This window comes from Meleagris gallopavo, chromosome 1 (assembly GCF_905368555.1).
Source record: "Meleagris gallopavo chromosome 1, MGAL_WU_HG_1.1, whole genome shotgun sequence".
NCBI lineage: Eukaryota > Metazoa > Chordata > Aves > Galliformes > Phasianidae > Meleagris > Meleagris gallopavo.
The window spans coordinates 146,293,561-146,365,649 of record NC_139404.1 but is presented as its reverse complement, the minus strand read 5'-3'; the positions used below and the strand labels follow the sequence as shown (position 1 = coordinate 146,365,649).

Below are 72,089 nucleotides of genomic sequence, written 5' to 3'. Positions count from 1 at the left end.
TGAGCGAGTCACCCTCCAATCTGAACTAAATACTCTCATAATTGAACAAGACAGACTCCGAGCTGAGCTGGAGGGTGAGAGCATGGGAACTGACCAACCTGATCAACTACAGGAGGCACCACAATTGATGTCAGTTGCCCCTGTAAGAGGACAGAAAATGAAATGAATCGTGACTCAGTTAGAACAGAACAAAGAGGAGGAAGGGAAAACTGTAAGAGAAGAGAACTGTCACTGTAAGAGAAGAGAAAAGAGGTCCAGAGGAGTGGCTCTGAGATCCAGGGGAAGCACCCCTGAGTCCAGGGGAGGGGTCCTCAATAAGACTGTGGTCACCAACGCCTATGAGGGCAACAAGAAGTCCTAAAAGAGTAAGAGGTGAGCAAGACATCATTACCATTGTTGATTGATCTCTGAAAATGAATGAAATTTGAAGTCTGAGAAAAGACTTCTCACGTCACTCAAGTAAGCCTATTGTCACCTGGTTACTTCGGTAGTGGGACAATGGGACCAACAGTGTGTGGCTAGATAGTAGAGAAGCTTGCCAACTGGGTGGCATTGCTAGGGACTCAGCCATTGACAGAGGCATTAGTACATGCCAGAACCAGGCCTTCACCCTCTGAAAGTGGATGTTGTTAGCTGTAAAAGAAAGATACCCCCTCAAAGACGATCTGATGCCTGAGGAAAAGAAATGGACTTATATAGAAAAAGGCATCTGTTATTTGAGAGAATATGCTGTGGTGGAAACGCTACATAGCCCCGATTTCATTCGTGATGAGACAGACCAAGAGCATGATCCTGAGAGAGTCAGGTGTACACCAAACATGTGACATACATTCACAAAGACTGCATCAGAAAGGTACGCCAGTACATTTGCAGCAATGTATGGCAGAAGGGAAAGAAGACCCCCTTATAAATGAATTGGTTAATAAACTTCAAGATTTTGAGTTACATTTAAGCCCTCTGCAAGCTTGTGTTTCAGCCATTGCAAAAGTAGCTGAACAGCTGGACAGAATGGAGAAGAAACAAGAAGATATAACGGATGAACTGTCTACCATGCTTAATGCTGATGGATCCATGGTAACAGATATATCCAGTGGGGACCAGAATTCCTGAAACAGCCTACTGGAGGGGCTGATCAACTTGGTTTCTGCCCAACCTGCATCATCCAACATCTCAGCTATCAAAAGAAGACGTCCACCTGCTCGAGCAAGTGACAACAGTAAGACGTCACGTTTTCCTTGCGGCATTATCTATGTGACCATGGAGAAGATATGAAGAAGTGGCATAAAAAAACCACTTCTGCACTTCAAGCACGGGTAAAAGAATTACAAGACAAATCAACCACCAAGGTGAACTTCTCCAAAAAGGTGATTGCTCCAGTTGCTGCAGACAATGAAGGTAACAGATAGAGGGGCCCTGCCCCCAGCCAGGGGGGGGAATAGAGTTTATTGGACTGTGTGGATTAGATGGCCTGGCACATCAGAACCACAGAAATATAAGGCCCTGGTGGACACTGGTGCACAGTGCACTCTAATGGCCTCGAGTCACCAAAGGACAAAATCAATTTATATTCATGGGGTGACTGGAGGTTCCCAAGAGTTGACTATGTTGGAGGCCGAAATCAGCCTCACTGGTAAAGACTGGCAAAAGCACCCTATTGTGACTGGCCCAGGGGCTCCATGTATACTTGGTATTGATTACCTCAGAAGGGGATATTTTAAGGATCCCAAAGGGTATCAATGGGCCTTTGGAATAGCTGCTGTAGACACAGAACGTGTTAAGCAGTTGTCTGTTTTGCCTGGCCTATCAGAAGATCCGTCTGCTTTGGGGTTGCTATGAGTGAAAGAGCAATAGGTACCGATTGCTACAAAAACGGTGCACAGATGGCAATACCACACTAACAAGGATTCCTTGCTCCCCATTCATAAGTTGATTAGTCAACTAGAGAGTCTGGGAGTGATCAGCAAAACTCACTCGCCTTTTAACAGTCCCATATGGCCGGTGCGTAAAGCCAGTGGAGAATGGAGGCTGGCAATGGACTACCATGGCCTGAATGAAGTCACACCCCCACTGAATGATGCAGTACCAGACACGTTATAACTCCAGTATGAACTGGAGTCAAAAGCAGCCAAGTGGTATGCCACCACTGACATTGCTAATGCCTTTTTCTCCATTCCTTTGGCCAAAGAATGTAAGCCACAGTTTGCTTTCACTTGGAGGGGCATTCAGTATACCAGGAATCGTTTGCCCCAGGGGTGGAAACATAGCCCAACAATTTGCCATGGATTGACCCAAGCTGCACTGGAACAGGGCGCTGTTCCTGAGCACCTACAGTACACTGATGACACCATTGGGTGGGACAACACAGCAAAGGAAGTTTTTGAGAAAGGAGAGCAAATAATCTAGATCCTCCTGTGTGCTCATTTTGCTATTAAGCGAAGCAAAGTGAAAGGACCTGCCCAGGAAATTCAGTTCCTACGTATAAAGTGGCAAGATGGCCGTCGTCACATCCCAACAGATGTGATCGTCAAAATCAGTGCCATGTTTCCACCCACTAATAAGAAAGAGTCACAATCATTCCTGGGCGTAGTGGGTTTTTGGAGAATGCATGTTCCAAACTATAGTGGTTACAGTAGTGGGAGCAAGATAACTGGCAAAGAATCACAGAATCGTAGGGGTTGGAAGGGACCTCCAGAGAACATTGAGTTCAATCCCCCTGCCAAAGCAGGTTCCCTACACCAGGTCACACAAGATGGGTCTTGAATATCTCCAGAGAAGGAGACTCCACAACCTCCCTGGGCTGCCTGTTCCAGTGCTCCGTCACCCTCACCGTGAAGAAGTTCTTACGCACATTCGTGCGAAACTTCCTGTGCTGCAGCTTATGTCCGTTTCCCCTCGTCCTGTCTCCATGTACCACTGAAAAGAGACTGGCCTCACCACTATGGCCGACACACCTCAGATATTTATAAACCTGGATCAGGTCCCCTCTCAGTCTTCTTTTCTCAAGGCTAAACAGACCCAGTTCACTTAGCCTTTCTTCATAGGGGAGATGCTCCAGGCCCTTCACCATCTTTGTGGCCCTCCGCTGGACTCTTTCCAAGAGATCCCTGTCTTTTTTGTACAGGGGAGCCCAGAACTGGACACAGTACTCCAGATGAGGCCTTACCAGGACAGAGTAGAGGGGGAGGATCACCTCCCTCGACCTGCTGGACACGCTCTTCTTAATGCACCCCAGAATGCCAGAATGCCATTGGCCCTTTTCGCTACAAGGGCACACTACTAACTCAAGGCCAGTCGTCCACCAGGACACCCAGGTCCCTCTCTGCAGAGCTCCTCTCCAGCAGCTCATCCCCCAGCCTGTATTGGTGCATGCAATTATTCCTCCCTAGATGCAAGACTCTACACTTGCATTTGTTGAACCTCATCCGGTTTCTTACTGCCCAGCTCTCCAGCCTATTCAGGTCTCACTGAATGGCAGCACAGCCTTCAGATGTGTCAGCCAATCCTCCCAACTTCGTATCATCAGGGAAAGGAAATAAAAAATCTAAATTAGATCTCGAATCTCCAATTTTGACAGATCCACTAGAAGTCTGTCCTGTTATAACTCAGAAAACAAAAAAAGTACAGGACAGACTGGCAGGGATGCTGCCTGATCAGTGCCCCCCTGTCCAGACTCATTTGAACGTAACAGCCCGGCCATACATGGCAACAGAATTGATGGATTTAGTACAGCGATTTTGGCAGAAGTCTAGAGGAAGTGTGCTAGCTTTGTTATTAAGGCTGTGGGATTCTGGGGCAGAAAGTGTTTTGGTGAATGGCCCGGAAATAGCCGAGTTGGCCACCATGACTGTCCATCCTGCTCTCAGGCATAGGTTCTATGCGGATAATCAATACCTCAATGAAAACCATGCTATAATAGAATAGTTAATGGCGGCCTGCCATGTGGTATGGACAAATAGATCTGTACATACAGGGATGTGGTCCTCCATGGAGGATTTTCAAAATTATATCCATGAACTAGGCATAAGGGAAGCAATTTATGAAGACACATTTGATGGCCCTGATATGGTCAAATTCTCAGCACGAATGAGAGACTTAATTCTACTGCAAGCTCCCTCTCATTTGTATGGTACTGTGGTCTCTATATTAAATCCCCTGGTGGCCTCAGAAGCTGTAGTCCAGCAGGCTGCCCAGTTAGTGGCCGACCTAGGAGAAACAGAATGCCTGTGACCAGGTGCAACATTCAAACATTAGAAGAAGCCAAGGTCCTGCTGATGACTAAAACCAAGATGCCAGCTGTTTGGGCTCCTCAATCGGGACCCATAAGTGTCTCCCAAAAACAAATGTTTAATTATTTAATTTGGGCTGCGGTCCAATTTGCTAAGATTGACCACCAGCCCAACCATGTCCTTCTCCAGCTTTGGAGAAAACTAAAGGACAATCGAAAATTTCAGAACTACCCTAAGAAACCAAGGGTAAGGGTAATAGAGAGAATACCAACAACGACATGGAACCTATAAGATTTCATTGTTCCTAATAGAAAGAAAAAGTCACCTCAGGTGTCTCGGGCCATGATGCCTGAGCTACCAGAAGCAAAAGAATTGGCCATAGCACAATTCATGGTGTGACAAGGGATGTTAGTCCCACTAGGGCCTCCAGATGGGACCAGAGGCACTATGTAGAATTAACGATTTATTAGTCCCGAAAAAATATTCAGTTAAGGCATTAGTAGACACTGGAGCAAAAACATCAATTATCTACAGAGATCCCACCAAATTTGATGGAGACAGAGTGATGATTGGTGGTTTTAGGGGACAGAGTATTTCTGTCACCCAAACATGGTTGAAATTGGGGGTTGGGCATCTCCCACCCTGGGAGTATAACGTATCAATTGCCTCAGCCCAGGAATACACTTGGGCATACATATTCTATGGAGTCTGGCTCTACAGACAACTGTGGGAGAGTTCAGACTTTGACGGAGATGTATCAGTATCTGGGCGGTGCAGGCAATATTAAGAGGCCATGCGAAACATGGGCCTATTTGCCTGCCGAAACCACACTAGATTACTAAGTAAGGCAGTATAGACTCCTGGGTGGGCAAGATGAAATATCGAGAGCGGTGCAGGAATTAGCAGAAGTGGGCATTATGAGACCTGCACACAACCCATATAATTCCTCCATATGGCCAGAGCGAAAGTCTGATGGCACGTGGAGAATGACAGTGGGTTACAGAGAATTAAATAAGGTCATGCTGCCTATTCATGCGGCTGTACCCAATATTGCCTCCCTAATGGACACATTAAGTAGGGATATAAAAACCTATTGTGTCCTAGGTTTAGCGTTTTTTAATATCCCAATTGTTGAAGAATCAGTTTGCATTTACGTAAGGAGGCAGGCAGTGGACCTTTCAGGTCCTGCCACAGGGATACATGCATTCACCAACGTATTGTCACAATCTAGTGGCGCATGACCTGGCTGATTGGAAAAAAACTGATGATGTTAAATTATGTCATTATATTGATGATCTCCTGTTGACATCTGACTCACTGGAGGTAGTAGGGCAGGCGGCAAATACATTAACTGTCTATTTACAACAGAGAGGATGGGCTATAAATCCCCAAAAGATGCAAGGTCCGGGCCTGTCTGTAAATTCCTGGGGGTGGTTTGGTCAGGAAAGACCAAAGTACTACCCAGTGCTGTCATAGATAAGGTTCAGGTGTTCCCAGTCCCTACAACATCAAAGCAGCTGCAAGAGTTTATAGGTATATTGGCTTACTGGTGCTCCTTTATACCTCACCTAGCGCAGCTGCTAAGGCCACTGTACAGACTCACAAAAAAGGGGCAGCTATGGGATTGGGAGAAAACAGAACAGGATGCTTTCCAAGAGGCGAAACTGGCAGTTAAACAAGCCCAGGCATTGGGTATATTTGATCCTACCCTCCCAACCGAGTTGGACGTTCACGTTATTCAAGACGGCTTTGGTTGGGGCCTGTGGCAATGCCAGAGTTCTGTTTGGACCCCCATTGGTTTCTGGTCTCAGGTCTGGCATGGAGCAGAAGAAAGATACAGTATGATTGAAAAACAGTTATTGGCTGCATTACAGACAGTAGAGCTGATAACTCAAATGACTGAAGTTATAGTTAAGACCACTCCGCTGATTCAGGGGTGGCCCACCTTCCTAAGATAGGAATCGCCTAAGCACAAACAGTATCATGATGGGTCACCTATCTCAGCCAGAGGAGTAATCTGTCTTCATCATCCTTGAAAGAAGAATTTCAGAAGATCCTAGGCCCAGTGACGTATCACAGTGATGCACCAAAAGAAACATTGGTCGCTCCACCAGAGAAGAGTCCTGTTCAGGAGGGAAAATATCCTATCCCTGAATATGCCTGGTACACAGATGTGTCCAGCAAGGGCAACCCGAGCAAGTGGAGAGCAACAGCATACTATTCTTCCACCGAGACAATCTGGTTTGATGAGGGGGCTGGTCAGAGCAGCCAATGGGCAGAACTGTGAGCCGTGTGGATGGTTATAACCAAGGAACCCAGTGATGATATTCTGAATGTCTGTACAGATAGCTGAGCTGTGTACTGTGGGCTCACTCTTTGGATTGCACAGCAGGCCACCCAAGAATGGACTATCCACACCCGGCCAATCTGGGGCAAAGACGTGTGGTTAGACATATGGAATACAGTCAAACACAGGACTATAATTGTCTACCATGTTTCTGGTCATCAGCTCCTAAAGTCGCTGGGAAATGATGAAGCTGACATGCTGGCCTGAGTTTGATGGATTGATAATTCACCATCTGAGAACACTGTCCATTGGTTACATCAGAAGCTATGGCATGCGGGAGAAGAGAGAATGTGGGCAGCTGCTAAAGCATGGGGACTGCCCATACAGCTACCTGATGTCGTCCAGGCATGCTGGGATTGCGACACTTGCTCTAAGATGAGACCAAGATCGTTGCCCAAAACACCTGCCCATCTTGCTGGAGGACACAATCCTCTCCAAAGATGGCAGGTCGATTACATGGGGCCCCTTCCTCAGTTTGAGGGGGAGAGATATGCCCTGACCTGCGTCGACACCCCAAGTGGGCTACTACAGGCCTATCCAGTACCGAAAGCAAATCAGGCATATACCATCAAGGCACTCACAAAACTGATGTCTGCCTCCTGGACACCTCAAGTCATCGAGAGTGACCAAGGGACTCATTTTACTGGTGCAACAATACAGTGCTTGGCAGAAGAAAATAACATTGAATGGCGATTCCACCTGCCATATAATCCAACAAGGGCAGGCCTCATCGAACGTTATAACGCTATTTTTAAGGCTGCCCTGAAGACAGACTCCCAGGGGTGGAGTATGGACTGTATGAAACCTTGCAGGACCTGAATGAAAGACCTCGAGACGGCAGACCCAGTGCCCTGAGAATGTTGCAGACAACATGGGCCACTCTGCTTAGTATCCAAATTAGGGGCACTGATAATCAGGTAAGACCCCAGATTGGTAATGAAAATAATCTTCTGCTCCCTGCCCCTGAGAATTTAGATCCAGGTACCCATAGAATAAAATGGCCTTGGAAGGTGCAGGTAGGGCTGAAGTGATGTGGCCTACTTGCACCTTGGGGGAGATTACTGGAAGTGGGAGGCTCAGTAGTCCCTCCAATAATAGGTACATGGCCTGCTGATATTGTGGTCAACACTCTGATCTTCATTGCTAAATGGACTCCCATCATGTCCCTGTGGCAGATCAGGACACCCCCTTCGGTGCCTGATATTATTATGCAGTGTGGTACAGGCGGCTGGGACGTGCTCCAGTACAAGCGGAAGTCTTGACTCAGGATAGAAATACAGACTGTATCTTGCCCTGGAGGGCAGAACTTCCCCTCCTGGTACCCCTGAAACATCTGTACTACTCCCTGTGAATCTTTGAGCCTTCAGGACCACCGGAACAAACTGTCATTGAAGTGTTCTGGTGTTACTGTCAGATCACGTGCAACACCTGGTGATGGTCCACATGGGACTGATGGAACACAGGATGGACCTGCACCTCAAGACTGCATGCCTCCAGTAACATCATCGAGCACTGGCCCATAAAAGAAAATGAACATTCACTGATCGTCACTCATCTTGAATTGTACCAACATGCGTTGCGATGGGAATTGTATAAGTGTCGCAATATAGCAGATATCTGTATTAGGAAAAGCTTACCCTTTAGGCAACCTGATCATTGGTTCATGCCGTGAAGGGATGGAGTGTATGGGAATTGCTGAATCATGGCCTGAACATCTGATTGATCACCTGAGGTGAGCAATGAGTCAGCTGCAGGAGCACAGGTGAAGGCAATTCACCTGTGCTGCCGGAAGGGGTGGAGCCTGGCTCCACCTCTCCTAGACCCAGTTAAGAGCTGACTACCGATAGGATAGGATCTCTTCTGGAGAATCCTTTTCTGGAGTTTTGTAGTGTGCAGATGTGGGTAAGCATTCTATTTATTCTCTTTTTGTTATTATAATCTGCTTTGCCAAACTCTCTTGTTTATTTCATAATTATAATACCTTTATATTCAATGATTATACACTGGGCAAGACTACAATTTTTCAAAGGAAGATCTGTCTCTAATCATTGATAAAAATCAAATATTCCTAAATAGGAAACCATGTTCATAAGTTCTACTTGAGGCTTTTTGAAGGGTAAATAAATAAAACAAAGTTCTAATTTTTACCAATAAAACAAAATAAAATATCCAACTATAATGAAGAATCAAACCTTACCTGGTTCTTCAGGTACTAAAATGTTACATTACTAAAATGCTTACCAAAAGTATATGCCAAGTAACAGTACTATTTCTAACTTAAAATTACTGAAGAAATGAATCTCATGTACCAAGTCTTGAATCAGAAGTACTTCACAATGACTATAGGAAGAATATTGTTTTCCAAAAGGGTGGTTCAGAAATGACTACTTGGTTAATGTGGTAAGAATAGAAAACTCTACACTTGAGTTGAAAAAGAAAATCATTAAATAACTAAGTAATATATTGCTCAAACTAGAGGACATAAAATAACAGCATATAGAGAGAAAACCTATCCTGTGGACTGAACTCCCATTTTTTTTTTTTGTTTTTGTTCATGATGCATGGACTACTATTTTGGCCAGTTTGGGTCAGCTGTCCTTGTCTGTTCTCTTACAACTTGTTGTGCAGTTCCACCCTTTTTGCAGGCAGAGCAGCATGAAAAGAAGAAAAGTCATTGAGTTAGTGTAATTGCTGCTCTGTAACAACTAAAAATCTGGCTGTTGTCAACATTATTATCCTAAATCCAAAACACAGCACCACATCAACTACTAGGAGGAAAACTATCTCAGCTGAAACTGGGATACATTTGCATTTATTGTAGGAAACAAAATACACTTAAATAAAATGTTACAATTTTGAGGAGTTCATTTATTATATACACACACACACATATATATTATATATATATATAAAATCTCTTCATAATCATCTCAAAGTAGATTGCAAGAACATATAGCTTTAGATGTTGCAGATATTTCAAATATGCAGTAGATTAATAGTTCTACTGCTTTAGTAAGCTTGGTGCTATTTGTATATGTGTTTATGAGTAAAGCACTGTAAGTAAATGAACTAGAGCTGAAATCTGAGAGCAACTCAATTAACTGAATAACTCAGGAAGTCACTACTGACATGTTATTTAAGGTAGGTTCCTCAAGGAAGAGAATTATTTGGGGTATGCACTTTTCAGAACAGAAATCAAGCGCTTCCAGGAAATAAAACACTTAAAACACTGACCCCTGTACACTGTGGCAATGCAGTATTCTTTCCAGTTATGTAATATATAATTTGGACAACTGTATAATGAGTAGGAGAGAAATAACAGACAGCCAAGAACAATGAATAGTATTACTTTTTTTTTGTATTATTTATTGATTTGTTAAACTACTAACTGAACTCAAACTTGTAAACTAGTTCTTAGCCACATTAGAAATGGCTTAGAGGCAAGTACTCTTCTGTAATTTGATTATTCAAGCCGTCTCTGAAAAATGACAGGAAGCAGAAATTATGCCTCAAATGAATTGTATTCCTGTGTCCAGTGTGTTAAACATTAGCTAGCACATTCAAAAGCTTCAAAATGATGGACACAAATGGAATTATTAATAAAGTTCTTTATTTATGACAGAATCTAAATATTACTTTGACATTTTGATAGTATAATATATAAAAACACATCTCTTTTCAGTTAAATAGAATACAAGTGTGTTTTAGTGTGATAGAAGGTATGCTGCTATCAATCTTGGTGTGAATTGTCATTGTGTTTATGTTTGGTGTCATGATCTTGATGTACTTGAAAAGGTTCCCCTCATGGTGGAACAAAGACTGAAGTTGTTCATTTAAATTGCATTTTGGAGTGACTCGCTTGCCATGATGATGCAAGGCTGATCAGCAGCTAGATCCCTATAGATAAAAGCAGTACCCACCTTAGCAGCTTGTAAGAACTTGATTGTTGGCTAAGATGCAGTCCTTAAACCAGAATGTACTAAAGCAAACTTAATTCTGATCTGTCTATTCTTTTCTTTGCATTAAAAACAGGCTTTGTGTCAAGAATACAACAGTGCTTAGTTTGACAGTAAGACATCTTTATAAGAAAACTACTAGGGACTGGGATTTACAGCCTTGTATCCATCTATTCAGAAGTTGCTGTTATGGGATTGCAATTCTATGGTGGTACAATAATACAGTTTGTGCTTATTACTTCATCAGCGTCTGCAACAGACAAGTAGGTTACTACTTTTCCTGCTTTTACACGAAGCTAGAATGTTGAGCAAAACTTCTAAGTTTTAATGCTGTTTATTCTCTTCCACATGAACAAATAAAAATAAAATTCTTTGCAAATAAATGGAAGTATCCATAGAATATTAAAATTGGAAGATGGCCCATGTGAAAACAGAACTTGAAAGATCATCTTATTTAGCATTTGTGGAAAACAGTGCCTAAACTTAGTATCCTATTCAGTCACATTTAGAAAACCTCCAGTGATGGAGATACTACTCAATACCTGGGAAGATTGTTCCAGTGCTTAACTAATCTCACTTATAATATTTCTTTCTTATACCAAGATGAAACTTCAAGTGCAACTCAAACTGGTTGTCCTTTGTTCTCTCTCTGCTCCTAATATTGAGAGACTTTCCATTCTCTTTCTATCTGCTTTTTGATATTGGAATTACATGATGAGATCACCCCTGCATCTTCTCTTCTCTGATGTGAAAAGATCTGATATTCTTTAGTCTTTCCTCATAGTCTTTCCTCCTGCTCATAGAGCAGGTTTTTCAGCTCTTTGGCCATCTTTATGACTCTGCTTTGAATTCTCTCCAGTGTATCTGTGTCTTTTTGAATTGCGAGAACTAGCACTGCCTGCAGAGTGAGGCACAGATGAGTTACTGTAGTCTTTGTCGTTAGTAATTGTATTCCTTTATAAATTTATGATACTACATTTCCATTGCAGTGTTTCTAGTGATTATGATACTGCTTAAAAAAAAAACAAAACTGTGCAAATATAAAATTCATAATATATAGATAAAGGATTATCTGGTTATATAAGAAATTACACTTTTTGTAGTACTTAGTAGAATGTCTTTTGCTTTTAGCCCTTACAATCTTCCCTAAGTACCACAAGTGCTTATGAAAAAGTAAGTTCTGAAATTTCCACTATACTTTTTTGAGCTTCTAGAGACCACTTGTCTTGGTGTACTAGTTTTCTCTAGTCTTTGAGTATTTGCTTTAAAGAGTTTTCAGTACATTTAGTCACAGTCCTTTTTCCTTTTTGAAGCAGCTCCTCCAAGAATAATTTTCTCAGAAAAAGAGTAGAGTTAAGAACCTATAACAAAAAAATTAATATCACAAGGTAGCATTTATTGCCTAACCTGCTCAGCAATGCCAAAATTAATATACCATGGAGAATGACTGTCTTAAAAAAAAATACAGGATCTTCATGATGATGCAGGAAAAAAGAACGTAAGAATAGGAACTTGCAAGTGATTAACTATCCATATAATAAATTATTGTTTATTTTATACAAACACTGATCTTGTATACTTTGTTGCTTCTGATACAAAAGACCTGGAGATAAAATAGGAGGGCTGTTTTGTAAGTAATTCTTCCTACTTTATTGTGCTCTCCCACAAAGTCAGAGGCAGATGTTAATGATATAGCAGTAGAGACTCAACTTTTTCACTAATATTCTATTAAAATTTTTACTGTGTAACAGATGGCAGAAGAGAGGCAGTTTAACAAAATATTGTTTTACATGGAAATGAATATGAAGCAAAGGTGTGTAATTGAATTCCACCATATAGGAAAAAAAAAAAAAATGGCACCCATTGACATCCATTGATACTTGCTGAATACTTGAGACCAAACAGTGGATGTCAGCACAATGAGGCTGTGGATGGTGCATCCCATCAGTGGCAACATTTCCCTAGCAATGACTGTCACAGAAGTTGTGAAACAGTGGGTCATCTCCACTGGTGCAGATTTCTACGAGCAAGGCATGCAGCTTTTTGTTAATCACTGATGAAAATGCATAGCAAATGGTGGTGGCTATGTTGAAAAACAGTGTTTTGTAGGTGAGAATTTACTCTATAAAGTAGTGTTATTATACTCTTTGCATCTGTTGTAATTTCCATGGAAAGAGGAGGCATTACTTTTGGAATGACCTGTGTGTTTGACATTGACACAAATACTTTTTGGGAAATAAAAAAAATAAATAAATACAAAATTCCTGGTTCTGACAGCACTTAGTAATTTCTGGCAGAAATATTATGTCATAAGCTTTGCTTATACTTCAGAAGCACTCTCCTATACCACATTTCATAGTTCAGAAGTGAATGAAGCATGTCAGGAACTTGGAATATTGTAAATAGAGACTTTTATTCATTCCATATAATAATATTCTTGGCCTTTCTGAATTTCAGATGCATGGTCAGTAATATAATATAGATTTTAAATGTGAAATAATGTTAAACATTATATATAATTGCTAATATTTTAATGATGAATTCAGTTTATACACAATGTATGGGAAAGACATTGGTCAACTGGAAGAGCCTGTATCTCTTCTAATATACATCAGAATCATGTGGATTTCTGTATGACAAGCACATGTACAGTACTGAGGTTGCTATAAAAGTGGTAGCACTGATTAAAAATTTCCTATATGTATGAATTAATTTATTGAAAATATTTTCTATTTTCTCTTTAAACTACATGTTAGGATATACTCCATATCTTTGTCCTTGTCACTTTTTGCCCTCATCTTTCTACTCTCAAGGTATTTTACTGAAAATTTCAACATTATCATTATCACACATGGATTATATTCTCTTGCAAATCACTTCTCACAATTGTCTCTATCATTTGGCTTGTGTAAACTGATGCCTAAACAATTAGCTTCTCTCTCTTTGTTCTCTAACAGATTAAATATACCTGTCCTAGCAGAAACATCCACTGGGAGTGGGGAATAAGTGAATGACTGCCTGGCAGGTAAGCCACAACACCTTTTTTTTTTTTTTTTTTTTTCCCCCCACAATTTTTCAAAAATACGTCTGGTAGGATTCAGGTTCTCATTCAGACATATAAGCATAGATGTCTGTGACAGAGTTATCCAAGTGAATAGGCTCTTGATTCTTGATCAAAGATCATCAGGTCAATATCACTAGTGAAATTTAGAGAACTGCATTGCTGACTAAAAATACATTTCTTTTTTAAATAAAATGAATAGCCTGTGTTGGCTGAAGGTTGTGTTAAACTTGCTTGCAGAAAGCATACTGCCCTTTGAAGAGACTGAGTGCAAACAAAGAGGGAAGGCAGAAAAAAGACCTAGAAGAGACTTTTACCTTTAGGATTAAAAGCTGCATTTCTGATAGTGTCTTATAACACTACAAGAGCCAATAAATGTCTATGTGAGAGTAATTAAGTTCTAAATATCACTGCTTTTACTGTATACCTGTTTGTATGTGTGTGTATGTGGCAGAATTTCTCTGTAATTAACGCAGTAGATAGATTTCCAAAGAAAATGTCAAGGTTAACACTTGTCAGAGACTCATACTGTCTGACCAAATTCTTTAATATAATATAGCATGCCTGAAAGGTGTAATGTTTAATATCAAATCTACTTATTTGATGATAATTTAGAAATCTTGTGTAACATTAACTAACAGAGTAGAAATGGTGTGATGAGCAGGACTAGGGAAGTAACCCTGCCCCTGTAATCATCGCTGATTTGAATACTGTGTTCACTCTTGGGCACATCAATACAGAAAGGACACTAAGGTGCTGGAGCAGATCCAAAGAAGGGCAACAAGGCTGGTGTAGGGCTGCAGAATATGCCCTACAAGGAGAAACTAAAGGAACTGGGGCTGTTTAGTCTGGGGAAGAGGAGGATGAGGGGAGACCTTATTGCCCTCTTCAAATACCTGAAAGGTGATTGAAGCAAGAGTGGGGTTGGTCTCTTCTTACTGGTGACAGGTGACAGGATAAGGGCAAACGGCCTCAAGTTGCACTGGGAGAGGTTTAGGTCGGATATCAGGAAACACTTCTTTACAGGAAGGGTTGTTAAGCTCTGGAATAGGGTGCCAAGGAAGGTGGTTGAGTCACTAACCATGAATGTCTTTGAAAACTAATTGGATGTGGTGGTCAGGGACATGATTTAGTGAGGGTTTTTGTGTTTCAGGTTGCATGGTTAGGTTGCGGTTAGACTTCATGATCTTGAAGGTCTTTTTCAACCTGTGCAATTCTATGATAATATGTACAGTACAGCAGTCTACTTTCTTTAAGGATACTGATGAAGTACATTACACACTCAAACACATTTTGGCTTTAACAGATATCCCAAGAAGTTTCTTGGAGTCCTTCTTAGCTGCTTCACCCACCAATACAATGAAAACAAAGTAAGAGATGCAATTTTTTGTCAGCAACCTCATTTGAACATCTACAGTGTTGAACACATGAGTTCCTAGATGGAGCTATGAGAATTGTCCCTTCTGCTGAAAGCTAGATGACACAGAGCAGCTTGCACATCCACACACTGAGAAATATACAAAAGGCTTAATAAAGTGCACGTAAAACTTCTAATGTGTGATCCTCATTTTCCTCAGGGTTTCATGTGGGGTGTCTTGGATAGGATAATTATTTTATTAAATACTAAAGGTTTAGAACAACTTTGAAAGTTATATGGAAGTGGTGTTTTTAAAATGTAAAAGCACAGTTTTATGGTTTTGATTCCAACACACTGCCTGAAGGCCTGTTGGAGTTTGCAAGTCTTCAAGGACTGCTGGGATGATGATGGAAGGTTAATGTAGCTTAACCTGCTACATTCATGTCTGTACAGACATTTGGGATTCAGGCTGTCTTGAAGGGAACTGAGTAGAATGGCTGAAAATAGATAACAAGGTACTTACCATTCAAGAAATAAGGATGATCTGGGATTATCGTTGTTTGATTTTTATATACCAATACTCACTAATGTTTTGTTTGGAAATGTAGATCTACTCAGATAGTTAATATTTTGGAAGAAAGTAGCTTTGGCAGGTTGATAGTGAAATATGATATCAAGGTTAAAAAGGGGAACAAAAGTTTTTAAAGACAGAACTCCAGAGACTAGGAAAAAAATACAAACATAATCTTGGAAGGAAACGATTGAGATAAGAATTACTGAAAAGATTGAGGAAAAGTGAACAGGGAGTTTGGAAAGGAATTTATTTATCTAAGTGAGACTCCAGGGACTGACTCTCCCATAAACACTGCGAGAACACAGCACAATATGCCTCCTCAGGACTTTATTCAAAGCTATTATTTACAAAGATTAACATAATATGAAATATTAGAACTCTTAATTTAAACGCCATCATAATATTTCCAGAGAAAAAGTGTTTCTGTTCTGTTGTATTTTACATATTATAAGCAACAAATGCTGCTGGATTTTTCTTGTTTGATTCTTCCAATACATTTCTTCATTTCTTTTTTTTAATGACTTTTGTTCATAATTCTGGTGTCTCAATGCAGCAAAAACATTTCTCTTAAATATTAAATCAAACTAAATCTTTCAAAATGCCTGCACTACAAGGCACAAAATTGCTATGCATGAAAAGCTTTTAACAGTTTTCTTGCAGCTAAAAGATTATTATGGTTCCTTAGAGATTCTCATCATTTCAGAGATTTAAATATTTCTGAGGCTTCAGTTTTTCAGATATAAAATCCAAAGGAAGACTTTCTCATGTAACAGTTGTGTAGCCCTCTGCATAACTTACAATCTATTTTCTCTGTGCAGGCAGAATGTAGAAGTATCAACTTCAAGCTGAAGTGATTCTCATTTTGTTTCTGAACAAGATGGCAGCTGTCATAATAATCAGAAGTATTGAATCCATATAAAACAATTGGCTGAATAGTCACAAAAGTTTGTTCTCCAAAATTTGTCAGTGTTTTTCATAGTGAGGAATAAAGCATCTCAGTATAAGTGTTATCATGGAGCTCAGTTTAGGATTTGCACATGTTATTGGAGGCCTACAAAGGCGTTCAGATTTCTAGTATATTTAAAACTTCTAGGGGAAAACAAAACAAAACAAGCAAACAAAAAATAGAATGAGAGATCTCACATTAGACATTGTATTGATTGTTTCTTTAAGTTGAAAATTAAATCTCAGAAGGAGATAATATTTTATTTCCTAACAAACTGAAGATGCGCTGAAAATATTTCCAAAAAGTTCTAAGTACTCTGAAGCAGTAAAAAAAAAAAAAGATAAAAATAGGTTATTATCTACAATTTTATCACAATGTCCTTATATCATTACTCAAAAGCACTATTTCACAGTATCAAAAATATTATTATAATTTGTCAAGAAAAATGAAAATATACATTACATTTCAAAAGATAAATCACAAATATTTCCTTCCTTGTCATCTCGGTCATCTTTTCAGCCAAAGTGTTTACAAAATGGTAATTATATTTTTTTATTATTATTATTTAATTGGAGCCATAACAAAAGTCTGTGCAGCCTAAAATTTGCAGTATGTTAAGGAGAATATAGATACATGAATAAACTACTTTACTTCAATGGAGGATGCTCCGTGTTTAAAGATGCAAAGAAATTATATGTTTGTCTGAATCAATTTAAATTTACATAAGATGATATACCCACCTTCAAAGATTTATGTTCCACTAACAATTAAATCGAGGATATTCAGGACACTGAGATAGTTTCTGGAGTAGATATCTTCACATGTCATTCATAGATGCTCAAAGTGACATCAGATTTATACCTAATTATATTATACCTACTTTATATACCTAGAGATGTTTGTGACAAAAGGGTTTGCACTATATTCTTAAATACTTTTCTTAGCAAAAATAGCTAGGACTAATAGCTAGGCTAAGCAAGGGCACCACCATAACTCAGTGAATGTCGAACAAAGAAGTACTGAGGCACAGAAAACTTTTTTACTGAGTTTCATCATGTTTCTTCTTAGAATATTCTATTTTTTTCTTCATTGAGAGATTCAGTGTTTAATCCTGGTCCAGTGTTACCAAAGTGCTACCAATAAAAACGAATCTTGGAAAGGTTTCTGCAAAGTCAACAATGACTTTGTTATTTGTACTATCAAAGATATTCCATGTTTCATATAATCAAGGGAAACATAACACATTAGCATATGCTTGTTCTTTGTACCTTAATAAAGGATTTGAAGCCAGTATCTGGAAAGATTTCTTACTTGCACCATGATTTTATGTTGTTCCAAAGGGACTGATCTTTGATACTATTAATTTTGCATAGTTTCTGTAACAGTAGCTATTCTATGCACATTTACTTATATAATGATTAACGACGCTGATAGATCTGTACTGGCATTAACTTCAAAAAACTTCTAGTTTTTATTATTTTGGTTCTTATTAGAACTGTTACAGCAATCCAATGAGGAAAAATGCACTGTAAACAGGACTCTCATGCTTGTTGCGAATTTGAATATTGAAGATAACTTTTCCAGCTTTTATTAGGTAGCTTTACTATGACTTCCTACTTGTTTGTCTTTTCAATTTACTGAGATACTCGGGGATGCCAGTGTGGCTTGATGATCCTTAATAAATCAATTCACACTCAAATTTCACAGCACAGGAATTTACTATCTCACTGTCTGCAGTCTTTCCTAAGTAGGTATGCTATTTCTTCAGTTTCTGGGTTTTAATTTCCAGTCATCTAAATAAAAAATTCCTAAGACTCCAGGTTCAGGTTTAAAGAATTTCTTTGTCTCCTGTGAGAGCAAGACTGATCCTGAGTACTCTGTCAGATATAGACATGTATGACAGAGAGTGTACAAGATACTGATGCTTTAAATACTTAAAAGTACTGCCCTGAAAACAGAGCCTTTAGGGAAACAATCACTGAGTTTGTTGAAGAGTAGTTTTTGCTGCCAAGATACCTACACAATTACTGAGAATTATACTGTCAAAGTAAGGGGAAATTCACATTATTTGAGACTTCAAGCAAAACCAGACAGTATATATAAAACATGTAAATGAAACTCCGCACTGACTTCTTGTTACATGCTGTATACTAGAACCTGCTTACAGGAACTGTGAGGAGATATAAAAAAGACTAATCTTTGTTAACTAGCTGCAAAACTTGCAGAAATAACGCAAACAAACAACAATAAAAAACCCTCTAAGCAAATGTACTCACCAATTCACTGTCTTCCTCAAGGTCAATATGATGGTTTGCAATTTACATATTTTATATTTTAAGTATCCATAAAAGGTTTCTAACAATATTTTCTTTTTTAATTATTTGTATTTTTGGGTTTTGAGTAGTTCTGTAAAGATCACATTGGAGCTTTTTTTTTAATTTAATATCAGCAATATGTCTGTTTCTTTTTTGCTTGTATTCTTGCAAGCAATATAAAGGCAGTCTGGCGCTTTGATAATTTTTTTGACGGAGTTGTTTATAGAAGTTGACAGACTTTTTTATACTAATACTTTTGTGTTCCTGACAACAGGAGAGTCGACAACGTCTGCAGTTACAGCTTTTGTATTTACTATTAGTGGGTGTTTTGTTTCTTATACATGGCATTTAAGAGATAATGGAATCCGCTCAGCTTAGCAAGTTGACTTTGTAAAATCAGTATTTTCATTATCTTTTGACAATGCTTTTTCACGACAGTGCTGGCAGGCAGCTAAGCAGCTGTTTGCTCACTCCCCACACACAGTAGGAAGGGGGAAAGAAGAATTGGGGAAAAAAACAACAAAGTAGATCTCATGGGTTTAGATAAAAACTATTAAGTAAAACAGAAAGGGAAGAAAAATAATATTAATAGTTATAATATATATTTATAAAATATCATGTAAAGCACTGGGACTTAAAGAGTTAATGCTCTAGTTCCATGGACTGCCTATTTTCCGGGTACCTGCTTCTCAGAAGAGAAGTACTACTACATACCCCAGAGTACTCCGTGTTTCTATTTCCCATTCAGAGGGAAAGATAAAATTGCTTTCAAGTAACAAGGCTGCCTTTTTTTTTTTTTCTTTCTTTCTTTTTTTTTTTTTTTTCATCTTGGCAGTGAGTGCTTCCCAGCTGTCTTGCCTTTGGCTTTAGGATAAGGCCTTCAGTTTTGGACACTCTCATTTTATTTGATTTATTAGCCCCACTTCCAGTTATATTATATTATGTTATCTTGCATTCCAATATCTTATTTAGTAAATTAACTTTAGATAAAGTTAATCTCAGGTAACTTAAGCTACACAGAGCTAGACTATCTCAGATAAGCTAATCATATATAACTATAATCATGATGAATCATGGAATCGCTTGTTTGAAGATACCTTAAAGATAATCTAGTTCTAATCTTCCTGACAGGGGCAGTGGCGTTGCCACCTGGGCTGCCCAAGGCCCTATCCAAGTTGATCTTGCAGTCTTCCTGGGATGGAGCATCAACAGCCCCCTAGGGCAACCTCTCACTACTTTCTCTGCAAAGAACTTTCCCCTGCCATCCAATTTAATATTCTCTCCTTGAGTTTAAAACCATTCCACCTTGTCCTATCATTGTCTATATGAGTAAAACATTGATTCCCCTCCTTTTTACAATCCCCAGTTTACTCAGTGAGTTCTCCTCACAGCCTTCTCCAGACTGAACAAGCCCAGCACCTTCAGCCTGTCTTCATAGGGGAGGTGTTCCAGACTTCTCATCATCTCTGTGGCCCTCCTCTGGACTCTCTCCAACAGCTCCACATCTTTACTGTATTGGGACCCTATAAGAAGCTGCAACAATTTTTGGCTCAAAGGTTTTTCAGCAGCACCCATCTGAAACATGACCTGCTCAACAAGCTTCTGTGGTTAATGGTTACCATGAGCACAGTGGTAAGAGAAACACATGCGTCTGGGCAACAAGAAGAAACCCTTTTGGCTGTTGGAGTGGATCCAGAGAAGGATTACGAAGATAATCAGAAGGCTGGAGCACCTCTTCTATGCAGACAGATTCTGGGGCCCTATAAATCACAGCCTCCCATCCCGTTTCTGGCACTGCAACTTTCACAAACATGCACACAGAAAATATACTACTTCCATCCAAGAAGGTAACTGGAAGCAAGGTTTAAGACAAAGAGTGTAAGTTCTGCCGGGGACAGTATGAGAAAATGAGAAATTGAAATGTCCTTGGTTTCATACAGAACTGCTCAACAACAACTAAAACATCGGTGTGTTATCAACACTTTTTCTCCTAAACCCAAAATGTAATACCATACCAGACACTAGGAAAAATCAACTGTCCTAGCTGAAAACAGGACAATAATTTTACTGTGTTGATTAAAACTAGTTTAGCACCTCTGTGGAGTGTTTGCCTGAACATTTTTTCTTCCAGTAAAAGAATTTCAATTTTATTTGAAGTATTTTTGTTTTCATCTGCAGAAAAGAAATGTGAACTATGATGTAAAAAACATTTTATCTTTCATCATCTGAACAGAAAGCCCTCAAGCATATAAATTGTATTTTCCTCTTATGATGATGATTTATAGTTGTGGTTTGTGCCTGTTTCCCTGGGGTTATCCAGGTGTACATGACATCATGTACCATTATTTGCTCAATATATTTGGAATTTTTAGTTTCTTGCCTTAAGTAAACATTCAAAAGGAATCCAGAAATCACTTCTACCTAATTTCAACTTAAATAAAGACACATTTCTTCATTGAAATCTAGGAATGAGGAATTGTGATCTAGAAGCTTGCTGCAGCATAGTATAATTGCTGAGTTCTGATGAAGAAATTGAAGCTGTTAAAAGCTTATTCTTTTGTCTGTTAATTTTTCATTTAAGCATTGTTACGAGAAATAATCTGGGCGTCATTCAAAAGCCAAGTATAGTTATTACAAGCAAATAGAAGTTCTGCTTTGTGCCTACGTTCAATTATCTATCAAGACACATGAAATCAAGTGTTATTTCTCCCTATTTTAGCATTTATAATAACGTCACTATTATCAATGTCTAAAAATAAGCAACAGCAACTTAGAATATTTTAAAGAAAATCTTATCCTCTTTCACCTAAGTTAAGGTTCCTTTCTCTGTTTGTCAGGTATATGGTTTGCTTTTTATTGTAAAATCTACCACTTCAAACTATTCTCCTTGGGAATCAAGATTGGTCTGTAAATCCCAGGAAAAAAAAAAAAAAAAAAAAAGATTAAATATGAATGAATAAGAAAATAAGAAGCTCATTCCTCTGCCAAACAGTAGAACAAGTACTATCCATAATTGCTGTTTCAAATTATGTCTGGAACTTTTCTCACAATTTCTTTAAAGTTGCCTTAAAATATTTCCTGTAGTTTTAGAGCAGTTAAATCTCTTTAGCTTTAATACTATCCATGAAAATATCCAAATTCTTCTTCTATGTAACTTTATGATTTTTGTACTTACTTCTTTTTTGATTAAGAAGATGGGTTAAAAAATAAAACTAAATACATTCCTCTCTTCCTTCCATATTTTTTTATGAGCAATGGCATCCTCTAGTAAAAAATCTTAAACTAAGTAGCATGAGAGAGAATTAGCATGTTAAGAATTTGATATTAAACTGTGTTTTATATTTATTTTTTAAATGTTCTTAGACACCTAAAATTAGAAGAGAGTGATTTTTTTTGAAAAACCAAGGAATATTTTTCTCTCATGTTGATGCAAAAACCCAAGGAAGTATTTTTTAGCCCAGTTGAAAAAATTAGAAGAGTGACAGGAGCAAAGCTAAAAAAATAAACCGTTTTTTTTCCCCATCACTGATGATTATGCAGATGAATTTTTGAATACAGTTACAAGCTTTTTAATATACAGGAATCTGCAGTATGGCAGTGCAGTCTTAAAATTTTTGATTTTCTTGTTAAGGGGAAAAAATTGGCAAGTGTACTTGAATGGAAAGTTAAACCACAACAAACCTAACCACCAGCTATTCATTAGTTTTTATCCTGACAATCCTATTATTCCTTAACACAGTTTCCAGGATGATAAAATCTGAAAAACTGTGTATAATCCCCTGAGGCTAAAATGGTCCTGATAGCTTGTGTCCACTATTCAGATTTCTGTGATAAATGCACCTTTACATGAAAAGAAATGATTAAGTATTTTAAAGAAAAAGGATAGTTTCTTCCCAAAGCTAATTTTTACTCAGGAAGAATCCTTAGAAGGAAGGGTGGAAGGAAGGAAGGAAGGAAGGGTGGAAGGGAAGGAGGGAGGGAGAGAGGGAGGAAGGGAGTGATGGAGGTAGGAAGTGAGGGAGGAAGGGAAGAAGGGAGGGAGGAAGGGTGGAAGGAAGGGTGGAAGGAAGGGAGGGAGGAAGGAAGGGTGGAGGAAGGCAGGGTGGAAGGAAGAAAGGGAGGGAGGAAGGGAAGAAGGGAGGGAGGAAGGGAGGGTGGAAGGAAGGAAGGAAGGGTGGGAGGAAGGGAGGAAGGCAGGGTGGAAGGAAGGGAGGGAGGAAGGGAGGGAGGAACGAAGGAAGGAAGGGTGGAAGGGTGGAAGGAGAGGTGGAAGGAAGGAAGGAAGGGTGGAAGGAGAGGTGGAAGGAAGGGTGGAAGGATAGGTGGAAGGAAGGGTGGAAGGAGAGGTGGAAGGAAGGAAGGAAGGGTGGAAGGAGAGGTGGAAGGAAGGGTGGAAGGAGAGGTGGAAGGAAGGAAGGGTGGAAGGAAGGGAGGAAGGAAGGGAGGAACGAAGGGTGGAAGGAAGGAAGAAAGGATGGGTGGAAGGAAGGAAGGGTGGAAGGAAGGGAGGAAGGGAGGAACGAAGGGTGGAAGGAAGGGAGAGAGGGAGGGAGGGAGGAACGAAGGAAGGAAGGGTGGGAGGAAGGAAGGAAGGGTGGAAGGGAGGAAGGAAGGGAGGAAGTAAGGGTGGAAGGAAGGGAGGAAGGAAGGGAGGGAGGAAGGAAGGGTGGAAGGAGAGGTGGAAGGAAGGAAGGAAGGGTGGAAGGAAGGGAGGAAGGAAGGAAGGAAGGGTGGAAGGAAGGAAGAAAGGATGGGTGGAAGGAAGGAAGGGTGGAAGGAAGGGAGGAAGGAAGGAAGGGTGGAAGGGAGGAAGGAAGGGAGGAAGTAAGGGTGGAAGGGAGGAAGGAATGAAGGAAGGGTGGAAGGGAGGAAGGAAGGAAGGGAGGATGAAGGAAGGGTGGAAGGGAGGAAGGAAGGAAGGGAGGATGGAAGGAGTTTTTTTTTGTAAGAGGATTAGGGACTCATAGATTTTTTTTTTAAATAGATCAGTTGCTTTCTTTTAATCTTTAATATCACTTTTGTGTTCCTGCTTAATTCTGAGAGTAATTTCCCTCTACTCCAAAGTATTTACTGAGAGAAAGAGAAGGAGACAGACATTGCTAAGCCATCTTTTGCTTTTCCAGTCCTCCTGGGAAATGTATATTGCCCAAAGCAGATAAGAAAAAATTGTATTCAGATCTTTTGTTCCATTTACCATAGTATCATGCTTGCACAATTTGCTGGACAGCATAGAAAACCAAAACCCAGGAACATCAATTTCTTTACATGTCATGTTACAGGAAATTTAATAATACATTTCTTATCATCATTGGAAAATAATACCTTAACTGCCCATTTATTTTCTTTGATGTTTTCACCTATATTTAACTGATTTCTCATCAGTAATAAACTGCTACAGATTGAATGCTACTTAAATACCAATTTGCGATCTGTCAATCATGAGATACTAGTTTAGGAAATTGTTGCATTTACTACTTAAATTAACCAGATTGTTATTCTTGTTATCCTTTGTAGGAGGGAGTAGAGAGAATTTACCATTTCTACAATTCTATTACCACTATCAATTTCAGTATGCTCAATATGTTCTTTCTCTACACAAATTGTCCTTTTTGTTTCACGTGATATGTTTGGCAAGTGTTCTTCTTGACTTGCTAGTTTTTCACTTAATTTTAGTGCAAATAGAAGAGAACAGATTTGTTGCCACTGTCAAGAAGTGATGGTATAAGCAGCGACCTTCTGACCAAATTTAATTTGGTGTTATGACAAGACTTAGAGAGACGAACTGTTGAGAGGATTGCTTATGCAGGTGTTTAGACCATTTGGCTATTGAAAATGTTTATTCAGTTGTAGAAAAGAAAGTAATGTATACATCATCAGTCCACTTCCCCGGTGTTCGTGACATAAAATTTAATGCACTTTTGTCACGGAGTTAACTAGATCAATCTATACCCGAGACAGGAGGGCAGTAGGCCTGTGTGCCCCCCAGCCCCCAAAAATGAGAAGGAAAAGGGAAAAGGGGTAGGGAGTTGGGAGCTAAGTTCAAGGAAAAAAAAAAGAACAGCAGCAACGATCTAAGGAGGAAAACTTATTTTACTATGATATTGAAATGCAACATAACACAATATAATACAATCTAATTGAAATTGAGACAAATAAAATAAAGTAGGAGAGACAGTTTCTGAATCTGAGCAAACCTGAAAGCTTGGGACAGCTAGGAAGAATTCTCACACACACCCCCTGCAAAGCAGTAAGAGAGAGCAAGAGAGAGGAGACCAGCTCCCATGACTTCTATGACATACAGGGACAGGTACCTGAAACTGGAGCATTAACACTTGAATTCCCAGTGCACTACATGATCTTATGATGTGGAAAACTGAAAACCAAAAATCACAAAACCATGACAACTTTATGTGCATTTTATAATTAGAATTATCCTGCTCCTTCTTTGCTTTTCAGAATCAAAATACAGTAAAAGGGGCATTAAGTTTCATATATAAACCTTTATTTCCCTGCAACTCAAGTGTAATCTTAATATCTGACGTATTTGAGCTGTTTCAGGTTGGGTATAATAGACATAAAAATCCATGACTATATTCCTTTTTAATTATTGTGAAATAGAGACATTTTGATAAATGATGATAGCAAGGAATGTAAATGTATTGCATAGCAACATAGCACTGAAATATTATAAAAAAGAAGCAGCCAGCTTGATTGCATCCAACTCAGTCATATATCTCAGTAATCATACACCTCTCACACTAGTGAGATTCATATCACAAAAATAAATGCTTTAATGTTCTGTCATTTCCACGTGTTTAATTTATACCCCATTGTAGTCTCACATTTACTTTGATAAAAGTAAGGGAGACAGGCTGAAAAAAAAAAGATCTAAAAGAGTAATTCCACATGGAATATGAGACATGCTTTTTTTGTTGTTTTTTTTTGTTTGTTTGTTTTTGTTTGTTTTTTGTTTGTTTTTTACTTTTTTTCTGTGTTCCTGAATGAATTAATATTGCCTATTTCAGGGAAATTAGCGAAGTCAGTAAAAATTCAAATATAAGTATGGTTCAAGTAATCAGAAAAAATTATGGCTGATAAACGATTTTTCTTGAGCATAGACAATGCGTTTTCAAAATATGACATGAGTCACTATAAGATTAAGGTAATTAAATCCAAGCAGAAGTACTAAAATAATTTGTTCTGAAATTTTTGTCTTCAGAATCAGCAGCCAGTTTAATGAGTTTATCGCTACATTTCTCTGAGGCAACAGCAGCATCCAGTGGTCAGTGAGGGTTGGTCTAGCTGTTGCTGCCTTTGAACTGGAGATGAACAATACTGTCTTTTTGTATTCTAAGATTTTATTCTACTATGTACGAAGCAGGCGTGATTTGAGGAGGCAATATCAGCACCCTACAAATTTTAACTGTATGACTTTGAATATATCCTGTACAGAATATAGTTCTTTCATTCCTCTGTGGTATATATAACATTCAAGGACATGGATAAAGTCATCTGGGAGAACTTTGTGGATTTCAGGTATATGTTCACTGAGAAGTAGGATATTTAGAGCTAAATAACATAAATAGGTGGGTAAGAACCAGTCCCTATCTATTTAAAAGCTATCAGATGAATTGGAAATGCAATCTAGGGGATATCAATACCTACTGTAGACAGAACGGCAGTAGTCTTTACAGAACTTAAGTGAGTTATATCTCTATTATTTTTGGTGCTGCATATATGCTTCCTGAGTGGGAGGGGGAGGGAAGCTCTTGCTTTCATGTGCTTACAAAGTGCTACAAAGAAAAATTATGAATGTTGGCTATGAATAAAACATAGTAGGGAGAAAAACAGATTAGTTTGTCTTTAACAATATTGTATTAAGAAGATTCCTCCATGTAAATGGAAGAAGCATACTAAATATGTGATTGGTTTTCTTTGCCTTAGCAGTATTCTATTTTCAGAATTATTTTTCTTTCACTAATTTATATATTAACATGTATAAGCTGCATAGCTTCTCTACAAAATATAGCAACCCATAGTAGGCTTCTGGAAATGTCTTGGAATAGACTCTTTTCACAAATCAAAGATACAGCTTCTGCAGAATGTTTAATTAATTGAGTCAAACAATATCTAATTGACAGTTTATGCATTTTATATTCCTTAAATAGCATTCTTCTACATACAGAAGGCAAATAGCATAAGTGTAAATTTAACTGCAAGAATGATAGAGCATGAAATTAAAAAATTATATTCATTTAATGGCAATATTGTGTATTCATTCCTATCTATCAATAATAATAATCATAGCTCTCTATTTAATATTCAAAGATGAAACATTTTAAAAATAAAAGATAACTTAGTAAGAGGCCGTGAGTATTGCGAACGTGTATGCTTGTCCATCAAAGAAAGGCAGGAATTAATTTTAGCCATCTTTTGTACACTCCAGTTGAATATTAGTATGTTTACAGATTACTTTTCAATTCACTTAAATGTTACTGCCTTAGATATTGTTTTGTTGTTCTTTTTTTTTTTTTTTCCCTATAATTTTAATGACACTTGCCTTCAAAATTATTCTGAACCTTCTCATGCCACCATACAGAGAGAATGAGGGTGGTGAGACAATGGAACAGGTTGCCTAGAGAAGCTGTGGATGCCCCTACACCTCCCGTGGAAGCATTCATGGCCAGTCTGGACAGGCCTTGAGCAACCTGGTCTAGGGGAAAGTGACTCTGCCTATAACAGGATGGTTGGAATTAGATGATCTTAAAGGTCCCTTCCAATGCAAACCATTCTATGATTCCATAACACTGAAACAACTGAACAAGTATCAGAAGAACCAAAGTTAAGAATATAAAGATGACACCAAGCTCTGTGGTGCAACCAACACACACGAGGGATGAGATGCCATCCAGAGAGACCTAGATAAACTCAAGTAGTGGGTTCAGGTGAGCTCCATGAGGTTCAACAAAGCCAAGTGCAAGGTCTTGCATCTGGGTTGAAGAACCACCACTACCAGCACCAGTTGGGAGATGAAAGAAGACTCAGAAATGCTTTTCCAAAATATATAAATAAATAAATAGATAAATAGATAGATAACCATTTCAGCCTCAATACTTATGCATTTAAATTAAAGATAAGTGGCTTTGATTTTCTTTGAGCTACATATAGTAAGATTTTCTTTGCAGTGCAAAATGGATGTGAAAAACTAGTATATCAGAAGGTTATTATTTTATACCAACTAGACCATCACTTTTCCCATTAAGTAACTTCATACATTACAAAATAAAATTATTTTTACTTTTTCAAGGATATCATTCCAAACTGTTTTTTCAATAGGCTGCTATGCAGGCATCTCAAAGCAAAGATGTTTTACATGTCTGCAGTCTTTTAATGCAGGATACTCTATTTTTAATTGAAAAATACATCTTTTAAATAACTACTGCACTACATATGATTGAACCTAGAAAATATGTTACAAAAATCTTCAGCGATTTTGCTTATTTTTTGAAGAAATTAGTAACTAGGCCTAAGGAGAAAGTAAGCAAGTAACTAGCAACCCACAGATAAACAGATAGACAATTCTATGGGTTCTTATTCATATAGATGAGAAGGTCAGGGCTTTTTCTATAGAGCCTCAAAGTAAGCAGACCTCTTGCTTTTACTGTTTCACATTAGTCTTAGTCTTCAATAAGACAGATTAAGCATTCAAAAACTGCAACTTTTACATGACTTGTGGCTAATTAAATTATATTGCAAAAAATATTAAAATCTTCAGCAGAGTTGCAGAGGGAAAACAACATGCAGCATCAGCAGAAATGCAGAATTCCAATCTATAGGAGTAGTCTATATTTTCTGCTTGAGTAACCTGAAACAGCACAGTCTTTGCATATCTTAGCCATGTTGCTTAAAAAGTCATAGTGTTTCTTGCTTGTTAAACAGGAAGTATTATGTGTTGTAAAACTGGAAAGTTGTTACCAAGTTAGAAGCATTCATTGTTGTGAGCTTCACAGCTTTCGTAAACTGGATTAGTGTATTAATGGATGAGAAGTTTAGTATGCTATGTTTTTCTATTTTATTTTCCTGTGTCAAGACAAGATTATTTTGTAAATCATGTGAATTATAAAACTGATGTTTTATTACTGATCCCTTGCTATTGGGGATCACAGTTGAACAGAAAAGCAGAACGTTTAACTTTTTTTCACAAAAAAATAACTGATTCTAAATGAATCTATTGGGAGTTAGCTTGAAACAAAAGGTTGTTATTTGTGCAGCTGAGCATGTTATTTTTTAATGTGAACTGAAGGTAAAAAATAAAGCTAATATATGAACTTATATAATAATTTTAATTGTATCATTACTATTAATTATTCACACGAAACAATTATATAATAAAAATTGCTATACACAAGTTTCACAGTTCTTACTTTTGTATGTGGTACTGCTCTAATCTTTTCTATGTATTACTACAATGAGTCACAAGCATGCCAAGTTTTTCACTGAAAGCAGTGTAAGATTTGCCCTGAAGGTTTCCTCTTTTTTGGTCTTGAACCCTTTCAACATCATTTTTTATATGCTGCTAGCAATGAGATACCACTTATACCAATCATAAATATCTGTCATGTGCGGATTTGATAGCTATTAGACCTGAGGAGCTGGAGTTACAACAGGATTTCTTCCTGGTAAAGGGCTGGTATGGTGAGGAGTGTACACACAGCAGTTCTTTACAGTGTTAGTTTTTACTTTCTAAATTCAAAACGTCTGTTTATGTGTCCAAGGTGTGGTATAAAGCTTTGGTTCAGAAACAAAAAAAAGGTGATGATTCCTAGGTGGGAGATGTGAATGTAAGGTTGTGTTTTGCACACAAGGTTCCAGATTTTTTTAGAAAGAAGAATAGAAACTGGGGGAAACAAAATATTAGTTAGACAAGCAGGCTAAGTGTTCCTAGTGGGGAACCAGAGCAGTGGGGCGGAGAAATCTAATCCTTCTACGAAGATGAGGAGGGTTTATTTCTTCTCAATGGGGAAGCATCCCCCATCACATTTATTAAAGAACAAGTGAAGAAGGAGGCCTATGGACCCACTCCCAAGAGACAGCAGATATATATATCAAAAAAGTACATGACATAAACCTCTCAGTAGTTCTAATAATTCCTCTGTGCAGTGATTAAACCCCTAGGGAAGTATTATTTCTGTGTTTCATTGTCTCTCATGCTTTACAAAAACTTATAGATAAGTTAAAGAAAATATGAAATGAGAAAACCTTTTTATTGCTATTAGGTTATTAGCTGTGGTAAATTATCTGTTTTGCAGAGATAGCTTGCGACAAAATAGTTCTGCAGTTGCACTTCTGAGGGGAAAACTTTTAAGGGGAAAACTTTTAAGGAAAGACTGGAATTCTTTAATTAAGCAATTTGTTATAGGGAAATTCATTACACAGATACATTCTAGATAGAATAAAGAATACTTAATCTCTTTCAAAACATCCAGGCTTGGAGAGAATCTGCAACTGAAGTCCTCTTTTCTTCCACTTAGCAATTCAGGTAAGCGTCACTTACCTTATGCTTAAAAGAATTTAATCAAATCTGACAGTCGTGCGGTAGTGTTAAAATTCAGGTTCAAATATTAATTATAATTTATTTCACAGCAAGAATTCACATACTTTAAAAAGCATTAAAAAATATAACATATAAGTATATTAAATTAATTCTTCTTGTGGTATTTGTATAATAATTCATTAGCTAAATGTATACCTATTGTCAACTCTTATTTTGTTCTGATGAATCTATAGTTTTACATTGCACATCCTTTATGTGAATGTACTTTGTCACAAATTATTTCACCAAAATGAATTTTTTTTTTTACTACATTAAAATCACATGAAATATGAATGAGCTCAGAAACTTGCCATCAAAACTTTCATATCTAATAGGAAATTTTTATTGTGCTAAGTAATATAAGGGTAAAATGTTCCAAATTATGACAGGTGTTCTCACTATCACATAATAGCAGATGACAAGCTATTTATGTCATAGAAATCAAGTCACAAGCATGTATTTTGGCCATAAAAACTGTCAGTTCAATTACAAAAGAATGCTCTTGAAGTCCATAATACAATACATTTAATTATATAATTACTCCCAAATATAGTTTAAAGTTTTAAAAATAATCATAAAACAGAGCTCGTAATGAATCTACAATTTGATCAAAGAAAACACATTGTAATTTTAATGTTCTGCTTATCAATTTTTCCTTTTTCAAACATCTTCTCAATTTTGATCAAATACATGCATCACATAAACAACGCAAACTGACTTAGTGTAATCACTGCAAAAATTATACCTGTGTATTAAAACATTTATATTATCTTTTATAATTGTTCTCCTTGTCCTCTTCTCAGAGTTGCATCTGCTGCACTTTATTGAACTACACTGGAAAATAACCTGTGGCAACTGACTGTCTCTCACATAAGCAGATTTTCACTTTGTTTAGCCAAGACAATCTCCTAGCCCCGTCAAGATTTCTGTGCAATTAATCTGGGTGCTTCAGCTTCTTATCTAGGAGTTATCTTGTAACTGAGAATTCCTCATTTGCTTGTTTGTTCATTTTACAGAGATGCACTAGATGCTTTCTCTTATGCCTCTCCTCCTTCCTTGTCAGTATTCCCTACAGATATTCTTTTCCACTTCTTCATCACTATAATGTGGCATCCATTGTTTGTATATATTCCCATGGAGGATGTAACTAAGCATCTTCCTCCTCATTCAGACTGTTTACTTTTAAAACATTTTCATAATTTGTAGATTCAGCAGCAAGTCCATATGACTGTTATTCAGATTCTCATCAGGTAGCTTCCTACTTAAATACAGCTTGAGATTTTCCCTTGTGATTCATTCAGTAAAAATCAATACGAACTTTTTTCCTTTCTTCTTTTCATTCTGTCCTTCAAAATAAGCGCTATATCTTGGCATTTTACTTTTCATAGTATCTGAATTCAAATTTAAGTTAGTTTTCATTAAAAATAGAAAGTTCATGGTTCTCTGAAACAGAAACTGTACAGAAATTTTGTATGCATGTAATTGATTTATAATTTCTTATAGTACTTTTATTTCATTATACCATTTTTAGTATGTTCTCAGTTTAGTACTGTTATATTTAAGTGGACTCCTGAGAGAAACTAAAGCCATTCAGAGTGATTACAAGGTTACATTTAATATATGTTATGATTTGCTTTGGATCTTTTCATGCTATAAACAAAACCATGCACATTCTTCTTGTCACAAAATCAATCTCGTAATTTATCTCATAAAATGAAAAAAAGCATTCTGGAATTAGGTACAGTTTTCAATCCAAAAAATTCAGAAATTTATAAAGTATAATTTCTTATTTTCTTGTCCTAATTGTGATTCTGCTTCAGAATTAACACTCTGTGCATCAAAAGGATACATATCCAAGACTTCTGCATATTTTACATTCATTGCAAAAGAGATAAATAGATACTTATAGAACATCAATAATTTGATCCATGTAGTATTGATTTTCATTTGATTGATTTCCCTTTTGATGTATTTACTTATCTCCCCCAATTATAAAGGGAAATTTGAATAAGACTGAGAATTTGAGATAGAATTTGAAAGTACATTATTTGGTGATGAAAAATGCAGATTTTTAGTTGGAATAGAATGGGTAACACTGAAGATACTCAGTATTTGAGATAATTACTTAGCTACTCAATTTAATTATTGCAATCCTAGTTGTAGTACAGCCTTACTGATTTTCAGGCTATGGTCACTCAGCAAACAATTCTTACGTCTTGAGTAAAAGGACTGTTTTCCAGATTCCGTTATCCCTTATCAGATGGCACAAAACATTCTTATATCATAAAGTAGGTATTTCATTTTCTCTTTTACTCCCAACTCTGAATCCCTGCCTAATTGTTCTGTGAATCTTAGGTTGGATTTACAATTTAAATCAAAATTTAAAATAGAAATCTGATCTTGTCTTCTAGATGTTATGTACAAAGGAACAGGTTTTGTGGAAGAGCACAAAGCAGATAGACTGGAGGTAGGTAACTATAACAATATCCTCTATGGTAAATCAGGATGGTACTTTTTCCTTCCTGTCAATTCAGTAATGTTCCCATCTTTGTCCCATCCTCTCTTTCCTGATTCAGTTGGTGTTTAAGTGGCAATGTAATCTTCCTCTGAAGTCTCTGTGGAGTCAGGCTTAAGTTATACCATCTGCTAAGGACTCATGTGCTCTGGGCAGGAGCAGATGCTCAGCTATGAGTGAGATTATATAAGATATCTATGGATTTCACATGCCCCCAGAACAATTCAAATACTGTACGTTTTTATTTATTTATTTATTTATTTATTTATTTATTTATTTATTTATTTTTAAGATTTTGTGGCTTGTATTTAACCATCTGAGTAGAAGATAGTATGTTTATCTTAATCTGTCCCTCCTTGACTCCCCTCTCTGAAGTAGCTGGTATTTTAATTATGTATCCTAGTTCTTAAAAAAATAATAATAAAAAAAAATGAGAACCTAAGTCTTCTACAGCAATTTTTTTTACAGTTTTGTTTCAGACATGAAATATTAAACTTGCAAACTACCCAATAAATAGCAAAATTTTACTGACAACTTTGTTGTATTTTATTGCTGCTACTAAATTATTGTGTTAGCCATGGCAGAAAGGAACAGACATACATAAGTGGACACATAGAGTTTGTGGGGCTAAAGATTTATATATCCTAACTAGTTTTTAAATGCCATGCAAAAACTGTCATTCTCAGAAGACAGATTTGTTCTAGGGAAATTACCCCAGGTTTCAGAGTATAAAGAAAAACAGACAAAACTGGTTCTGTTATTACCAATTTATTTGTAATTCATATGATGTTAAAAGTTTTAACAGTGCATTCTGAAGGTTGAACTTCAAATGATGTTTGAAACCATTAAAGAAAGTATGCTCATTCACTGCAGTCAGTGGATGTTACATCAGAATTTTAAAAAAGCCTTTTTATGAGATGTTTTCAGTATGTCTAGAACTGGCATTTATTTAATATAATTTATGGGCCCTCAAGATGATATTCTTCTGATGTAATCTGAGTTATTAATCACTGTGCCCTTTATAGCTAATAAAAAGACATTTATCTGACCTAGTTAAGGATTATTCCTGTGTTTTGATTTATATGTGAGGACTTTGTTGAATTGATTATACCTTCGAGACAAAAACAGTGGTCTGCTGAGGTAACATCCTCAGCACTATTTTTTAATAACAGAATGCTTAGTCTCTCAATAAAGGAGTCTCAGTCCTCTCAGTAAAGTAGTCCTCCTTTAAAAAGTTTTTGTTAAATAAAAACAATAGATACATGTTTAGAAATAGAAGACAATTAGTTGGAAAATTTGGAGAGGGAAGGAATAATTTGTACTATTAAGCTGTTTGAGGCGTATCTTTAATGTTCTTTTTTTCTAAGATACAGAGTTTGCTATATGATTAATTGTAATACTTGTAAAGCAAAATTGCCATTCAAAAATATTGAAAAGCAGAGAAGCCTGTAAAACTATCTCTATGGTGTTATTTTCTAGAGTTCAAAAAGATACCCATTCACTATCTGGTATCTGAACAACTGACTAACTGGAGGTGCTATTAGACAAAGAAACAAGCACATTCCAAAAAGTATTGCTATATATTTTTAATGCAAGTGATAGCATGAGTTCAGTAAAATTTGTTGACAATTTGGTCTCATGGTTGGTCAGGGCAGTGCTGTGGGGAGCTGGAGAAAAGTCTGGCTGTGTCCTCACTGGGGCAAGGACTGACATGCCTGGAGGTTAGTATATAGTCCTGGGCTACAGCAGGGTCAGTGAGCCGTAAGGGAGGCTGGGCAGGATGAGTGAGTCTTGCAGAGCCCTGACAAAAATGTTCTAAGTCACTGAAGCTGACAGTCGCGCTCTGGAAATTCCTTATTATTTCTGTGTATCAGAATCAAGACCTAAAAAATCTGTTCCTCAACTGGGCATTTGTAGTAGATGTCTGTGATATTGGGTGTGCTTACTTCAATAGATTCACTTTGAAATGATGCTGCTGAAACCAGCAGCTCAACCTAGAACAATATTGGTGGTTATTATGATCTTTTGAAAATCTCTTTGACATCACAAAACTGACAGGAAAAGACTACTTGTGGAAAGAGAAGGAAGAGAGAGAAGCAGGGAAAGAATAAACAAGCACTAAGGGAATTCTACCCACCCTAGATTAATACGTGACTTGAGAAGATTTTAGGAATCATAACACTGACAAGATGAGAATACACTTTCTTATCTAAACTCCAGTGAACTGTATTGTTTCTTTAGGTTTTTGTTTGTTTGTTTGTTTGTTTGTTTGTTGTAGCATTCTGGTTCTCTTTTAATTTATACTGTTCCACTTCATTCAGATGTCATAGGTCCACAGGAACATTTTAGGTGCCTCTACATTCCTTCTGTTTGGCAACATCCTTTACTACATGACTGCAGCCCCTCTCCAAATGGAAAGATGGATGTACTCAAAGATCTTGAGAGATCTTCAGGAGAACAAGTGAGTGTACACAGTTGCGAACAGACTCCTTGCTTAGACCTTCTGACAATCTACTATAATGCATTCATTATACAGGATACTTGCACTTGACTCAGTGGCAACAAATAAGCACTGGGAGCCACCAGAGAAGCTATAAATGAACATACTAGACATGCTTAGGCTTAATTTACCAGAAGTATATGTGCCTGTCCTAAGTTGTCTTACCTGGAGGACCTAGGCAAAGGTGTCAAATATCTTAAGACATATAGCTGTGGTTACTTATGTCAGTCCAACCTTTTTTTTTTTTTTTTTTCCCTCAGTGAACATCTAAAATCTAAGTTGGAGGCATAAGTATGAGATTTTTCTATGTCTCTAGATTATTTGTGTCTCTAAGAAGTTTTAAATTCTCCTCGCATATTCTTTTTTTTTCTTTTTCTTTTTTTTTCAGTTTAACAGAGAGTATGAATAATTATATTGCAATCTTTTGATTTTTACTATATAGATATTAATGTTTCAGTCCCAAAAGAAAGGGAAGCTAATCTGTCTGCAGATATGTAGTCACTGTAACAGTGAGTTTGTAGTATTTGATGATACACAGGAACACAGGTTTTTTCTCTAAAGATTCCTATTTATTAAGTCATCACTAGCAAGACTGCTATTAGAGTGAAAATTTTTATGGTTACAACTTATCAAGACTAGACTTATGACATATTATAGGCATGTCTATTTGTAGAATTACCAGTACAGAAGCAGAACAGATCCCAGGATGGAAGACAGAATGACAGGTACCAGTAAAACAATCTCCAAAAGAAAATCAACCACCAAATACAATAACTCAAAAATAAAACAATTATCTAAAAGAAAGCTGGCTACTGACGGTTCAAGAGTAAACCAAAGAATCACCAAATGGTTCAAGACCCAAACAATTGTCAGACAAAAAGACTAACCACCCCAGGAATGGGCCCAGAAGAGAGAGGAACAGATAGTAATTCACTTCAGAATTGATCCATTGGCTGGGCATTGGTTGGCAGGTAGTGAGGACCACTGTGTGCATCAATTGCTTTGCGTGTATATATAATAACTATTATATAATAATAATTAGTAATAATTATTAGTAATAATATATATTATATTTTGATAATATAATAATAATAATATATATATTATATGTATATATATAATGATTGGCATCATTGTTATTGCTCTCCTTCTTTTCTGTCCCTCTAAGTAGTTTTTATCTTAACCTATGAGTCTATCTTTATTCTTTTTTTTTCTGATTCTCTCCCCCATACCACTGGGAAATGAGGGGGAATTAGTGAAGGGCTGTGTGGTATTTAGCTGCTTTCCAGACTAAATCACAACAGTCCTTGTTGTGCCTAGTGTGGGGCCTGAAGAGTTGACACAATGACAGATCTAATCAGAATATATTAAATTAAAACTGTTTTAAGTGGTATAGTAGATTAGTATCTGCTGGTCATAATGCTGATCTTTTCATTTACAAAGTATTTTGTTTTGTAAGTTGTTTTCGTTAACTCCAGCTGCATTCTTATTCTTATTCTTACAGAAGTTCTACTTTGGGTAAAAATCAGACCTTTTGTATATCACTGAGACATAAGAGGGAGTAGGACACCACTGCTTAGATAAACAAAACGTGCTGTTATTTTTGGTCTTCTTCCTGAGGCAGCCAATAGCAAATATTTGTTTCAACAGGAGTTAATTCTTCAAGTTCGTTCCCACTTTCTCAGGTAATAAATTGTTCTTCCACTTCTCGTCTATAATCAATACAGTGGTATCTTCAGGATGCATCTCATATGAAGTATTAAGTTGCTCTTCAAGGTCTCTACTTCTCAGTTTAAATTTTCGAGCTGGTAGGCTTCCTTTTGTCTGTACTTCAGCTGCCATTCTAAGTCAGAACTTTCTTATAGTCAACTGCCACCGCTTCTTTTAATTATGAAATATATTATCATTTGTATAGTCTTATGCAAGGTTTTGTTTTCTTTGTGGCTTATTTATGATGAAATTTTATGCCATCCCAGTTGGACTCAGAAATGACAAGGTAATGGAAATTTTGTGGTTTTTTTTTATTCTTATATAAGTCTAATTATAGCTACTTAAAATATTATCACCATTCTATTCTATCAACATCACTCTCTTCCCCACAATATAATTTTTTTTTTTTAAAGTTTATATGAGAATGGGGAGATTGACTTCAACAACTCACAGTAGTGATCTAAATCACTAATGACAGAAACTTAATTTAAGAATTCTTATGGATGACATGATACCAGATAAGTTTATTTTGTCTCTTCCTCAATCGAATACTAGTAATTACATCATTGATTGATAGTTGACAGCTGCTGTATCATTTTTACCTACATTTCTTAGGCTACAAGATGGATTAGTGTGCAGTACAGAACAGATGATGGTTCTCTGCAAAAAAATGTCATTCGTCATAGAATTATAGAATGGTTTATGTTAGAAGGGACTTAGAAGATCATCTAGTTTCAACCCTCCCTGCTTGGGGAGGGTTGATATCCACTAGATCAGGCTGCCCAGGGCTCCGTCCAACCTGGCCTTGAACACCTCCAGGAATGAGGCATCCACAACTTCCCTGGACAGCCTGTGCTAGTGTCTCATCACTCTCTGAGTAAAAAATACCTTCGTTTTGATGCAGCCCAGAATACCATTGTACTTCTGAACTGCATGTGCATGCTGCTAAGTTCATAAAAGTAGGAAAAGTACTCATTTCTGTTACCTTAGAGTCTGACTCTTTACTTTTAGAATGCAGCTTTGAGATGTAAAAGACTAATCATTATTGGATAGTAGCAAACCAGTAAACTGAACAGTTAATTAATAAATAAATATAACTACTAATTTATATTTATGTCAATTTGCATATTATAATACATTATGCATATTATAATAAATTATATTAGTTATTGCTTTAAAATCTTGCAAGTGGTCCACAGTTACAACTATGAATCTGTCAGTCTACCTCCCAAGATAGCTAGTAAGGAGTATAAATCTATCACTGTACTCCTCCATCACTCTTTCAAACATGGACCTTATGGAGAGTCCATCAGGTTGTCCAGGAGGTTTCCCCCTGAGATCACAATGGTTTGGATCCAGAACTACTTACCATCACTGGGTATCCATTCTCCTACTGGAAATCAATTGATGGCTATTGTTATAAACATGAGTGCATGTGGCATAGGTTGTATGTAAAAGGGACATGTCAATATATGGAACATTTTTCCCCTACTTTCCCACACTGTGGATGTTGACACATCAAGTAATTTCCTTGGTTTCCCTCATAAGCAATTCCTTGATATGAAGGGGAGAGGCAAAAGAAAAACAAATAGTAATCCTATGAAATGAGAAACTGGAGAATAACTACTAAGTACCATAAGTGGTAATCTGACTACAATGAGGAAAGGCTATTTTGTCAGAAAATCTGTTAGAATACTCAGGATCAAAATGTGAGAAAGATAGATATCTGTCCATCATTGTCAGTAAGGTAATTTCCTAGCTTATTGAAGACTCTCCATTCAAAATGAACAAAGCAGGAACTTAATAATTTTGGTTTAATATCTTCATTGCTAATCCGTTTAGGGAAGAAGAGATGAGCAAACATGATGTATGTGCTTTCCCCTCTGTTAAACTACCATTCAAACTGTCAAAGTAACTTATCCATTCTGCAAAATTGAAAGGCATGTGAAATAAAACACATGCCCTTTGGCAAGTTCAGAATTCTAATTGTTAACTTTCACTGAGAAGAGAAGGAGGAAGAAATAAAATCCTAGAAATATCAGAGATACTTCAGAGTTATTTGATTAAAAGCATTTTCAGTGCATTCAGGCAAAAATGTAACATAACTCAGACCCTTACTAAAACAACTCAGAAACCTGTAAGCATGGAATCTTTGTCAGGTTAGCCTCCAAATCAAATCTAATTTTGACCATAAGATGATTAATTTGTGAATTATATAGCAGAGGCAGCGATGCCAGAGTATGCTTTTCTTCGCATTTGGATTTCAGATACACAGATAATCCTGAAAAAGAAATCAGACTCAAAGAAACAGATGTTTAAAAATTCTAATATAAAGAAAGCAGTGTAAAGTATACAGCATACTTCAAATACAGGTATAAAATATAGGCGCAATGCAATGACACAGTGTTAACTGAGGTCAGGAACGTGCCACATGCCACATCCTCTAGCTACTTTGGACCAGAACTGCTCCTGTCTGGCTGCCTGTGATCAGCCCTGCACCTGGTTACCCAACTTTCTCCTCACACTGAGAGGGTGTACCTGTCACTTTCCTGTTTGGAGGTCCAACCAGTACCAAAGCTGAATATGTATTCTATACACATAAAATAGGAACTTGACCTCTCACAAAGTATGCCCCAGCCAAAGCCTGCTTTCAACAGGGCTTAAATTAAATATTGGCTAGGCATCCATGATCCATATTCTCCATCTGGAAGAGACATAAGTTTACTACTGAGACAATGCCTGCACAGCACAAGCACACATATATTCACAGATCTTTCAAACCTGGTACAACCCTTCTATATGCACTCCTATGTGGATCCTAGGCTCTTATAGCCACTTGCCATCCAGTCCATCTTCAAGTTCCCTGCAAACATGCAAGCACCACTCTCTCATACACACCGCATTCACAAGTACCCATACACATACCACTAAAGACATACTATCCACCTGAAATCCCAGCCTGGGCCTGAGACCCCTGCTACTTGTTAGCTAACCCAGTTTTAAGTTTTCTAGTGAATAATACATACATACAGCTCACAAACACCAGGCTAGGGATAATATAGAGACTCAGACATCCCCCTAGAAGGTGGAACCACGCACATGGACTGCGAACTTTGGTCCTCCTCCAGCCACTGGTGCAGAACATTTGCCTCATTCTCACTAATCCACAACAGTAGCTGGTTTGGGAAGACACAACTCCCATCCTAGTGACTGGGAACAGAAGATCCCACTCACTCCAGTAGCTGATGCTACAACCCCACATGCTCCAATTTCTGGCACTAAAGGCCAGGAGCACCCACATTCCTGGTCTGACTCCAGTAGCTTGTACTCATGCTGCACATGTTCATTCATGCCAGACCCCCAGTAGCTTGTTTCCTTCGCTGGTTTCCTAATGTCTTACTGACATTAGAACTCTCACTTACTCCAGTAATTGGCACTAAGTAAACCTACTCAAAAACAGACATAGGTCCCATCAGTAACTGATACTGAGACTTTGCACTCACTCTGGTAGCTGGCACCACAAGCTAGGGTACTTGTTCCACAACCTAACTCCAGAAGCCAACACTGACTTTCACTCATCTTCATCCATATCTCAGCAGTAGTTAGCATGCACACACAGAGGAATGTGTGATACAAAGTGTTAAGATTTATGAGAAAGATAGAAGATAGAACAGACTGCATGGGTTGGGCGCAGGGTTCAGTCACATGAGCATACAGACCCAAACAATTTTACATGCTACCAACCCTTCTTTATTTATCCTCTTCCTTCTTCCCGTTTCCCCTGTACATCTCCCTGTGATTTTGCAGAGCTCTGCATTTTCTGCATTGCCTTAATCTGGACCTCTCCTGCACTGTCCGTGGCCTTATAAGCTGCAAAGTCCAAGCTGATCTTTCTGAAAGTAGTGCTTACTGCAGTTTAACAGAATATCCACTATATGGTTGGGAGTTTTGTTTCTTGCCATTGTCTCCATTTTTGCTACACCAAATCTGTGTCTCAGAATTTTGTTTATTGTCCCCCTTTTATTGCTTATCATGTCTATCCAGAAATCTTCAGCTAGACATTCCTGTTTGAATCAACATTCTTACATTTTGTCACTTTCCTGGACAGGTTTGTTTCCCATCACTTTCTGTCTTTATTATTCTTTTGTTGCTTTGGAAACTATACTTGATCTAATACCCTTAAAGATACACACACTCTCCTTCTACATACTAGCTGTATAAAGGTCTTACTGGGCTATGTACCTTCACTAAAACAATTAAAAAAATCCTTTAAAAATAAATAAATAAATAAATAAATAAATAAATACATACATACATACATAAAAGAGAAAAATGTATCGTTACAATGTATTTATTATTCTAAAACATATAACTTATCTGTTGAATGCTCACTGCATTAAGTGTAATGACATAGAAACTTAACAACTATGAACCAAATAAAAGATTCCTTAATATTTGTTTGTTCCATAGCTTCTTACTGTTGGTGTTTTTTGTTGCTGTTGCTGTTGTTTCTTTTTTTTTTTTTTTTTAATAGCTACAAGAAGCAAATCTGTTAAACTTTCTTTTTACTGTTCCCTTTTCTTAAATGATAATTGATATTTTTTTTCTAGTTTCTTTTAAACAAAATGCAAAACCAATCATGCTTTATAGTTGCAGAGATTAATCTTTTATGCAAAATTAATAGATTTTTCCTTCAAAAAATACCATTCAAAATTCAAATCCAATGTCCAAATAGCTCATCACAGGGAAATAGATCAAGCTTTAAACAGAAATTAGTGTTGCTACTAATATCTGTGGGCCTTGATGATGCAAAGTCACTGCTGAAATTGAACATGCTGAACATCTCTGTTCTAACCTTGCTAAATAACTCAAATGACATACTGGTTGTATTGAAAGTCACAGCTGCCCTGAACTACTTAATGTTTCTGCTCCTGGGGTTTAAGTGCCTTAAGGCCTCACTACCTTAAAGTTCCACTGGTCAGGAATTGTTGGATTGCAATATGGAGAACAGGAACTGCTTTTCAAGGCCATTAGATCTTCACTTTGCTTCCATCTCCTCCTAACCTCTTTGAGGTGCAGAATTGCGAGGAAAGAAACAAAATGTTCACTTAATAGGACTTAGCAAGGCTTTTCAGAAAAAGCTTGTAGGGGAAGAAGTTATGTAAATCACTGAAAAGACATCAGTGAAAGAAACAAAAGATTCAGACAGACAGTGTTACTTATTTTATTTCTCTTGTATTGAAGTCAAATATACTAAATAGCATAGGATATGATCTACACTCAGATCTCCTCTTGTGAATTCAGAAGCAGCAACTTTAAGTATAGTCACCTTAAAATCTTTGAAACATGGTCTGCATTCACTGCAGCTGAACACAGAACTTAGAATTTTACTGGAAATTAGTGCATGAAAATTCCAAAGAAGTTTTGAAGTTACATAAAGATCACATAATATTAACTGAGAAATTTTCCACTTTAAGTTTGTACTCTTATAATTGGAAAATTATCATCATTTGATTTTTGACTGAATTCTACCAACAAATCTTCTTTGTTGGCATGGAAAGAATAAGAGTTTTTAACAGTGTGTAAATGAAGAATTATCCTGAAAGAGACCAAAAGGCCCTGTATCTCAGTTACATGTTTCTGACAATGACAACTGTTGACACTGAAAAGAGTGTAAGAATAAGACAACTATATCATTCTGGGGCGTTCTGGTGTTTTGACTCTTCTGACCCAGAAGTTGTAGCCCCACTATCTTTATGTTATGTAGTCATTCTTTTAAACTCATTTTAAAACATTTGACATTTGAATGAAGGGCCTCAAATAAATTATGTTTTATGTTATGTGAAAAAGCATTATGTTGAGTTTGGTTTTTAACCTGTAACTTGTGTCCCAGTGCACTACATGATGTTATGATATAGAATACCGATAACCAAAAATCATAAAACCATAATAAACCTGCAAACCTTATTTCTGTCAGTTAGAATTTTTTGACCTTCAATCAGATTTTCTTTAAGTCATTCATTTAATCTCACATCCTATGAAAATCATAATATACATTCAAATACCTTGTTGCCTGTATTTGATTTCTTTAGCTCTACTGAATTTATTTGAGACGAGTTGCCTAGAATGAAGCATGGAATTAAAACATGGCTAAGACAATACCGTCAGGTCATTGTAATTTGTCTATTTCTTAACTAGTACCTCCTGATTATTTCCTCCTTTTTGGTGCTGCCAACAAGTAAATATATGCTTGTTTAGGATACCTGTAAAATATATTTCTTCTTTGTTTTTTTGGCTCAAAGCTTGCTTTTTGAGGCATTTCTTGCGATAAGTCTCTGACTTACCTAGAAGATCAGTGATGGATGTCACAGTGTGACAATTAACATCACTTTGTGGACATTTGAAAGCATTTCTCTAGAGCTGTTTGCATCTAGAAGAGAGCGCTCAGGAGTGTTGACTGGAGGAAGATCTGACCTGTGACCAAATAACTCCAGCCTGGCATGGGAGATTGGAGGACAATACCATTATATCCTGCAAAGGCAAGATACAAGTGGGCGCCTCCCTGCTTCTTCTTATCTGCTGGCAAGGCCCAGAAGATGGAAACAAAAGAAGTTCCTGCTGAGATCCAAAAGCCAGAAGCTGTCACTCCAAAAGGAGGTGACTTGCCAATTTGGACTTATAAATAAGTTTGTACAGTCACTATCACCAACCAAACAACAATCCTTGAAGACCCATCATTACTGAAGATCAATGTCTGAACTACAAACCACCCTGGACCCATGGTGATGACTATCTCACTCTCGCTTCCTACAAAGACTCCTTGCTTTTATTTCCTATCTTTTCTATTGCCCGTCTTCCCTTCCCCATCTTCCTAAACAATTAGGATTTGTAATAAACTATTTGAGCTAACATTTGACCTGTTGTGTCTTAATCTTGCCATTGGATAGACATATATCAAAAGAACCTCCTCTCCTTCCTACAAATAGGAGTGAGACAGGAATGCTAACTGTTTTTTACTATATTGCTAAATAGAGTCATTATCATTATCAAATTGATAGTGCCAAAGATAAATAATACTAAGAGAAGCATATCCACAATACTTAGAACTAGCATTGTCTTTAACATTTTTTTTTTTTTTTTTTTAGAAGGCTCAAATGAAAGACTAGGAATGAAGAAACAGTCATGATTACAGTGTTTAATCCCTTTTTTCCTTTCTGTAATAATAAAGGAGATGTATAAAAGTAAATTTAGTGTCTACTGTTATGATAGGTGGTTAGAAATAATCTTCTTTTTATCCATCTTTTATATTCCCAGCAATTTCTTGCCTTCAACTCATGTTATCATAACTTCTAGCTTTGATTACTTTAAAAAATGTTGGAATGTGAAGGACTCTCTACTCTTGCTATTTGTCTTATTTTTTACATCACTTTATAGTTATGTTGAATGAGCCAGTTTGCAGTACAGGTCATCATGTACACTTCTCTCTATTTTGAAATGCATCTGTTCATCCACTTGCTTTCTTGTACCAGATTTACTTGTCTGTCAGAATGTAATAAACAGTACATCTAAAAAATCTTTGAAAAGTTTTATTCATTAAAATGTCTTAGGAGAATCACTTCCAAATGTAATAGCTTTTAGAAAATCCAAGTTAATTCTGTCAATAATGTTAAGCTTACCTATAAAGTATTCACTAATAATTTTTACTTCTTGAAATAAAACTTCTTGATATAAAAATATCATTGATTCCTCCTCTGTCTTCTATTTCTCTATTTACTGACAAGTTTTGTTGAATACTAATTAATTAATTAATTAATTAATTACAATTATAGCTAAACAACCGTCTCCTAGTTTTCTTAACCAATCTGTTCCCCACATCCATAGAATCATAGAATGGTTTGGGTTGGAAGGGACCTTTAAGACTATCCAGTTCCAACCCCCCTTCTACAGGCAGAGATACCTCCCTCTAGACCAGGTTGCTCACAGCCCCATCCAGCCTAGCCTTGAACACTTCCACTGAGTGGTCATTCACAACCTATCTGGGCAACCTATTCCAGTGTCTCACCATCCTCACAGTAAAGGATTTCTTCCTAATATCTAGTCTCTTCCAGTTTAAAATCATTTACCCTTGTCTTGTTGCTACATGCCCTTATAAAAAGTTCTTTGCCAGCTTTCCTGTAGGCCCCCATCAGTACTGGAAGGCTATGAGGCACCCCCAGAGCCTTCTGTTCTCCAGGCTGAAGAGCCCCAGCTCTCTCAGCCTTTCCTTGTAGGAGAGGTGCTTCAGGCCTGTGATTATCTTCATGGCCCTCCTCCGGGCCCACTCCAATAGTTTGATGTCTTTCTTGTGTTGGGGGCCCCAGAACTGGATGCAGTACTAGAGATGGGGTATCATGAGAGCAGAGTAGAGGGGCAGAATCACCTCCCCCAACCTGCTGGTCACATTTCTATTGGTGCAACCCAGGATACAGTTGGCTTCTGAGCTGCAAGAGCACACTGCTGGATCATGCTGAGTCTTTCATTAACCAACATTCCCAAATCCTTCTGCTCAGGGCTGCTTTCATGCCATTCTCTGCCCAACTTGTATTTGTACTTGAGATTGTCCTGACCCAGGTGCAGAACATTGCACTTGGCCTTGTTGAACTTCATGAGGTTGGCATGGGCCCGTCTCTCAAGCCTGATCAGGTCCCTCTAGATAGCATTCCTTCCCTCTAGCATGTTAACTGCACCACTCAGCTTGGTGTCATCTGCAAACTTGCTGAGGGTACGCTCAACCCCACATCCATGTTGCCTACAAACACATTAAATAACACCAGTCTCAACACCAATGTTATGTATATGGTAGCATTTTCTAAATAAAAAATAAAATAAAATAACAAATGTTTTACTCTATTGCCTGAAAATCATTTAGATGATAGATTGTATATTGATTAACAGTTCGGTAATTCCGTATGTTATTTCTTTTAGAATTATTGATTGAAATAATTTATTCTATTTCTCCTATTGATTTGTTCTAAAAGTATGCTATTAACATGTCAATGTCTGGTATTTTCTTAGATGATTCTTCATAAAAACAAAATACTGAATAAGAATGTCCCTATACTCCTTTGCTGTGAATGCTAATACAGATAATTCATTTAATTTTTCTAATGTTTTATCTTTCTTATAGTGCTCCATTTTTGAGATGATCATCTATCACCCTTGTCAGTTCTCTGGAAAAGATCCTATTTCTGATGTATTTAAAAAAAGTTTTTATTATTAGTTTTTAATCCTATAGCAAGTTTTTTAAACTTTAAAGTGTGTGTTACTTTAGATAATGTTGTTTGTTTGTTTGTTTTTAATACAGTCTTATATCTTTAAAGCTTTACATTTCCTTGCCAGATTTTATGTTCCATTTATGAAAGATAATATTTTGCTTATTATTATCTTCTTTGTCAGGTATATAAACACTTCAGCTGTTTCATCTTGTCCTCTTCTCTCCTCCACTCTCCCCTCTACTCCCGTCCTTTCCCCTCCTCTCCTTTTCTCCCTTTTCTCTGCTCCCATCCTCTCCTCTCCGTTCTCCTCCCTTCCCTTCTCATCCTCTCCTCTCTCTATAGGGTACAGAAAGAGAAGAATTTTAATTTTAATGCGTCTTGAAATTCAGTGAATATAACTGAACAAAATGCCAATGGAGAAACACACCATATTAATTCTGATGATGTTGATTATTCTAGAACTTGACAAGCGACCTCAGAACTCCCTAATGCACATCTGAAAGTAATAAAAAAGTAAAAAGCAAATAGCTTTAAAATGACTTTTTTTTTTTTTATAATTACAAAATACTTAGCTTTCACATTTTATCACAGTAAAAATACTTTTAATATATACAGAATCTCCAGCGGTTATCAAATTTCCCTCTTGAGACCATCTTAAACAATAGATAAATGTATTTTCTTCCTTATCTGGTCTTCTATGCACTCCTGGGATAAAATTGAGAAAATAATCAGTAAAATAAGTTGAATTTCGAAGGACTCATATTCTCAAATTGCAATCTGCCATATTTTTACAGTTCTTAAAACAACACTAGTGTGCATCTAAATGCCACGTGTAAGTAAGCACAGTGTTTTCATAGTAAATATGATAGCAGTATTTAGAAAGCCATTTTATAAAAGTACTACTACATAATTCCTAAATTTCTATTTTTATTCAGAAACACAAACCAGGGTTTTCTGATTGCTAGTTATTTGTTACAGGCTCTGAATCTTGCTAGAAATCTATGTTCCTGTGCTTTTCTTTATTTTTAGAAAAAAATAGATAGGAGCTTTATAATGGTTATCTTTTTCGACTTCATAATCTCTGATCCTCACAGTACTATGTTTCAAATTTGTGACATGCAGTAAAGCAGAATATGAAATTAATATCCAACTTTCTTTCAAAAAAGCACTGAAAGGAGGAGGCAGACATTTTCAGCTGAGATCAGCATTCCTAGAATAAAACGTTCAGTATAGAAATATTAGCTAGCTTGTTGTTTTTGTAAAACTTTTGTAATTACTAGGGAAACATGATGCATTACTTGGATATTTTTAAAGAACTTTTAATAATTAGGTATTTATACAGAATGATTTCTGAATCCCTTAGGCTTTAATTAGACTTTCAGCAATTATTGTTTTAATGAGATACAGATCCTGCAGAAGCTTCAACTAGAAATTGTCCTTTTTTTTTTTTTTTTTTTTTTTTTTTTTCCTTTGGAAAAGTAAAAATAAGCACAAACAAATAAAACTAATTATTTTTCTTCTTGAGTTTGTTATTTATTTTATAGAATAATTGGTGCTGTGGTGGTGATTTTCAGTGAGCAGAATGGCATTTCACATTGAATATATGAACCTTTTTCATAACAGTCTCATGTTTTCACTTTAATACAAAAAATTAATCAATGAGCTAAGTTTCCTTCTGTCATAAATAGCTGAAGCTGAGAATTCAGAGAGATTATGCAATGCTCTGTTCTCACAATAAATAAATAAATAAATAAATAAATTTTTCTCTTGTACAGCCACATCACAGAATCACAGAATCACAGAATTGTAGGGGTTGGAAGGGACCTCCAGAGAACATTGAGTTCAACCCCCCTGCCAAAGCAGGTTCCCTACACCAGGTCACACAAGTAGGTGTCCAGGCGGGTCTTGAATATCTCCAGAGAAGGAGACTCCACAACCTCCCTGGGCAGCCTGTTCCAGTGCTCCGTCACCCTTACCATAAAGAAGTTCTTGCGCACATTTATGCGGAACTTCCTATGCTGCAGTTCTTGGCCGTTTCCTCTCATCCTGTCTCCACAGACTGCTGAAAAGAGTCTGGCCTCACCACTCTGCCTCCCACACCTTAGATATTTATAGACCTGGATCAGGTCCCCTCTCAGTCTTCTTTTCTCAAGGCTAAACAGACCCAGTTCACTTAGCCTTTCTTCATAGGGGAGATGCTCCAGGCCCTTCACCATCTTTGTGGCCCTCCGCTGGACTCTTTCCAAGAGATCCCTGTCTTTTTTGTACTGGGGAGCCCAGAACTGGACACAGTACTCCAGATGAGGCCTTACCAGGGCAGAGTAGAGGGGGAGGATCACCTCCCTCGACCTGCTGGACACGCTCTTTTTAATGCACCCCAGAATGCCATTGGCCCTTTTGGTCACAAGAGCACACTACTGGCTCATGGCCAACCTGTCATTCACCAGGACATCAAGGTCCCTCTCTGCAGAGCTCCTCTCCAGCAGGTCATCTCCCAATCTGTACAAGTGCATGCAAATATTCCTCCCCAGATGCAAGACTCTACACTTGCTTTTGTTAAACCTCATCTGGTTTCTTATTGCCCAGCTCTCCAGCCTGTCCAGGTCTCGCTGAATGGCAGCACAGCCTTCAGGCGTGTCAGCCAATCCTCCCAACTTCGTATCATCAGCAAACTTGCTGAGGGTGGCCACTATCCCCTCATCAAGGTCATTATGAAGATGTTGAAGAAGACCAGACCCAGCACCGACCTGTGAGGAACACCGCTAGTTACAGTCTCCAACCAGACTCTGCACCGCCAATGATGACCCTCTGTGCTCTGCCAGTCACAGAGTTAACTAGATCAATCTATGCCTGTGACAGGGGGGCAGTAGGCCCCTGCCTCCCCCGCCAGTCCCCCCACACATACCCCAGCCCCACAAAATGGGAAGGAAGGAAGGGAGAAAAAAACAGCGGCAACAGTCTATGGAGGAAAACTTATTTTACTAACTATGATACCGGAATGCAAGATAACACAACATAATACAATCTAATTGAAATTGAGACTAATAAATAAGATAAGAGAGAGTTCCTGAGACTGAGTCAAACCTAAAAAGCTTGGAATGGCTAGGAAAGCACCCTACAGCACCCACTGCCAGGCAGTAAGAGACCGCCCCACCCGGAAGGGCCAGATCCCATGACTTCCGTAATGTATAGGGATAGGTACCTGGAATTGGAGCATTAACACTTAAATTCCCAGTATACTACATGATGTTGTGATGTGGAATACTGAAAACCAAAAAAAAAACCATAGAACCATGATAGTCAGTCAGCCAGTTCTCAACCCACCTCACTGTCCACTCATCTATCCCACACTTCCTCAGCTTTTTTATAAGGATGTCGTGAGAGACAGTATCAAACGCCTTTCTAAAATCAAGGTAGACTACGTCCACTGCTCTCCCACCATCCACCCAGCATGTGACAACATCGTAGAAGGCTACCAGGTTGGTCAAGCATGACCTCCCCCTGGTGAACCCATGCTGACTACTCCTGATAACCTCCTTCTCTTCCAGTTGTCTGGAGATGGCATCCAGCACAAGCTGTTCCATCACCTTTCCAGGGACAGAGGTGAGGCTGGCAGGCCTGTAATTACCTGGATCTTCCTTCTTGCCCTTTTTGAAGACCAGAGTGACATTGGCTATCCTCCAGTCTTCAGGCACCTCCCCCATTCTCCAAGACCTCTCAAAGATGACAGAGAGCAGTTCAGCAATCACCTCTGCCAGCTTCCTCAGCACCCGTGGATGAATCCCATCGGGTCCCATGGATTTATGAACATTGATGTTGCCTAGGCACTCTCAGACCGCCTCTTCCCTGACTAAGGGGAAGTCTCCCATTCCCCAGACCCTCTCATTAACCTCCAGGGTGTGGGATTCCCGAGGGAGAGCTTTTTCAATGAAGAGAGAAGCAAAGAAGGCCTTCAGTATCTCCGCCTTCTCAGCATCCCCCGTTACCAGAACACCCCCCTCACTTAGTAGGGGAGCCACATTCTCCCTAGTCTTCCTTTTACTGTTAACATACTTAAAAAAGCCTTTTTTATTATCCTTTATCACCTTTGCCAGATTCAATTCCAGACGGGCCTTAGCCTTCCTCGTCGCATCCCTGCAGGCCCTGACTACATTTCTATATTCTTCCCAAGTGGTCAGACTCTTTTTCCACATTTCATGGACCTTCTTCTTCCCTTTGAATTTGTGCACAAGCTCCTTGTTCATCCACACAGGTCTCCTGCCACCCTTTCCTGATTTCTTGCTCACAGGGACGTACTGATCCTGAGCTTGGAAGAAGAGCTGTTTAAATGCCGAGCAATTCTCACAGGCCCCCTTACCTTCTAACACCCTAGCCCACGGGATAGCTCCAAGTAGGTCCCGGGAGAGATCAAAGTTCACTCTTCTAAAGTCCAGGATAGCAATCCTACTTATTGCTTTGCTTCTTCCACTCAAGATCTTGAACTCCACCGTCTCGTGGTCACTACAACCCAAGCTGCCCCTGACCTTTACTTCCTTGACAAGCCCTTCCTTATTAGTGAGAATAAGGTCCAGCAACACCCCTCCCCTCGTTGGTTCCTCCACCACCTGCATCAGAAAGTTGTCTTCAACACATTGCAGGAACCGTCTGGACCATGCATGCCTGGCAATGCTGCTTATCCAGCAAATATCTGGATAATTGAAGTCCCCCATAAGCACCAGTGCCTGGGATCGTGACACTACTTCCAGTTGCTTATGGAAGGCCTCATCAACCTTCTCCTCCTCCTCCATATTCACCTGTGCTATTCTTTCCGTTCTCATCCCAAATCACAATATTATTTTAGATTCAGAATCTTCAAAAGAAAAAAACTGGAACATGTGAAAAGAAAAATTCCTCAAAGAATAAAGAAGCTATAGTATGGATTAAAATAAATATTTTATACACAAATCCTACAAAAGGTCTTACAAAAATAGTTGAATGTTATGGAAATTGCACTTTCTCACAGTAGTAGGTATGGAAAAGGCAAAATGTCAAAAAAAGTTTCCAAAATAGTTCTATTATTCCTTAGGTCATGTGCCACTTAGGAGATACCTTCATACTACAAGAACAGTTAATGACTTAACTCAAAATATGGTGCACATGACAAGTGTGGGTGGTTTTATGAATGGCCATTAGTCTACAAAATGTAAAATTAAAACTAAATATTCTTTCTGCTGAATCATGATTTTTTAAATCATCTTCATCCCTATGTATCATTGATTGAAAGCTACCTAAAGAAATTGATCTTGTCAGTTGAACAAGACAATACATATAATAGGATAAAGTCAAGACTGAAAAGAGATTGCATATTAAGCTTGTGATATTACATATCAAGACACCAGAGTTTAAGCTACAGCATCTGCTGCAATTACAGATCATATCGCTGTCTCCTAACAGTGTCAGCTTAAATCTTAATATCATTATGAAGTAAAGTAGCTTACTAGAATGATATGGGCAAGAAGTACTATTTACAGAATATTTTTATCATTAACTTGAATAAATTCAGTGATTTGATAAGTAGAGTTCCATACAAATACAAATGCTGAGGCCACTAAGAGAAGAATTACCTTGACGGAGCTGCATTGAAATTGTCTTCTTTAGGCAAGAACTTCTCAGTCTCATTTTATAATCAAACAAGACTCTTAAGGAAAAAGATTTGACAATCATCACTTAGCCAATAAATTTCTAGTAAGAACTGTATTAGTAACTTTAAAATTAAAATGGATGTTTAGTGAATTGGTATGTTAGGAGGAAGAAGGAACTGTGTTTAATAACAGCATAAATAAGCATAAATGCTCAAGACAGTACCAAGCCAGCATAGCTATGTTAATCTTCTCTTTAGCAGAAATACATGTGATTACAGCACTTTACTAACATATGTTTACAATGACAAAACATGGGATAAAGGTGTACTGCACAGAAGTTGTATGCTCTGAAGTTGTTTAAGGCAGGCCACACTTAGAAATCCCCTGATGAAAGAAAGTAGAATGTGTCTATTGGAGAAATCAAGATTGCAGACAGTCTGGTAGCATTCTACAATTCTTCAAGTCATTTGTCCCTTCTGCTAAAATAAATAAAAAAATAAACAAGTAGTGATTCTTATAAGTTTACAAAGGCTAGAGCTATATTCTCTTTTTTTCCAGCTAGTGCTCGTCAGGGCACTTTTTAAATCTATTTCTTTTTGTTGTTCAATGTAGTCAGATTTATACCTTTTTTTTTCCTCAAATTACAATTTAGCAATGTTGTGATCTTTAGAATATGTGGAATTTTACACTACCTAATCTATCTGTATAATTATATCATTTTGTTTAAATGGCTTGCTATTTTCTGGAAAGATAAAATTGCCTGGGAGTCAAGGGATTGTTTTCTCTTTCTGCTTGTCTCTTCTATGTGTGCTCCCTAGCCACCTTGACTTCAGCATTAGAGTAAGGCTTTGGTTTTGGACACTCTTTCATCTGTTTGATTTATTAGCATCAATTCAAATTATATTGTATTATACTGTGTTATCCTGTATCCTGATATTGTATTTAGAAAATTATTTTTCTCCCTTAGCTCATTGACACTGTTTTTTTTTGTTGCTGTTGTTCTCATCTAGGCTTATTTCCTTACCTTTTCCCTATCCCTCTCCCCCTTTTCCCAGGGCAATGGAACTAGGTCAAACTGGGCCAAACTGTGATGTTTGGTCACATAAAAAAAGCAGTCAGATATTAATGCATAACAGCATTGACATTTTTAATTACTGTTTTCACATTCATTGTCTATAATATCTCATCTCTGCTGCTCATTCCTACTTGCACTTTTCTCAGTCTCCAGCATGGGTCTTTCCCACAGCTGCAGTCTTTCTGGTAAAACCTGCTCCAGCATGAAGACTCAAAAGACCACAGTTCCTTAAAAAATATCTATGTGGCATTGGCTCATCCAGTAGGAATCAGGGGTATCTCAGGACTCTCTGGAGCATCTCCACACTCTCCTTTTCTGATCTTGATGATAGGATTGTTGATCTCTCTTTTTTTGCCTCTCATTTTTCTCTCCTCATTATTGGACCATGTTTTGCACTTTCTTAAATTGTTATTAAAGAAGCACCATCTCTCAGCTTCTGTGCTCTGTTGTGGACTGCGGTAGGTCTGTTGGAACCACTTCATTCTAACACAAGACAGCTCCTGTCTTTCCTCACATGAGTCACACCCATATCCACCCCTTCCCCAACAAAAAATAAGCCTTGTACACCCAGTGCATGCATTCAGTAACTTAAGGTGTGGTCAGACTTCAAAAAATATTCTGCACTAGTGGTTTTCAGTTTTAGCTGATTGCCAAGAAGTAATATTGAAAAATGTAAGTGCTTGAATCCTTAAATATAGAAGATATATGGGAACATTATCATTTCACATTTTTCACCTTTCAAGTAAGATTCATAACTTGAGCAATTCAAAATTTAGGTATCTAGCTTCTACTACTCAAGCTCCTCACAGAATTCGATCAACCCTAAGACAGCTATCTGAAATTGGCTACTGACATGAGCAATACATAAAGTCTATAGAATATTACTGTCTTAACTTGACGTGGCCAATGTTATGATAAATAAATTCTCCCTTCCTTCCTCAGTGTTAATGTATCTTTTCTAAATTAACTCCTGATAATATTACAAAACTCTTCCCCATTACCCTCCTCTTTTCTCTTAGAATAAGCAAATGCACATGTAAGGCAGTAAATATTACATTGTGCTTGTTGAGCTCTCTAGGTAGTTAATGAATAATTGCAAGAATTTGTGTGAAGGATAATTTGATAGTAGAGCAGTAGAAGTATTACTAGTTATATTTATCAGTATATTACAAATGCACAATAAGAAAAGAATATCTACATTCTGTCTTGAGCTCATCATTTATCAGTATGCTTAATTAAGGAGTCTGTCAATGGTTTATGGGCTGGTTTGGCCCAGTTCCATGACTAGCGGGAAGGAGGGATTTCACAAAATCCGTGCCTCCAGAAAAGGAAAACAATAATTAAAAACAGCAGCAGTGATCTGAGGAGAAACAAACTAATTTACTAAATATAGTATCAGAGTGCAAGATAACACACTATAATACAATATAATTAGAATTGAAGCTAATAAATCAAATATAATGAGAGAGAGTGTGTCCGAAAGGTGGTAGGCCTCACCAAAACGCTGAGATGAGATGCGCAGCCCGGTTGAGCAGCAGGGAGACGAAGAAGAGCCAACAAAGAAGAACGCATCAGGTGACCTTGCCAGGAGTTATATCTCCTCTCTGACTGCAAAGCCCCTTGGGGTATGTAGTTCTTCTTCTCTTCTGGTGCCCAGAACTTGAGCATTAACAGTTAAACTCCCAGATTATGATGTAGAATACCGATAACCAAAAATCATAAAACCATGACAGTCTCTTTTCAAAACAAAACAATTACATATTTTAGCCGGGCTTCACTGCTGACCCCAAAGTCACCAAACTGAAATTTTTTATTTTTTTTTTAGCTGTAAAATGACAAATAACTAAAATTTGCCTAATTTTATTTCAGAGTAGAGTACTTTTTATCTGTTTCATTTCTAATTTTTCTACATGTAAATTTCTTATTTATCTTCTTATTTAATTTTATTATCATTATCATTATTATCATTTATTATCATTATTATATAGTTTTATTATATTCTTATTTGATTTTATTAATCACAAATAACTTTCTCAAATTTACACTTTTGTAATTGTCCTCAAATTGATATAAGCTAATAGATTTGGCAGTTAGTACTGAAGCACAAGTAAAACAGTATGTTCAAAAGCTATTCAATACCTAGAACTTGTCAACTACTTAGTGTTTGGTCTACTCTTAAAGTTATTGTTTTTGTTTTTGTTTTGTTTCTATTACATGTGAAATGATATAGGAATTAAATGTCAGCACTCAAATCAACCAAGGGAGACACATCTTGTTAAGCAATTTGACTGGAAAAGTAATTAATATTTATGAAAATAGTTAATTATGTGTGTAAAACCTGAAATCTGAATTTAAACTCATTCTGCTTCCTGTAAAGAATCAAATCACTTTGATTTGTTGGTTTTGAAAACTAATATTAAACTATACATGATGCTGAAATTTCTTGTGTTTGCCATCAGGGTTATGTAGTCTATTTCCATTTCATTTGCAGTACATAATTGTTTGTTATCAGAATAATTGGTTAGGATTTTGTTTCAATTTCTATATTTGATTTAGCTATTTCTAGATCCATCATTAAATCAAAATCTATATTGATTTTATTTCCTTCCATTACTATATAGACACTGTAGAGTCAAATGAGGTTTCTCATGCACCAATTAAAATGTTCAGGTTTGTTGAGAAAAAATAAGAAAAGGAAAAAAAAATTATAGTTTATTATAGATGATTCACAATTAGAATACTGTCCATTCCTTGTAACTTAAAGTGTGTTATAGACAAGCGTACTGCTAAAACCATCTTCCTTAAGTGAAAGAGACAATTATCTCCAGATTATTTCATCTACTTTAGTTAATTTTTAGTTAATTACTGAAGTATCTGGTACAGGGTTTTTTTTTTTTTTTTTTTTTTTTTTTGCCTCTTTCCAGGTGCACTTAGGTTTACATATGACTCTCTATTATCTGACTTTCTCATTAAACATCTACCACAGCTAATCAAGCCAAAATTCTCCTTTTCTTCATTGTTCGAATAAGTTCTTTTCTGGTATGTCTAGATTTCTTTTTTTCTTTTTTTTTTTCCTTGAAAAAGATACACTAAAGATTTTTCCAGATTCAGTTTTGTCACTGTTGAATTAGTATAGTACAGAAAATAAAAAATGCATATGAATAAATGGGGAAGAAGCGAAAAAACATTAGAACTAAATTGTTCTATTTGCAATGAAAATTTGAATTGAAGAAAAATACAAAATGGCAGTTGTTTTATTTAATATTCTTCAGGCAGTGTCAAATTATTAAAACCATTTACATAATTGCATGTATATATGTTTGATATAAATACTGCTTAACTAAGGAGAGCTTTTTTTCCTTTTTTTTCTTTTTTTTTCTTTTTTTTTTTCTGTCAGCATTTATTTATCTATTTATTTATTTGTTATATGCCAAGCAAACCAAGAGCTTTCCAGTAATTTTGCAGGAGAATGAGCCTAGTTATTGGCTTACAGTTGTCTCATGCTGAAATCCTTCAGTTCAGTGCTCTAAATAATAAATTGCTGATGATTTTACATGTCTTTATTTCTCCAGTAAAAATTTCTGTTCAGTTTCGAAAAAAGAACATTTTTACTGAAAATATTACTGAAATGTGATTAATAATTTACAAGGATATGATTTTTGTTTATAAAACATCTCTAATGAATTTGGGTAGGGGTTTTTTTCTTTGCTTGTTTCTAAAATAATTTATGTCAATTTGTAATTTATGAACAGCAAGTCCCCAGTCTTCATATTACACTTTAGAAGCTGGTGGAGAAAACCACACAAAATTCACTACAATGTGATACTTATTTGAAACTAAGTACTTATTGGAAACAGACCACTGTTTCTTGTAATATGTGTTTAAAGTTAAAATTAATCTATACATTTTTTTTTTCTATAGAATATTGTTAGTCATACTTGTCTGGCACTTTTGAAGTGTGTTGAAACAGATCATGGAAACAATAGATCATTATAACATATTTGTATCTTCTCAATATCTTTCAAGAGAACTGAATCTGAGGCAATCATGAACTTTTTCACTGCAGTCAAAAAAATAAATTCTAGGTCATTTCTGAAACTGAAGAGGATTTTTTAAATTGTTAATGCAGCCTTCTGTTTGGCAAACTCAATTACATAGTATTAAATAAATAAATAAATAAATAAATAAATAAATAAATAAATAAATAAATAAATAAATACTTATTCGTCCTCCTTCCCTCTAGCACAATTATAATAACATTCAACTTTTTGGGCTGCTCTAACACTTAGGAGGCTGGAGATACATAAGAAGCAGGAAGGGGACAGAACCAGGACAGCTGACCCAAACTGACCTAAAGGATATTCCATATCATATGGCATCAAGTTTAGATGGGGGAAAGGATGAACAGGGGACTTTGCCTTCCTTAGTAACTATTACATGTGATAAATGTTGCTTTCCTGGAAATAGATAAATATCTGCCCACCAATGTGAAGTAGTGAACTATTATTGTTACATTAATGGGATAAAGAAAAACAAAAATTCTGTTGATTATTTCAGAATCCTGAAAATTCTGTGGATAAAGAGATGTTAATGACTTCTTATGAAAGCAAAAATTCACATGCCACAAGTTTCAGAGTCAAAATTGGGTTATGAGCTAATAAAGGTATTCACTGTTGAGTAAATAAAGAGATAAGAAATAATCATTCATCCAATTAGTGAATTGATATCTCAGCATCCCATTTGCTACAACCACTGAATAAGCAAGAATCCAATCAACCAAAGGCAGGCATAGGCATTTATGAGAACCAGCAAAGCCTGTAGTTTTTTACCAGTACTGGAGAACATCTTATTTACTCAATCATACATCTACTTGATATATATGCCTAGGCATATTTTATCCTTTCAGATATTTATATAAATATTTATACAAATATTTATATCTAGACACTGAGTACATGGGAACTTTTCTGAGTTGCTATTTCTACTCGATATAATGCTTTTATTTGTATGCCTTATTTATGTGCCCTTATACCTTACAAAAGGACCTAAAGTCTGTTCAATTTCAGGCTATCAGCTGGATTCCGGACACAATTAGTAAAGACTTAGCGTTTCCTACATAAAATAAGAGTGTCTCAGGCTTCATAAATACCTCAGCATTTTGGACTATTTAACGGAAAATTCCATAATTTTAAAATAAATGTAAAGCAAATATTTTTCATTATTTTTGTTAGATTTAATGCTCAAGAGTGTGCAGGACGGTGAGGTGGAGCTCAGATACCCCACCCATGCCCAAACCTGTGCCTTTAGTAAATTAAAAAATTCACCAAAAGGGAAAAAGTAAGCAATCAAAGAACAATTTATTTTTTGTTCTGTAAAGTATTGCTGAACAAGCAAGCAAGAAAATATATTAATCTTGTAAAATAAAAAACAAGTGCCACTTCTTTATTACTTTTTTATTGTTGTTTTTAGCTTGTGTTTTTATTTTGGCTATGAAGTCTGGGCATAATTATTCATAAGTGGGGGAAATAGATCTTTTATTATTTACACATGCATAACATTCTAGTAAGGAAACACTGTGAAACAGAGAATTACAAATAACTGAAATGCATTGAGCTATAAATATATGCATATATTCACTCTTTACGATGTGAGGGAAGAGCTATATAAATGTGATACGATTCAGGTTGTTTTTAAAAGTCTTGCAGATGACAGATATAAGTAAGCTATTCATGTGTCACTGAGTAATCCAGAGTGTTACTGTTTATGTCTTAAATTGCAAGACTGCTATCTGTCTCCAACAGGAAACTAAAGGATCTATCTAGGCCCTTTAGTAAGTAATTTGTACTTACTTCTTAATGTAATTTGCTTGGTAATTAGTCCAGTAGGCTACCTGATTTATATTAAACAAACAGGACTGAATTAATAGGGTCTTAATAGAATGTCTCTTAATTATGATTAATCTGCAAAATGAACACAGATACTTTAAAACTGATCTGCAGAAGAATCAAGGAATACTATCCCTTTTCTGCAACTTTTCTGATTGATTAGATGCTGTATTCAGTATAAATAATTTAAAAACGTAAGAGCTGGACTGGCAGCTTGGCAACTATATTTAAACTTGTGTTGCCAGCAACTCAAATTCAGCTGTCAGTCAAAGTGAGAGATGGGAAAGGTTTGAATGTGCTGTCAGTTTCTTGCTTTTAAGGTATTAAAGCTCTTCTGTTAAATGCAAAATACATTCTCAGTGCAGAAATAAAGTGTTTCACTGCCTTAGTCAGTGCCTGAGCCTTATAACCACACATTCTAGGTTGTACTTGTGATTCCAGTTAATTTTTTCATTCAGTAACACAGACTGAACACGACACACTTTTTTCCTGGCATGGATTTGTCTTTGTGAAGTGAAAGAAAGGATACAAATATACTTTGACAGTAATAAATTGAATCCAGTTTTCTCACTGTCTCTATAAACATTTTTAATGCATTCTTTATTGCTCTTTTGTGGTGTAAATTGACAGGTGACTCAGCACCACAGTCATTTGCACACCTCCTACTTCCTAGTGAGATGGGAAAGATAATTGAAAAAAAAACAAAGTAGAACTCATGAGTTGAGAGCTATTTACTAAGACAGAGAAAAGGAAAAAAAAAAAGTCCTGACTGCAGCCCAGAAGGCCAACTATGTTCTGGGCTGCATTAAAAGAGGAGTGGCTAGCAGGGAAAGGAAGGTGATTGTTCCCTTTGACTCAGCTCTTGTGAGGCCCCATCTGGAGTACTACATCCAGGCCTGGGCCCTCAGTACAGGAAGGACATGGAGCTCTTGGAGCGGGTCCAGAGGAGGGCCACTAAGATGATCAGAGGGCTGGAGCACCTCTCCTGTGAAGAAAGGTTGAGGGAACTGGGCTTGTTTAGCTTGGAGAAGACTCTGGGGAGACCTCACTGTGGCCTCCCAGTGTTTGAAAGGAGCATATAAACAGGAGAGGGGAAGATTGTTTATGAGGGAGGATAGTGATGGGACAAGGGGAAATTATTTTAAACTGAGATGGGAGGTTTAAGTTAGATATTAGGAGGAAATTTTTCACACAGAGAGTGAAGATGCACTGGAACAGGTTGGCCAGACAGGTTGTGGATGCCCCATCCCTGGAGGCATTCAAGGTCAGGCTGGATGTGGCTCTGGGCAGCCTGATCTAGTGGTTGGCAACCCTGCACATAGCAGGGGTGTTTAAACTAGATGATCATTATGGTCCTTCTCAACCCAGGCCATTCTCTGATTCTGTGACAAATATATATATATGTATACATTAAGTGATGCACAAGCAACTGCTTACCATCCCCAAACTGATGTCCAGCTAGTCCACTGAGAAGCAGAAGAGAGTAAGATGAATCCCTCTTTCAAAACTCCTTCCACTTGATGTGATATGTTTTGGAATATCCTTTTGGCCAGTTTAACTTGGTTGTCTTAATCCTGCTCCCTCCCAGCTTGTTGGGCAAATAGCCTTGACTTTGTACAACACGGTTATAGCAGCAGCTATAAATATCAGTGTGTTATCAACATGTTTTTTGTCTTTTAACCAAAACATGTATCATAGCAGACACTCTGAAGAAAACAGTTCCATCCAGTTGAAACTAAGATACCTTTACAAGGAAGTTCATAGAGTTCATTGTACACTAAAATAATTGTACAATCCTTGATTCCACTAATAGATTTAGCTTTTGAATTATGCCTTCAGAGAGTTGGTCCTTTTTAGGTTTGTGGAAGTACAGTAACACTGGAGAATTTCAGCCACTCCCACCTGTTCTAATTTCTTCCTGTTCAACAGATCTTAATGTATGGCCTCAGCATTTCAATTTCAAATCCTGTTCTAACTTGGTTAAATATCTTCTTCAAATATAAAATCCTTATTTTTCAGATCACTGATTAGTGAGTCAGTGCCATTATAACAGATGTTTTTTTCTGCTATTAGATCCTCACAATTAAAATTTACACTAAGCTGTACAGGCTGCAGGAAAAAGGATGACTGGAAGACCCAACTCGATTTTTCTTGTCTGATAGTCTTAAACTTGAAAACCACATTTCAGAACTTACTTGGATGCTTTTAACTATTCTTCAACTAATGATATAAAGAAAATAAAATATTCCTTTTTTTTTTTTTTTTTTTTCCCCAATAAATGAATTATGTATTTTATAAATAGCTTCAAAAATACAAAATAAGATAACAGTTCTACCTGGCACACTCAGCAAAGACAAAATAGAAGATGTGTCATGGTTTTGTGATTTTTCGTTTTCAGTATTCCACATCATAACATCATGTAGTGCACTGGGAGTTAAAGAGTTAATGTTCTAGTTCTGGGCACCTGTCTAGAAGAGAAGAAGAACTACATTCCCCAGAATACTTTGCATTCAGAGAGGAGATGTAATCCCTGGCAAGATCATCTGATTGTCATTTCTTTCTTTGGTTCTCCCTCATGCTTGACCAGACTGCGTGTCTCACCTCAGCATTACGGTGAGACCTTCAGACACTTTCTCATTATATTTAATTTATTAGCTTCAATTCTAATTATATTGTATTATAGTGTGTTATTTTGCATTCCAATACCATATTTAGTAAATTAGTTTGTTTCTCCTCAGATCACTGCCGCTGTTTTTATTAATTTGGGGTCCCCTGTTTCCCTTTTCCGGAGGTGCAGATTTGCAAATCCCTCCGTCCCACTAGTCATGGAACCGGGTCGAACCAGCCCATAAACCATGAACAGATGGTACAAAATGGCAGGTTGCTAAATTTAGACAAAAATTTCCCTTTGCATTTCATCTTTCAACATTCTTTAACAGATTTGTTTTCACAGCTGGAAGAGAACCGCAAGGATCATTGAGTCTAACTCCTAATTTCTTTCTGCCAGAATAATGCCAGAATTCATATCAAATATCCTTAATCCAACTCTTCTAGAAATAACATTTATGTAATAAATAAGTACTTTCAATGAGTGATGGAAATGAATAGGAAGGTGGTGGAGAATGCTGTTCATTTATACAATCAGTTAGTTATTTATTGAATTTTATATTTTGAATGATTTACAAAATTTTTTTGAATGCTAACAGAAGACACCTTGGCTGGTTTCCAGACCCTCCCCTACTCTAGCCTCTCCCTCACTCATACTTCTAAACCTAGAATCATAGTATCGTAAAATCATAATCATCAGTGTTAGAAAAGATTTCTAACATCATCTAGTCCAACTGTCTACCTACTATCAATGTCACCCACTAGACCATGTTCCTTAGTACAACATCTAACCATTACTTGAACAGCTCCAGGAACTCAAGCACCTCTCCGGGTAGCCTGTTCCAGTGCCTGACCATACATTTGGGGAAGAAATTTTTCCAAATATCCAACCTGAATGTCCCCTAGTGTAACTTGAGACCACCCTCTTGTCCTGTCTCTAGTTGTCTAGGAGAAAAGGTTGACCTTTCCTCATCATAACCTCCTTTCAGGTAGTTGTAGAGGGCAGTAACGTCTTCCCTGAGCCTCCTCTTTTCCAAACCAAAGAATCCCAGTTAATCCTCATTAGACCTCAGTTACTCCTCATTGGACTTGTGCTCCTGTCTCCTTGCTAGCTTCATTGTCCTTTCCTGAACATTGCCCTACCCTGAACATGCTATTCTCTGAACAGGACAGGGGGAGAAAATCATAGAAAGGGACCTTAAAGATAATCTAGGTCCAATGCCCTGCAATGGGCAGAGTTTCCTGCCCTAATCCTGCTAGATTAGACTGCCCAGAGATCTTTCCAACCTGGCACTGAACACCTCTAAGATGGGAGCATCCACAGCTTCTCTGGGCAACACATTCTAGTGTCTCACCATCCTTTGAGTAAAGAATCCCTTCCTAACATCTAACCTAAATTACTCCTCTTTTAGTTTAGTCATTCTCTCTTGTCCTATCACTATCAGACCCTGTAAAAAGTCAATCTCCCTTCAATTTATAAGCTTCCTTCAAATACTGGAAGGCTGCGATGAGGTCTCCCGGAGCCTTTTCTTCTGCAAGCTAAACAAGTCCAACTCCATCAATCTTTCTTCATAGGAGAAGTGCTCCAACCCACTGATAATCCTTGCGGCCCTCCTCTGGACCTGCTCCAACAGCTCCACATCCTTCCTGTACTGGGAGACCTAAACTAAGACACAGTACTCCAGAAGGACCTTACAATGGGAGAATAGAGGAGTACAATCATTTCCCTCTCCCTGCCGACCTCTCCACTTCTGATACAGCCCAGAATACCACTGTTTTTCTGGACTGCAAGTGCATGCTTCTGGCTCATGCTAAGTTTTTCATCTACCAAGACTCATAAGTCCTTCTAAACAGGGCTACACTCAAGGAGTTCTTCTCCCAGTCTGTATACATATCTGGGATTATTGCAACCAAAGTGCAAAATCTTGCACTTTGCTTGCTTGAACCTCATTAGTTCCACGTGGGCCCACCTTTCAATTTTACTCAGGACCCTGTGGATGGCATTCCTTCTTCTGCCATATCAATTGCACCACTAAGTTTGGTTTCATCAGCAAACTTGCTGAAGGTATGCTAGATCCCATCATCTATGTCACTGATAAGAGTACTGATTCCAATAAAAAAATTCTATCCCAAGATATTTCCACATAAATTATCATGGAGTGCACGTATAGAAAAATCATGTGTCATGGTTTTGTGATTTTTGGTTTTCGGTATTGCACATCATAACATCATGTGGGACACTGGGAGTTTAACTGTTAATGCTCAAGTTCTGGGTACCTGTCCAGAAGAGAGGACGAACTACATACCCCAGGGGACTTTGTGGTCACAGGGAGGAGATATAACTCCTGGCAAGCTCACCTGATACGCTATTTTTTTCGTCCACTCTTTTTTGTCGGCTCTCCTCCTGTCACCCTGCTGCTTAACTGGACTGCGCATCTCACCTCAGCTTTATGGTGAGGCCTATCCACCTTTCGGATATTCTCTCTCTCATTATATTTGATTTATTAGTTCCAATTCTAATTATTTTGTATTATGGTGTGTTATCTTGCATTCCGATACTATATTTAGTAAATGTTTGTTTCTCCTCAGATCGTTGCCACTGTTTTTAATTATTTTCGGGTCCCCTGTTCCCTTTTTCCGGAGGTGCGGATTTTGCGAAATCCCTCTGTCCTGCTAGTCACGGAACCAGGCCAAACCAGCCCACAAACTGTTGACAATATTTTTCTTATGTCCTCATTATCAGTATTAAACTTCTCAAGCTTAGCCTCAAGAATCCTCCCAGGACAGTGGCTCTCTGTGTCTGGGGCAGCTGATTACGGCCTGGCAGCCAGGGAACATCCCACCACCCCAGACAGTAGTTTCTAGCAGAGCACCCAGAGCCACAGATATCAGGTACTTTTCAGGAAACAAATGGGCCAAATCTGGGCCAGAATGTCTGCCTGTAGGTTGGCTCACTTAGGAGGGATCCTATGGCCAGGCAGGGCAGGACTATGAAGAAGTGAGAACTGCAGCTAGAGCGAAGAAGACTCTTCATTCTGAAGGACATTCCCCAGGACAGGAAGGGTAAACTCTTTCAGATGCCTCTTTCTTCCGAGCAGGCTTTCTCAAGGTCATCATTTGAGCCTGAGATTAGACCAGAAGGAGTTGAAATATGCCCTCAATTCCTACACTTGTCAGCTTGGATGCATTTTTTATTTCTGTCTATAAATGTGCTCATGACGCACTGGTGCGGCCAAGTACAACCCATTCAACAGTCATCCCCAGACCCACGTCATCATGGCAGTGGCTCTTCCCCACTAAGTGGCCCAGCTGCACTCTGGGCACGCACCCATCACAGAGCAACAACCACACACTGATGTGTGATTGACACTCACTGGGCTGGAACTAGAGCACAGGTAGGATGCAGTGCAGTACTGATTCAAGTTATAGCAAATAATGCTATGCATTTTGATGCATTAGCTAAAGACAGTTTAGTGAGTAGTGAAAAGTATACAGCCATGCTTTATGTTTTGATAAAAGAATTTGAGAATAGATTTCAAGTCTGCTGAAAAAATCATTAATCTTTTGGTATATTTGCAATTCCATTTTCAATCAATATAAAAACATTACCTCAGAATTTTCAAATGGAATATACAGAGTTGCAATCAGACATGCAACACAAAGAAAAATATGATAGTGTCTGCTTAGTAGACTATCTTATCAGAGAAATATAACCATCACTTCACTATCATGCATTATATATGTTATCACTTTTTGGCAGCATATACATCTGTAGACATCTACTTTTAAAGATGTAGTACAGGAAGAGTAAGGCTAAGTAAACTGGGTCTGTTTAGCCTTGAGAAAAGAAGACTGAGAGGGGACCTGATCCAGGTTTATAAATATCTGAGGTGTGGCGGCCATAGTGGTGAGGCCAGTCTCTTTTCAGTGGTACGTGGAGACAGGACGAGGGGAAACGGACATAAGCTGCAGCATAGGAAGTTTCGCACGAATGTGCGTAAGAACTTCTTCACGGTGAGGGTGACGGAGCACTGGAACAGGCTGCCCAGGGAGGTTGTGGAGTCTCCTTCTCTGGAGATATTCAAGTCTCGCCTGGACGCCTACCTGTGCGACCTGGTGTAGGGAACCTGCTTTGGCAGGGGGGTTGGTCTCGATGATCTCTAGAGGTCCCTTCCAACCCCTACAATTCTGTGATTCTGTGATTCTGTGAAGAGTAAAATTTCATTAAAAATCTCTGACAAGCACCCTGAGAAATCACTAAGAATCACAAGCACTTCCACTGAAACATACTGAAGTTTTAGTTTCACAAAAACAAGGTCATGATCTAGAGGTTACCTGAGTTTTTTTGAGTGGAACTTTCAAAATAAAAAGAACAAATCAACAGTTAATTTGTAACAATGTTTTCTGATTAATGATAAACCCTAGAATTAGAGTTGCTTTTCTTTTTTTTTTTTTTTTCTCTTTTGAGAATTTTTCTTATAAAACAGGTTGGATTTAAAATCAACAGAAATAAAAGCTGCCAAATGTAATTCAAAACATTGTTATAAACAGAATAACTGTAAAAAGTCTTTCTTAATTCTGTCTATAAGAATCGTACAGCTCCCCATTAGAAAGTAATGGAAGCTACATCAAAAAATGTAGCTTGAATTATTCAACAGAATTATAACATGATTGAAAAAATGGCTACTTTTAGGAAATCTAATAGCCAACATTGCTAAATATTAGCTAAATGTCCTCTAATTATTTTTATCCTTCTCCTTTAGAAAAAAATATTTTTCCAGACATATATAACAGTGTTTACGCTATTTGATTGAAAATTATGTTTATTACGGATTATATAGGATCACAGTATACATTAGAAAATAAAAAGCAAAAACATATAAAATAAAAAACACCATAAAGTGTGTTTTGAGTTTGTAATGATAATACTATTTTCAACTAATTCCAGTATTGTACTGTATTGATAATAAATCAATTTTTATACCAGGTTCTCCAATTGTTAGGATTTAATGGCACCCTAGTAGCAATTATCTTATGAAATAATGTTCAACTTAGAAGATAGATGTGAATGACTGACAGTCAGTAAAGATGATAAATAAATGTGTGACATTTTGCTGAAGTGCATTGGAATGAAAAACATAGTTTTAATAGAGTCATAGAATCCTTAAAGTTGGAAGGGACATCTGAAGGCCATCTAGTCCAACTCCCCTGCAATGAACAGGGACATCCACAGCTAGATCAGGTTGCCCAGGGCATGAGCCATCCTCACTTTGAAAGTCTCCAGGGATGGGGCATCAACCGCATCACTCGTGACTTGTTCCAGTGCCTCACAACCTCACTGTAAAAGAGTTTTTCCTTACATCTCACCTAAATCTACCCTCTTTGAGCTTGAAACCATTTCCCCGTTTTCTATCACCACAGATCCCACTAAAGTGTCTGTCATCTTTTTTCCTGTAGCTCCCCTTTGGATACTGAAAGGCCACTCAGGTCATCTCAGAGCCTGCTCTTCTCCAGGATGAACAGCCCCAGCACTCTCAGCCTGTCCTCATAGAAGAAATGTTCCAACCTTGGATCATCTTTTTGGCCCTCCTCTGGACTCTCTCCAATGGGTCCACATTTCTCTTGTACTGAGGACTCCACATCTGGATGCAGTATTTCAGACGAGACTTCACCAGTGCAGAGTAGGGGGCAAGATCACCTCCCTCAATCTGCTGGCCACGCTTCTTTTGATGCAGCCCAGAATAGGGTTGTTTTCTGGGCTCTGAGAGCACACTGCTGGCTTATTCCAGCTTCCCATCCATCAATTGATTTTATGGTAAAATGTATATTATTTCATTTGGAAGAAAAAAAGATCTGAAGATTTTCCCATCATATTTAGGGAACACTGCGAGCAAATGCAATTGTCATCAATCAGTAACTCTTCCTTCCCTGGAATGCAGAAACTACATATTTCCCGATACAATCATCGACTACTTAGTTCACTGTGGATCAGTGATAATTGAACACTGAGTATAAGGAAATCAGTGGCATGTAATTAGTTTATTGTTGTTGTTCTTGTTTTTTCTAAATAAAACTGTGGAATAAAAATAACAACTAATACATGCAACATACAAAAAGAGGAGGGCAGATAAGCATATAATGGTAATTAAATGATGTGGTAAATGATAGATGCTGCATGCTAACTGTGCATTTTGTTGCTTTATTTTGCTTTCTTTTATTTTGAAGTTTCAGGTTTTATATATTCACACTGAATTATCCCCTGGGCAAAGAAGAGATTTTCTACCAAGTGCACATGGACATTTGTTGCAATTTTTATTTCATTTTTTGTCCAACAAAGGCAATTATCTCAGTCCTTGGGGGTCTTTTTATGTGCATTTGCTTCTGATATTTTTAGAATTCTAAGGAGAGAAGAAAATAATAATATCTGGAAAATATGAATCAACTCCTTAAAGATAACCATGTTTCCAACAGATTAAGTATGATTTCTGATCTGTGTAAGTGCTTGAAAATAAAGGGGCAATTGGTGCTTATCTTTCATACATAGTTTCTACAAATGTATATCTCACATTCAGAGAATTAATGACAACTTTATTTTTATCTTAGAAATCCTGTGAAGCTGTTCTGATAGGGTTAAACCACCCATCTGAGAAAACCTATTTTTTGTATTTTATAAGGTCTAGAAAGAGAAAGGATTACTTTTTTTTGTTTGTTTGTTTCTTTTTGAATTCCTATTCCATTTCCAAATATCTACAATATCAAACTTTGTACAAGCTAAAAGCCAACACAGAATTGGAAGGAAACTGTGTTTCATGAACAATTCTGTTCCTTTTGTCTTAGTAAATAGATTTCATCTCAACCCATGAATTCACCTTCCCCTCCCCTTCCCCCCCCCAAAAAAAAAAAATAACAATAATTCTCTCCCCCATCTCATTTGGGGCAGAAGGGTGGGGGGAAGAAAGCAAAAGGCTGTATGGTGTTTATCTGTCTGCTGGGTTAAGCATCTCCAAGTTCCACTTCTGGATCCACACAGGGCCATCCAAATTTCAAACCATATTTCCAAGAGTGTAATGCAAACACTTCTTGAACTCATGCAGCCTTGGTACTGTAACCACTTCCTCAGGCAGGAGGACTATTTTTAGTGCTCAGCCATTCTCTTTAAAAATCACAGAATCAAAATCACAAAGTGACTGAAGTTGGAAGGGACCATTTGGAATCACCTAGTCCAAACCCCTGCTTCATGCAGAGTAACTAGAGCATGTCAACAGGAATCACACCCAGGTGCATTTAGAATATATCCAGAGAAAGAGACTCCACAACCTCTCTGTACAATCTGTTCTATGGAATATTCAGTCACCCTTATAGCGAAGAACATTTTCTCACGTGCAGATGGAATTTTCTTTGTTTCAGTTTGAGCCCTTTGCCTCTTGTCCTTTAGCCAGGCACCACAAAAAAAAAAAAAAAAAAAAAAAAAGAAGCCTGGCCCCATCCTTCTCTTATAATATTTGCACACATTATTTAAATTTCCTCTCAGTCTTCTCTTCTCCAGAAGAAACAGACTCTTCTCCCTTTACCTTTACTCGTAGGAGATAATCTCCAGTTCAGCTCCAACTCTCTGTGAAGAACCTTATCTTAATACCCAACCTGACCAACTATTCATGCAGCTTCATATCATTCTCTTAGGTCCTGTTGCTATCACCAGAGTGCATAGACCAGCTCCCGCACCTCTGCTTATGACAAAGCGGTAGCTCACCTGGAAGCCCCCCCCCTTAGTTTCCTCTTCTCTTGATTGAAGAACCCAAGTGGCTTCAGCTGCTCCTCATATATTCTCTTCATCCTATAGCTCAGGGTTAACGAGCTATAATTAGCTCCAAAACATTAAGTTATTCATACTGAATAGTGCAGGAAGAGAAGCACTAGGTTAGTATTTGTTTGCTGATTGGTTTGCTGTCTAAGTTATATATATAAAAAAAAAAAATGCGTGCAAACAGGTGCTACAAGCTAGATGTCTTGTTTATAATTCAGTTCATGAAACAGTGATTTAAGATAACTATTACTGAATAAACCTTAACTGCATCTAATGTGTGCTATTCTTCAAAAGACTTGAGAGACTTGTTATGCTTCCTTGTATTTAAATGCAGTCAATCTTACATGCTGTCCAGGGGATTGCTGAGTGTTTATACAATAATCCACCTAAATTAGCAACAGAATAATTAAGTGCTGTAAGGTGAAGATATTTCAGCTGTCCTAAGGAGTCTTCGTGGAATCTGACTGGTATAATGATGACATAATTTGTTTTTTAAGATTCAGATACCAAGAATCTTATGTTTTCAGAAGACAAAACTTTAAAGATGTTTTCTCTCTAAATATGACTGTTGAAAAAATACCTTTCTATAACAGTACTTGGATGTGCATATGTATGAAAATATATTTGTATATGATATCTATCTATGTGTATACAGATGTACATAAAATAAAATTGTGGAAATAAAAGCATGAATTTTCCTCGTGTTCAGATGATACCTCATGGGCTTCAGATTGTGCTCCTTGTTTCTTGTCCTGTCACAGGGCATTACTGAAAGAAGACTCTCTCCATCTTTTTTGTATTACTTCTTTGAATTTTCTTTTTGATTTCTTTTGTTTTGTTTCTTTAGAAGAGGGTTAAATAGGTAAGGTTATGAAGGTACAACATATTTAAATGTCATTTGAATTCAGAAACGAATAATCCAACAAAAATGAGGGAAAAAAAAAAGATCTCAAAAGGCTTTTGTTTTTGCTTTTCATCTTGTTTTTGCTGTTTTTCTTTTGATTTGGTCTGCTGTATCCTCTTTGTATTTTGAAACAAACAAACAAAGAAGCAAACAAACAAAAAACAATTAATCAACTGATTTAATAAAGATGGTTATTGACTTTGTTAATTTTGATTAAACAAGTAGAAAGTATCCAGATAGATAATTCTGAAAATATATGCTCTAACATTTTCTATAGATATATCATTGAAGATAAAAGGTGAAACAAAGGGAAGAATAGAATGATCAGGTAAATACTGATGATTATTTCAGATGATCAGATAATTATTGCATGGTCCACTGAGCAGACCTCATTTAAAAAAAAAAAAAAGTAATAATAATTTAAAAAATCCTGGCATTTATTAGAAAGATGTAAATCATTTAATTATTATGTTTAGTAACTGAATTGTTGACTCTTATCTTTTGGTGTCTCATTTTGGTAATACTTGTTTTCATCATTTCTTATTACTTTACAAGTCTAGAATTAACTTAATAAAGACCAGATTTCTTTAACCAGGGAGATTTTTTATCTTCTTAAGTTTTCACTGGAGGCAAACAGTGCAAAAATTACTTTCTCAAAAACATTTTCTATGTCCCACATATTTCCTTAAAGTGGAGAAGTGCACAATATAAAATGTATTCAAAACAGTACTTTAAAAACAGAAGTTTTCCTTCACCCAAAAAAGTAAAAAATATATTAAAAAAAAGTTCTTTTTATGAGTAAAGATACAGTATCTTTGAGACTTACCAGTAACTGTAAAATTCCTGGTTTAGTTTACAAGTTATACATATCTTTATATGTGAATTTAAATTTTTCTACAAGTACACGGGATTAAGAATGCCTACTATTCTTTGGCAACTACGTGTAACAAAATCTGTTTCTGACAGATTGTCCATTTATTTTTCTTTAAAAATAATTAAAAAAGAATTTCCAAATGCTATCTAGTTATTTTTATCTCTTAAGTAAAACGTTAATTCATCCTTTCTTCTCAGGCATCAATATGCATAACAGATTTCCACTCTCGTTATTTAATATCTGAATTAGTGTCCAATCCTTTTAAATGATCTTTAAAATGTCTGTAATACCTAAATAAGAGCAGTTCTGTGGTTCTTTCAAACACATTGTAGAGAAACACTGTTTAGTTCTGTATGCCACAAAGATATAGACCAGACTGTTATGGACAGATCATTCTGAAATTCTTATTGATTTGGTAATAGTGAATCCAAAACCAGGTCACAGTTATATACTCATATTATACACTTGATAGATAGGTATTTTTTTGTTTTTATAAGGAAAATTCAACCAAGGATCATAAAATCTGTAATTTTTTATGACCTAATCAACAAAATCATATATTTTTATTTGCCCTGGAGATGTTCACGAAATCATTGTCCTAAAAGAGACTAATAAAATCTAAAAATAATTATAAATAAATTGATTGTCATTTCAATTACTTATTTTAATTATCATCATTACTTTTTACTTTGAACTAAAACTATTTTTCAAACAACAACAAAAAAACTTTATAATTTATTCTTTCTATTTTGTATCATTCTAGAAGCAAAAAGATATGTTGAAATCTATCTAATATTTTTCTTTCATACAGTTTTTCTTATGAGGACAATTTTTGAAATTGCTTAGCAAAGCAGTGGTCCTTTGAACCAAGCTTGAGCAGAGAAATGTATAAAAATCGTCAGTTAGTCAGATGGAACACATTTTTCTTTTCTCCTATTTGTCATAGAAAGTATCAAAAATGTCTT

At 37.1% G+C, this 72,089-nt stretch overlaps 1 long non-coding RNA gene across 1 annotated transcript; it reads left to right on the top strand.

The window, feature by feature from the left end:
* Positions 1-13,481: 13,481 nt before the first annotated feature.
* On the top strand, positions 13,482-41,430 carry LOC109365125 (uncharacterized). Its single transcript, XR_014880869.1, has 4 exons — positions 13,482-13,554; positions 30,269-30,321; positions 32,787-32,842; positions 35,212-41,430. It is a non-coding gene; the product is annotated as an uncharacterized LOC109365125 (long non-coding RNA).
* The last annotated feature ends 30,659 nt before the right edge of the window (positions 41,431-72,089 follow it).